General features: G+C 39.3%; 1 protein-coding gene across 1 annotated transcript; it reads left to right on the forward strand.

The window, feature by feature from the left end:
- The first annotated feature begins 25,571 nt into the window (after positions 1-25,571).
- MGST3 (microsomal glutathione S-transferase 3) lies at positions 25,572-52,526 on the forward strand. Its single transcript, XM_001363645.4, has 6 exons — positions 25,572-26,075; positions 44,431-44,554; positions 49,295-49,368; positions 50,612-50,669; positions 51,711-51,783; positions 52,274-52,526. Exons 2-6 carry the CDS (start codon positions 44,438-44,440, stop codon positions 52,408-52,410), a joined length of 459 nt encoding a protein of 152 aa, XP_001363682.1. The 5' UTR covers positions 25,572-26,075; positions 44,431-44,437; the 3' UTR covers positions 52,411-52,526.
- The last annotated feature ends 19,563 nt before the right edge of the window (positions 52,527-72,089 follow it).

Consider the following 72,089-nt stretch of genomic DNA (forward strand, 5'->3'; position numbering starts at 1 on the left):
AGAGAAGTCCCAGTTCAAATCCAGCCTCAGACACTTCCTAGCTGTGTCACCCAAGGCAAGTTACTTAATTACATTTGTCTTTGCCCTTTCTGCTTTTCTGTCTTAGAAGCAATACCCAGTATTTATTCTAAGACAAAAGATACAGGTTAAAAAGAAGAAGAAAGCATAAAGAGATAAGAGAGATTGGCACAGGATAGATCGTAAGGTAAGATAGAAGTTAAGAACTGCCTTGCTTGATTGCATATCCAGGGGTTAGAATACCATACATACATATAGTGGAAGTGGGGTGGAAAGAAAGAGGAAGATACCCATACAAAAACAATGTTGCAGATAAAGAGGCAAAGGTAGAACATGAGAAGAAACTGAAAGATAACATAGAGAAATAAATGACATAGGCGACTTACAGGGAATTGAACCTGTAGGTATGAGGTTGAATTTAAAAAAAAAATTGGCAAAATTTGGAAGAAATTGAGAAAAATTTAAGGGAAATAATCTCCAGGCCTAGATTCTAATTGAGATTATACTTCAGACAAGCATTAGGTCACCTACTCTCCAATAAATGGAGAAACCAAGAGCCAGACATATTCTTGCCTCAATTTACATTAATGGAAAAGAAGATTAAAACCATTAGCCTCTAAAGGCCAATTCTGTTGTTATTCCATTGACCTCATGCCACCTTATATATTACCAAATCAGCTAAAGTGGTTTTCTGTTGAATTCTGAAGGCTTTCCCTGTTGTCTGAGATAGATTAGTGGATATGTGTATATGAATAAACTCTGAGAAATCATGGGTACAGAATGGGATATTCTAGCTAGATATTCTGCTTAGTATTGAATTGCCATGCACACATGGACTGACAGCTTCCAAAGAATAAGAACATGACAAAATAGCCTTGCCACTAAAACTATATTCAATACAATTCAGTAACACTGTGATAATTCAAAGGGCACTTGAGGGTCTTGGAATGCTACGACATTATTACAAATATTACTTGTCATTATACACAAATGCACAGAAATTCCAATTAAGGAGATATGCCAGATGGCTGACTACTGGGGGGGAAAGCATCTTTATTCTCTATCTGTGAGTGTGTGTCATATACACTCATGTGTGTGAGCATGCACTTACAGATATTTCTTGCTCAAAGATGATACAATTTTTTGATGGTGATACTATCTATCAAAGTTTGATATAAGACTGAAAAGACCAAATCTTAACTTTTAAAAAAGTTCTTATAGCACTGAACCCTGGAGTTTTAAGTTCTATTTTAGGTTCTGTTCTATTTTCAACTTTATCAACAATTAATGGCAAATTCTGTATTCTCATACCATCTTGCCATGTCTGTCAATGACCTCCATCGCAGTACCCCTTGACTTATTGTCATCTCCTAATCCCTGAGGCTATGTGGCAGGAAACTTCTTCTATCATACTTTCTTGAAGATTGGTATTTGAGTAAAGTTCACTGACACTTGTAATGTCAATATACTGCTCCAATCCAGGAAGCCAAACTCTGGGCAACTAAATACAAATGGGGGTTGGGGGTTGGGGGGGGGGGGGAAAGAGGGGGGGGAAGAAGTAGAAGAAGAAGAAGAAGAGAGAGAGAGAAAAGAGAGAGAGAGAGAGAGAGAGAGAGAGAGAGAGAGAGAGAGGGAGGGAGGGAGGGAGGGAGGGAGGGAGGGAGAGGGAGAGAGAGAGAGGAGAGGAGAGGAGAGGAGAGGAGAGGAGAGGAGAGGAGAGGAGAGGAGAGGAGAGGAGAGGAGAGGAGAGGAGAGGAGAGGAGAGGAGAGGAGAGGAGAGGAGAGGAGAGGAGAGGAGAGGAGAGGAGAGGAACATAGCTTCTGGCTCTAGCTACTCTTTAATCATGGACAACTCCAAGGGTTTTTTTTATTTATTTAGATTTATTATTATTATTATTTAGATTTATTTAGATGATTTTTCCATGGTTACATGATTCATGATTTTTCCCAACCTTCTTCCCTCCCCCTCCCAGAGTTGATAACCAATTCCACTGGGTTATACATGTATCATTGTTCAAAACCTAATTCCATATTATTAATATTTGCAATAGAGTGATCTTTTAATGCCAAAACCGCAGTCATATCCCCATCAAACCATGAAATCAGTCATGTGTTTTTCTTCTGCATTTCTGCTTCCACAGTTCTTTCTCATAAGTTCCTGTGCATTGTCCTAGGTCATTGCATTGCTGCTAGTAAAGAAGCTATTATATTCGATTGTACCACAGTGTATCAGCCTCTGTGTATAATGTTCTCCTGGTTCTGCTCCTTTCACTCTGCATCAATTCCTGAAGGTCTTTCCAGTTCACATGGAATTCCTTCAGTTCATTGTTTCTTTGAGCACAATAGTATTCCATCACCAACAGATACCACAGTTGGTTCAATCATTCCCCAATCAAAGGGCATCCCCTCATTTCCAATTTTTTGCCACCACAAAGAGCGTGGTTATAAAGATATTTGCACAGGTCTTTTTTCCTTATTATCTCTTTGGGATACAAACCCAGCAGTGCTATGGCTAGATGAAAGGGTAAGCAGTCTTTTAAAACCAATTAAAAGAAGGGGCAACTGGGTAACTCAGTGGATTGAGAACCAGGCCTAGAGACGGGAGGTCCTAGGTTCAAATCTGGCCTCAGACACTTCCCAGCTCTCTGACCAAGTACAAGTCACTTAACCCCAATTGCCTAGCCCTTACCTTATCTTTGGTACGGAGGGCTTGTCGTGCCCTTCTAGGGCAGCTCTCCAGACTCTGACCCTCACGTGACACCCAGCTCTCACTTGTGGCTCCCAGTAGCTACTAGCATGCTGCAGTGGCCACACCCCGGGCAATGGCTTTGACAGGCCAGCTAAACCTTGTGAGGGTAGCCATCGGGTCATTGTTGTCGACTCCTGGTGAACCAGGGCTTTGCTCACCCAGCATGTGAAGACTGTTTCGGCAGAACAGGCAGAAGAAACCAACAAGAAGGTTCAATGGCTGAGATGGCGACACAGCAAAGCACTGTGGAGTGCTTAGGGTGTGTTGGAGCACAAAGAACACGGCCATCCAATGCAGCTGAGGAAGTCTCCAGGTGTAACGACTTTTCGTGTCACTGGACCCAGGCTTCCAACGCCGAGAGAGTGGGACTGTCTCTGTGCATCGGCTTTTCCACTTAAATCTTCATGCATAAGTGTCTTTGTGCACAAAGACAATCGTCATCCTCGGTTACCGAGAGACTACTACTACTACTACCACTCTTCTGCCTTGGAACCAATACACAGTATTGATTCCTAGATGGAAAGTAAGGGTTTTAAATAAACAAACAAACGAATGAATGAATGAATAAAACCAATTAAAAGGAACTTATGAAGCAAAAGGATATCCACTGCCATAGAAGGAATAGATGGAATCTGAATGCAAATTGAAACGTACCATTCTTCACTTAATTTCCTCCATGAATTTTTCTCTAGTGTAACCAATACATGTTTTATTTTCCATGACAAATGGGGAAATAAGTGTTATATGATAATATATGCACAATCTATATCACATTACCTGCCTTCTTGGGGAGTAGAGAGGGGTAGGAGAAAGGGGGGGAAAGAATCAGGCATCAATTTTTGGATATAGCTAATGTGATCATTTATTTCTCTCAAATCTGCATATTTATTATAATTTATTACATATTTATAACAAATCACGTTTATTATATTATTGTTGTATTACTTATTATATTACATTATGTACAAAATAAATGGTAATCAAAAAAGAAATCTCTGAAGGAGCTGATCAGCAATAGTAATAACAGGAATACTAAAGAAAAAGGGGTGATCAATGACTTGGGCAATGCTGCCCTCTAGAGCTCAAGAGTAAAATGCTGTTGAGTTTTTGGAGTTTGTAACAATGAATCACAAAATCACAAAATGGTACTTTATAGGGAAGAGGGATCCTGGATAATTTGTAACATAGTTAATATGGGTAATAGATGAATTGTTACTGCCACAGCAGTAATTTGTTAGCGTTCATGTACCACTGAAGACTTGTGCCATTTGTAACTATAACAGAGCTAAGGGGAGAAAAGATAAAGGAAAGAATAAGAAAGTTTGGCAGATAAGGTGGTCACAACCCCTTTCATTGGATGGGGAGGTGGGAGGGGAAAGATCGGCCGGAAAAATGAAGTAATGGCAATGAATTCAGCGCCCCAGGTGGTACCAACGTGATGGTAAAGGATCCCAAATGATAAGTAAAGGGCAGCTTAGGCCTAGCAATCCCATTACCAGGTTGGTTTCCCAAGGAGATCAGGGAAAGACAAAAAGAACTCATATGTTGAAAATATTTATAGCATCTCTCTTTGTGGTGTGTAATAATGAGATTTTGTTAGGGGAAAGAACAAGAAGGAAACATATAAACTCTGTCACATGTTCCTGTCAATCACTTGAAAGTTTGCATTGCCAAGTTGTTTGTTTGTTTGTTTTTGCAAACATCCTCTTCCTATTACAGGTGGCAAAATGTTGGAAACTAAAGGGTGCCTATCAATTGGGGAATGGCTAGACAAATTGTGATACATGATTGTGGTGGACTACTACTGCTCCATACAAAGTGATGAACTGATTTTTTAAAAACCCTGGAAAGAATTATGAGATAACAAACAGTGAAATGAGCAGAACAAGGAACACATTATATACAGCCACAGAATTGATACTAGAAGAATAAACTGAGAATGTTACCTTCAGAAAATGAACAGAAAGATAAAATAGGAAAGACTTAATTTATAGGAATATGTTGGCCTCCATGACAATAACTATGTAAGGTGTGGCCACTGCCACATGCTAGCAGCTACTGGGAGCCACAAGTGAGAGCTGGGTGTCAGGTGAGTGTCAGAGTCTGGAGAGCTGCCCTAGAAGGGCACGACAAGCCCTCCATACCTTAAGTAAGGAGGGGAGGTAAGGGTTGGGACATTAGTGGATGGGATTTACTATGTAGAAATGAAGAAAAGTAAGTTAAACACACAGGAAGGAGATCTATAGATTCATTTGCACAATATCCTTTTTCTTTATGTATGGAAATGCTTGTTTCATTTGGGATTGTAAACATTTGGAATAGAATTTTTTTAAGAAAAATTTTACTAAGTTTTTTTTTTTACTAAGTAAAGAAATAGGAAACAAATGGGAGAAATGGAAATACTCAAAACTTACCTTTTCTTCACATTTGGAGGGAGGAGAAGGCAGGAGGAAGGAAGGAAGGAAGACATGTTAGTGGAAGAAGAATGAACATATCTCTCTCTCTTTCTCTCTGTCTCTCTGTCTATCTCTTTAGATCACCTGCCAAAGTAGAAATGAAGCAGCTGGAGTGTAGGAGGGGAAGCTCTTGTAAACAGACACAATTTCTTTATGAGGGCTTTCATGTGTGCATGAGAACACAGGGATGAAACTGAATCTATTAGCCCCTCAGCAGTTGATAGGCAGAGAAATCCCTACTCGTGGTTCAATTAAGAAAGCCATAATTAACCAGAGTTTCACAACATGAGGAAACTAATGAAGCCTGATTTTCTCTGGATTGGAGCCTTTTGAGTGACTGGCTTGCTCATTAAATTATTCCAAAGTTCCTATGCATTATAATACACAAATAATGCCTTGACTTTATTCCAGAAGAATGTGGTTTGTCTGTCTCTACAAAAACCTTTGCATTGTTTATTCCAAAGAAGCTGGAGCTAGAATTGATGTCCGGGGAGGGGAGAGACTGAGAGCCCCAGTAGGAGAAAGAAATAATATAATAATAATAGTAACAAATTATAATGGGTAGCACTTCATGGTTATAAGGCACTTTCACATTATCTCATCTGATCCTGACAACAGCCCTGTGAGGAAAGTAGGGCAAGTATTATTATCCCTATTTGAGAGATGAGGAAATGGAACAAGTGAGCCTGAGAAGAGAATGACTGTTATACATAAAGGATGGGGGCCAGCTGTTCTCCATCTCTTCCAAACACAAAACAACTGCAGCATAAGAAACTTAAGTTAATGATGCATTTGGGCCTCTATATAGTGCTTTAAAGTTTGTTTTTGTTTTAATTCTTACCTTCTGTCTTAGAATCGATAAGTACCACTTCCATGGCAGAAAAGTGGTAAGGGCTAGGCAATTGAAGTTAAGTGGCTTGCCCAGGATCATATAGGTAGGACATTTCAGAGATAAAATTTGAACTCAGGCTCTCCCATCTCCAGACCTAGATCTCCATACACAGATCTCCATACCTCTTGCTTTAAGATTTGCAAAATTCTTCATAGACTCTTTTTTAAATTTGCTCCTAACAAACCTGTGAAGTTGATAGTATTTTACATGTGAGGACACAGAGGTTCAGGGTAGTTAAATAACTTGTGAGAAGCAGCAAATCCTAGTCAAGACTTTTTCCTGGGTTTCATGCCCTTTCTCCCTCTACTCTCTAAGATTACATACCAGATGTGCTGTATTTCTATTGTATGTCCATGACTATTTGTGTGTTACCTCCCTTTCAGAATGGGAACTCCTTGAGGACAGAGACCATCTTCTTTACTTTCTTGGCATCCCCAGCACTATAAAACAATACTTGGCACACAGAAAGTACTTAGTAAATGCTTGTTGATGACTGGAAAGAGGAGTGGGTCTGGAATCCAATAAATCATCAGCATTTCTCTATATCACCAATCATGTCCTGCAAGAAGAGATAGTAAGAGATTATCATTTTACAATGTAAAAGGAAAATTAATATCCAATAACTCCAAGTATTATATTTTATAAGATTTATTAATAGTCACTTGAAGTAGAGGAAATTATAAGAACAAAACTAAAAGCCTGAGTGAAGAGTTTTCCTGACCGCTTTAGCGGGGAAAGAGATAAGAGAAGGCAGGGTTACAGAAACTTTATCTCCAAAACATAAGGACGTAAAGTGAGGATGAAAGTGAGATTCTGGGAAATGGAGTCCTGGGGTACAAAATTCTAATTACACAAAAATAACCACTATAGATAGAATAAAACATCTAAGACTATTTACCAAAACAAACTCAGAAACTAATCGAATATAATTATAAACACTTTTTTATAAGAATAAAGAGTGGTAAAACTTAGTTAGGAAGTGACTGAGGCTAAATTTGAACCCAGAACCTCCTGACTCCAGGCCTGGCTCTCGATCTACTAAGCCACCTGCTGCCCCCTAAATAAATAATTTTTTTAAAGAAGTAATCCAAATAAGAAGCTATTCCTTGGGTTGGTACAATTTCTCTAGTACTCAGCCAGCACCTTTAGACTGATAGAGTTGCTTTGATTACTTATGTAAAAGTTGTCTCTCATCACCATACAAACACTACTACCTCACCAAACAAGTCTCACCAGAATGGCTCACTTAGTTTGGATGGAGATGCCAAGGTATGCTTCATGCATATTCAATTCATAAAAAAGAAACCAATCACCCTTCTGCCTGCCTTATCATCTCTGCATTTGACTGAAAAATAGCCTGACTGCACAAATGTAGTTATGACTCTGGCTCAGAAAAGACCCAGGAGGAACAAGCAACAGAATGATGCTCCAGGTTACTGCCAGGAACTCTTCTAGGAGATAAAAGTCACGCTAATATATCTTGGTGTCCAAATAAAATACAAGATAGCAGACTTGTGGGGAGTCACCCATACGAGGTAATAGAAATACCAGGCAATCTGCTAGCTTGTCAAATCTCCTCATAAATCAATCAGGTCCCTACAAAGATAAAAGATCATAGCCAGCTATTGACCAGAGGAGAATTTGTCAGAGACAAGAACAATACAGTAGGGGCAGCTGGGTAGCTCAGTGGATTGAGAACCAGATCCAGAGATGGAAGGTCCTGGGTTCAAATCTGACATCAGATACTTCCTAGCTGTGTGACCCTGGGAAAGTCACTTAACCCCCATTGCCCAGTTCTTACCATTCTTCTGTTTTAGAACCAATACACAGTATTGATTCTAAGATGGAACATAAGGCTTTAAAAAATAAAAAAGAACAATACAGTCATCCAAGTGACTTCCAAGAAGGGCTAAGGCACTAGTTTCAGGGAGATTAGATGGAGATTTTTACTGTAATTTAAATGATCTGGAGATTACATGTTGGTATTCTCAAGAAAATCAGAGAGATTTTCCTGTGCCTTGGAGAATCTCTGCCCAGATAGAGGGAGAAGATTTGAATCCAGAACCCACCATTTCCTTCCTTCCTTCTGCTGTTAAGTCTGCCAGAGAACACAGGCCACTTATAGAGGTTGATTAGTTTGGAGCTAGCCTAGACCATTCATGAGCTCAGAATTAAATCTGTAAGGAAGTGGCTATCATGATTCCCGGATTGTGAAACTGATTGAACAGGCCACAGTAAGATCGGGGCTGTCTGGCCTAGTGGCCAAGCTTCTTTTATGCTTCAGGAATAATGGTAGAAGAGGTTATGTGTACCAAATTGACTACTGATGGGGCATATATTGGGTTTACTTTGCATGGAACTGTAATAGAGGATGTTACGTTTTATCTGCTCCTATGCAGGCGTTCTGTTGTATGAAACCCTGATCCTATGTGTTATGAATTGTATGCAAGTTTTGTATCAGTCTACAGTGTACGACTTCCATATTGCTCTTCCTTTTGTGCTTTCTGCAATATTTTAGTGCACACTCCAAGGCTCCTATTGGAAGTTTTGATTTATAAGATATACATAAGGTCAGGAGCTCTCAAACTTTTTGGATTCCCAACCCCCTTAACACTCAAAATTTGTTGAGGAATTCAAAGGGTTTTTTTAACATGACACAAAGATATATTTTCTATATGTGAAATTAAAATATCTTAGCATTATTTTAAAAAACCACTTGGGACCTTTATACTCTTAGGAGGCCCTGAACTAATTTTTAAACCCTTACCTTCTGTCTTAGAAGTGATATTAAGTGTTGATTCCAAGGCAGAAAAATTAAGGGCTAGATAATTGTGCTTAAGTGACTTGCCCAGGGTCACATAGCTAGAAAGTTTCTGAGGTCATATTTGAACCCACAACCACTACTCTCCATCTCCAGGCCTGGCTCTCTTATCTACTGAGCTACCTGGACCTCTTTTTCAGAACTGTTGTACTAAGTAGTAATAATAATAATAATAATAACCACCAATTAGATAGTGTTTTAATATTTGAAAAGTACATTACAAATATTATTTCATTTTATCTTCACAACAACCCTGACCAGTAGGCATTATTATTATCCCTATTTTACAGGTAACCAAAGTACGACAATCAAAGCTTAAGTGACTCGTCACATGGAAATAAATATCTGAGTCTGGATTTGAACTTGGGTCTTTCTAACTCCATGTTCCAAGTCTGCATATGTCCTATGTATCTGGGATAATTGCCAGCAGATAAATATATATGCTTTCAGTTTGATCCAGTATAATTTGTCAGCAGCTGCAAAGTTTTTATTAAGGGATAGAATAGGGTGCTGACCCATTGCACTCACTGGAACACAGCTCTAGTGAAAGCAGTAAAATGTAAGAAGTTTAGGAATAAGAATAATAACTAGTATTTATTAAGCTTTTATACAACATTTTATAGTTTCCAAAGCACTTCATAAATACTTTATCCTCACAACAAACCTCAGAGGTAGGTACTAATATTCTCCCCATTTTATAGATGAAGAAACTGAAGCCTTAAGGTAAACCTCTCTTAGAGTTCAAATGACTTGCCCGAGATCACACAGCTATTAAATATCAAGTATCTGAGGCTAGATAGGAGCTTAGGTCTTCCTTACTCTAGGTCCAACATTTGTATCCACTGTACCAACTGACTGCCTAACTATCTTAGGAATACCCAGTCCAGAATAAGAAGAGGAAAGAGACATGCCAAAGAACCCTTTTAGATGAAGAAGAAAAAGGACAGAGAATGAGATGTCAGGAAAGACCAAAAAGGGGAAGTGAAAGAAAAATGGATGCTGGGAGAGAGACAAGGATCTGATCTAAGAGTCCAAGCTTCCAAAATGGAGAAATAGCAGCCCTCTCCAGAGATGGAATTTCTGCCATAGTGACAGGCATTGATGATGATGAGAATAATAATGATGATGATGTCAGGGTTTCCATGTTGCCATCTAAGGTTCAGTGACAAAATGGAAGCACAGCATTGGATTTTTACAGTCCTCTACTCCCCATGTCCCGAGACCCAGTGCACCCAATGATGCTATTTTAGCTGCTAACAACACTCTTGTCTACCATGCTGTCGAATAGGGACAAGGATCAGGACTTCTATTCTCCCCTCTCCCCTGCCCATCCTGGTCTAAAAATGCCTTACTAAAAGGTATCTGAGAAAATGAATGGTGAGAATTTCACTGCTTTGTTTCTAACTCTTTCCTATTTACCTTGTGTTTTATTTTAAGTAAATGCCTATATCTTTTCCTATGATGTACCAGAATTAGTACTGGGGAATTATGGGGAATAGTGGAGGAATGGGTATCCTTGAGGAGTGGTTGAATATATTCTGGATTCTAGAAATCTGAGACATTGAGGTGTCACAAATGCCTAGTGCCTGACCAGGGCAGCTAGGCAGCATAGTGGGTAGAGTGCCAGGCCTGGAGTCAGAAGATTCCTCTTTCTGCATTCAAATCTGGTCTCAGATACATATTCATTGTATGACCTTGGGTAAGACACTTAACCTTCTTTGCCTCAGTCTTCTCATCTGTAAAATGAACCGGAGAAACAAATGGCTCCAGTATATTTGCCAAAAACAAAAAAGTCTATATGGGGTCACAAAGAATCAGGCACAACTGAAAACAACCAAGCAATCACAATTCCTGATCAATGCTGACCCCAAATGGGTATTACAAGTAGGATTGTTTCATGGGGGATTACTCCCATGAATTGTGGGAGCCAAATCATTGAGCAATCATCAGCCATACCGATACTACAGCAAAACCATGAATCCCCTAACAAATTGAAAGATATTCAATGGTATCTTAGATAGTAGCGATAAAAGCAATAAAATGTTCCATTCCATTGCCCAATACCTCTGTACCTCATGGGATCTTTCATAGGTATAAATTATTTTTAAATTGACAGCAGAGATTCTCTTAGGGGAGGGTGAGATAAAGAGAGTCATTTTCAGAAGAGAAGGGAAAAGAAAATCCACAAAAAGTGGAGGTGCAAATTTCTAGGACCAGCTATTCTTGTCAAAGAGGAAAGGAGCTGACTCATTACATAGAATGGGACCAGCAAAGTACTACTGAAGACAGAGAAATAGATCTAATGGTTTTGATAGTGGTCAGACTATCCATTTGGCAAAGGAAGAAGGAAGAATCTCTCCTTGTTGTGCTTTGCTGTATTGATATGGAGAAATTATATGGATAAACAAACCCTCTGAAGGTTGGGGCAGGAGGAGGGATAACTGTAGGAATTCATATGAGCAAAGCAAAAATTATAATCCTAAGAAATCAGATTCCAATATCAATGTTTGGGGTGTTGTTCATTGGGCTTCAGTTTCAGATTTGATCCCTCTGAGCCCACAATGACACAAAAGGAAATCAGTCTATTCTTGTCTACCTCCAACTTGCCAAAGATGATTGTGGACAATGCTGAGAAAGACATGTGCTTAAAGAATTCCAGTTGTCCTTAAATCCTCAAATTTCTAGTGAAGACATCCTAACCATGTGTAAAAGACCGCAGTGATTTAGGATTAGGCCAAAGGAGTACTGCCAAAAGAGATATTATCTTCTAAAAGATAAAAAAAAAATACTATTTAAACAAAAGAGAAAGATGCTATCTTCTGCCTTCCCACAGAAACACAAGGGGTACCATATGTAGAGACTGACTAGCCTTGCTTTAATATTTGACTATTGTGTATTCCATATTATGAAGTTTCATATGAGTTCTGTTGTCTTAATGTTGTCCTTCCTGGATTTTTCCAGGTCCTCTTATGGGTTTTGTTGCCTAGATCTTTGCATAAAGCAGTCTAAAAAACATACTTTATGCTAATGTAAAATCCTTCCTGTTGCCAGCTATTTGAATAATGAGCAAAGAATAGTAACAAATGTTTTATTCCAGCTATTATCAATTTGAGTATCATGTGACATTTTCCACAGATGCAAGTAGAAGCATTTGGATATAAGTGATAATCACATGTTTAAGCAATTTTGCTGCTGAAAATGCTATTCTCCAGAAACTGCTTTCTAATAGGAAGAGGCTCCAGTTGAGACCCACCACAAAGAGCATGACTCATCCAAGCGAAATGAGCAGAAAATCGTCCAATAGACTAAAGAACCCAAGCATAGTCTCGCTAAACCAAAAAACATTCACGGAAAACAGGCCCATTCTTTTTAGGATCATACAAGGAAGATATATTGCTTCCCAGGAATTGGCCGTGTTTCAAATTCCATTCCCCACCCCCCTGACTTGTTGGAGACGATTGTGGTTAATATGGAGAAAGACGTGCTGATAGATTTCAAGTTGCCCTTCCATTTCTGAATTCTTAGTGAAAACATGCTAACCTTATATGTGCAAGGCAAAAAAGATCTAGGGAATAAAGTGTAGGCAGGTCCAGCTGTAGGAGGTGATTATTCATATTACAAAAGGATTCACCTTAGGTCACCTTTCACATCTGAGGATAAGTCATAAGTCACACATTCATAGATGATGTTTAAAAATTATTGACTGATCAATATAACTGCACTTGTACTCTTGGCATTCACTGATTGAAAAAAATGCCTGATGACATTGAATGAAGAGTCTCCAATGAATTCAGTAATGCTTTTAAGTAAATTTGCATTCCACAATCCCAGCAGTGGCAATGTAAATTTGAAAAATGCTCCATCCTTTGTGCAATCTGTAACCTAACAGAAGCATTTTCAATATCCAAAGATGCCTTGGACACTTACATCTCTGTTTGCCTCATTTTCTTCATTTGCAAATTAGAAATAATAATAATAGCATCTATTTCCCATGGTTGTTGTGTGGATGGAAGGCAAGGATATTTATAAAGCACTGAACACAGTTCTTGGCACATTGTAAGCACCAGAGAAATGTTAACTATTGTGATTATTATGTAGTCTACAATCCAGCCGTGTCTACCAATCTTTTCTGACTCTGTTCCACACCTTCCCATAAATCCTCCCCATGGGATTCTCCCCAATATATAGGGTATCTTCCTCTATATTTGTTCATATTTGTAGATACTCATGGAACATGGAGGCTTTCTTGTCAACTATTGTTGCTTGCTCTGTAAGCAGCCCATCTGTTTTTCTCAGTCATATATCTTTTTGAGGACATCCTTTCTACAAGGCCATCCTTTTCCTGCCTGGGTAATTCTTCATTCAGGTGTATGGGGTGCTCAGGGAGGGGTAGTATCTCTGGTATGGAAGGCTTGTCGTGCCCTCCTAGGGCAGCTCTCCAGCCTCTGACCCCCACCTGATACCCAGCTCTCACTTGTGGCTCCCAGTAGCTGCTAGCATGAGGCAGCAGCCACACCCCGGGCAATGGCTTCGACAGGCCGGCTAAACCTTGTGAGGGTAGCCATCGGGTCATCGACCCCTGGTGAACCAGGGCTTTGCTCACCCAGCATGTGAAGACTGCTTCGGCGGAACAGGCAGAAGAAACCAATAGAAAGGTTCAACAGCTGAGATGGCAACGCAGCAAAGCACTGTGGAGTGCTTAGGGCATGTTGGAGCACAAAGGACAACACGGCCATCCAATGCAGCTGAGGAAGTCTCCAGACGTAACAATTTTTCGTGCCACTGGACCCAGGCTTCCAACACCGAGAGAGTGGGACTGTCTCTGTGCATCGACTTTTCCACTTAAATCTCCTTCACGCACAAGTATCTTTGTGCACACTCATCTATCTTAACCCCGTCCACCCTCTTCAAGACCTGCGGCGATGGGGGAGTGGCGACGCAACAGGTGGAGGTGACCACACTGGCAGTTCTAGTCACGATCCTGCACATAGGCGGCCCACAGACCAGTGGTCGCTCAGCCCTGTGGGCAGCAGGGACGTTCGGCAGCATCCTGGGCGACTGAGCAGCCCTCTCTAGAACAGCACTGCTCACCCTAATCAAGGGAGGGGACTAGAAAAGGTGTCCCAAACATTGCCTGCCCTACAAACACCCGGTCAGCACACCGCGGCTGGTGGGTCATCCCCTTTAAGTGGTCAAAATCAAAGAAAAAATACAAAGAAACTCCTACTAGGAGCATGGAACATCAGGACATTACTTGACAGAGAGAATACCCCAAGACCTGAGAGAAGAACAGCTCTAATTGGTAAAGAACTGGCGCGATATAACATTGACATTGCAGCCCTAAGCGAAACACGCTTACCAGAAGAGGGATCACTCAGCGAACCCACCACTGGATACACCTTCTTCTGGAAAGGCAGAGCCACAAATGAAGACAGAATCCATGGTGTTGGCCTGGCCATCAAGACCAGTTTGCTCAAACAGCTGCCAGACTTCCCTGTGGGCATCAGGGAGAGGCTCATGAAGATCCGTTTACCTCTCAGCAAAAACTGGTATGCCACAATCATCAGTGCATATGCCCCAACACTGACCAGCACAGAGGAGACCATTGAGCAGTTCTACTCTGACCTGAGTGCCGTCCTGCACTCAGTGCCAACAAATGACAAGCTGATACTACTGGGAGACTTCAATGCCCGCGTTGGCCAGGACCATGAAAGATGGAAAGGAGTGCTCGGCAAACATGGCGTGGGCAAAATGAACAACAATGGCCTACTGCGACTCAGCAAATGCTCAGAGTTTGAACTCACCATCACGAACACTGTGTTCAGAATGGCGAACAAATATAAAACAACGTGGATGCACCCACGATCAAAACAGTGGCATCTCATTGACTACATCATTGTACGCTGGCGAGACATCCAGGATGTAAAAATCACCAGAGCCATGAGAGGAGCTGAATGCTGGACAGAGCACTGATTGGTTAGAGCAACTCTTCAAATGCACATTGCGCCTCACCATCCAAAACGCACCCAGACAGTTCACGCATTTTACAACTTGAGTCGCCTTAGAGATCCATCTTATTTGCAAACATTCCAGTCCTGCCTGGACAACAAGCTGTTTGCCAAGGGACCACTCACTGGAAGCTCAACTGAGAAATGGAACCAGTTCAGAGATACAGTGAAGGAAACATAAAAGGCAGTCCTAGGCCCAAAACAATGCAACCACCAGGACTGGTTCGAGGAGAACAACACTGCTATTGAAGACCTATTGAGCAAGAAGAACAAAGCCCTTATAGAGTGGCAAAATAACCCAAACTCTGCTCCTAAAAAGGACAGATTCAAGTCTCTCCAAGCCATGGTGCAGCATGAGATCAAGAAGATGCAAGACCCATGGTGGGAAAAAAAGGCAGAAGAAATCCAGCGGTTTGCTGATACGAAAAACTACAAACAATTTTTCAGTGCCCTCAAGACTGTCTATGGGCCATTAAAACCCACCACCACTCCCTTGCTATCCTCTGACGGTGACACTCTCATAAAAGATAAACAAGGCATCAGCAACAGGTGGAAAGAATACTTCAGTCAGCTTCTCAACTGACCCTCTTCAGTCGACCAAAGCGCCCTTGACCAGATCCCCCAAAACCGCACCATTGAACAACTTGACATCCCTCCTTCAATAGAGGAAGTCCAAAAAGCCATTAAACAAATGAGTGCAGGCAAGGCACCCGGTAAAGACGGGATCCCAACCGAGGTGTACAAGACCTTAAATGGAATGGCACTCCAGGCATTCCACATAGTGCTGACCAGCATATGGGAAGAGGAAGACATGCCCCCAGAACTCAGAGATGCCTCCATCATAGCCCTGTACAAGAACAAAGGCTCACTAGCAGCCTGTGACAACTACAGAGGCATCTCACTACTCTCCACTGCTGGAAAGATCCTCGCCCATGTTATACTCAACAGACTCCTGTCATCTGTTTCAGAGCAGAACCTTCCTGAATCACAATGTGGCTTCCGACCAGATCGCAGCACCATCGACATGGTCTTCACGGTGAGGCAAATCCAGAAAAAATGCCTTGAGCAGAACCTAAGTCTCTACATTGTCTTCATAGACCTGACAAAGGTGTTCAACACAGTGAACAGGGACACATTGTGGGTGATCCTCAGAAAACTCAGTTGCCCAGCAAAATTCATCAAACTGACCCAGCTCTTTCATGTCGACATGACAGGGGAAGTCCTATCTGGTGGAGAGACTTCCGATCGCTTCAACATCTCCAATGGCATGAAACAAGGTTGTGTCCTCGCTCTGGTACTATTCAACCTATTTTTCACCCAAGTATTACGACATGCTGTGATGGATCTAGACCTGGGCATCTACATCAAATACCGGCTGGATGGCTCACTATTCGACCTTCGCTGCCTGACTGCAAAAACAAAGACAACAGAGAGACTCATCCTGGAAGCTCTCTTTGCAGATGACTGTGCTCTCATGGCCCACCAAGAAAATCATCTCCAAACCATTGTGGACAGGTTCTCCACCACAACAAAACTGTTTGGCCTGACTATCAGCCTCAGCAAAACAGAGGTGCTGTTCCAACCTGCACCAGGGAGGCCAACTAACCAGCCGTGCATTACAATCGACAGAACACAGCTTTCTAACATCAACACTTTCAAGTACCTGGGTAGCACCATCGCCAACTATTGGTCCCTAGACCACGAGTTTAATGCCAGGATCCAAAAGGCCAGCCAGGCACTCGGGCGGCTGCGCTGCAAAGTCCACCAACACAGTGGTGTAAGCACTGCGACGAAGCTCAAAGTGTACAACGCAGTGGCCCTCAGCTCGCTCCTGTACGGTTGTGAGACATGGACACTGTACGGGAAGCACATGAAACAGCTGGAGCAATTCCACCAACGCTCCCTCTGGTCAATCATGAGGATCCGATGGCAGGACGGAATCACCAATCAGGAAGTCCTCGACAGAGCCAACTCCACCAGCATCGAAGTCATGGTCCTCAAAACCCAGCTACGATGGTCTGGACATGTCATCCACATGGACCCACCATGAATACCAAGACAGGTATTCTATGGTGAACTGTCAGCTGGACTCAGGAAACAAGGCCGACCAAAGAAAAGATTCAAGGATCAGCTAAAGTCCAACTTGAAGTGGGCTGGCATCACACCAAAGCAACTAGAACTCGCTGCCTCTGACAGAAGCATCTGGCGACCCCACATTCACCATGCCACCACCACCTTTGAAGATGAACAACGTCGACGTCTTGTCGCTGCGCGTGAACGCGGACACCAGGCCACAACCGCACCTCCCGTAACAACTGGCGTCCCATGCCCCATGTGCCACAGACTGTGTGCCTCAGCCTTTGGACTCCAAAGCCACATGAGGGTACACCGTAGATGAAACTGCACAAAGACAATAGTCATTCTCGATCACTGAGAGACTCCACTACTATACTAATTCTTCGTTGTAAATGTGATTCAGCCTGCTCCTGCCTCCAGGGCACCTTCTCGATTCTTTTTTTTTTTTGGCTGACCCTCAACTTTAGTTTGAAAATAGGATTAGGTCTACGAATGTGACATTATTTAATAAGTTTATAAAAAATAAACTTTGGGGATTTGAGAGAAGTTTCAACAAACATTGACTTCTCTACATATCCACCAGGAGGTACAGAGGAAGCAGGACTGGAGGACTTTCAGTTTTAGTTCTTAGATTTTTTCATATACCAAGTCATGGCTACATAGTTTAGAGCTAAATAAAGACCAAAATGACAGTGCTTGGTGCACATATGGATTCATAGACCCTTTGCAATAACTTTGCAGCCACCAGGGGTCCCCTACTTATAGGTTGGAGATTACCAATGAATTAACCTTTTGAAAGAGAGGCAGATATACAGACCTACTTAAAGATAGAATGTTGCCAACAACCCTACTTGCTCAAGATGAGTCAGAGAGCAGAGTCAAACAGGACGATTTTACAAAGGAAAATGAAAGTAGACAAGGAAACATTGTGGATTTTTTTTAATGAGCTACCTAACTTTTCAGGAACTGCTATCTCAACAGCAGATGTCCTGTGTGGACAAGAATATCATCACACAGCCTAGGGGATTTTAAATCAACTTGGAAGTTCTAATGAGTTTGCAAGAAGGCAGCTCTTCCTCCTATTGGTGGGTTCGTTACTCTCCAGGCATATGTGTATGGTTGCTGGGACACCTTCTACATTCTGCCAAGGAAATATGACTAGGGCTCAGTCAAATATGGTAGATGGAGGGAAGAGTTGGAGATTCTGGCAGATAGGACCTCAAGAGGGAGACAGATGTAGCCTCCTAAATGAAGTGGAAAAAAAGAAGACAGAAGGACATCTACTCTTTGGGAAACAAAGAAGGAGAAAAACCCTAAATTTCTCCTAATGGAATGGAGCACATAGTATCCTGGTGTCATTGTGGGATATCCCAGAGTCCAAACCATTTGATGATTAGGGCCAGGTTAGTAGCAGTGCTATTTAGTAGTTAACTAAACATTTCAATAGGTTTACAATAACATTATTAATACACAGCATGATTTCATGGTAAGAATTCTAGATGGAAAGACAGAGGACCTGGGTTTGAATCCTGTCTCTAGCATTTTCTATTTGTGTCACCTTAACTAAATCATTAACCTCTCTAGGTCTTAGTTTCATCATCTACAAAATAAGAAAGGTGGGCTGGGGTGGGAGAGAACAGGTTATATGACCTCTAAATTCTCTTCTAGTTCTCAATCTATGGTCCTATAACCATAGGACCCTCACTTCATCTTGGCAAAACTCCAGCATTAGCCAACTCCTTTTCCCTAAACATGGAGGCATATGTCTCTTCCCACTCCATGCTTGCCTCCTCAACTCTGTCCCAGCATATCTGATTTTTACAATGACTTCTTTTGTTGTTTAAATTCGCTGTGTAGATTTGGTGCCTTTCTCTACCCTGTCTCTTTTCTGACAGGATAAAGAAAAAGCTCCTCCTTCCCTAGATACTCTGCAACTCTTTATTATTACATAGATATTATTTTATATTACACATTTTATATTTTTATACAATTTTAATTTTATATATTGCCATTTTTAGGCTTGCTATATTGTTCTATTCATATAAAATACATCAGAGAGCTTACAACATTGATTACTTGCATGATCTTGAAAGTCAGTGGGAAATCAATCATAACCTTTTTATTCTAGCATTCTGCATCCTGATTTGACTCTAATTCACTTAGCTCTTCACCCTTCTGGGGATTTGCTTGTGCTAAGAGAGAATTCTGCCACTGTGGAGAACTTAGCTCTACCCTGATCACAGGACTCTGATTCCACAAGGGTTCTTAGCCTGGCGTCTATGAATTTGTTGGAGGTGTTTTGTTTTGTTTTTCTGGTACTTTGATAACTTTATTGCAGAATAATAAGTATTCTTTGTAATCTCATACATTTCAAATTGTGCATTTAAAGACACTCTGAGGTTAATGCTTAATAGAGTGCCTGGCACACAGTAGGTACTTAAAAAAATGCTTTGATTGATTGATTCATTGGGAATGAGTTCATTGGCTTAACCAGACTTTCAAGAGATTCATGATATTAAAACTCTGGTAACAAACTGCATCCCCAGGTCCTCCTGAGGTTCACTCACTCAGCACTCTCAATTGGCACATTTATAACCTAATTTATCATTAAACCGTTGCTTCTTTTTTTAAAAACTCTTATCTTCTACTCAATACTTTGTATCTATTCCAAAGGCAGAAAAGTGATAAGGGCTAGGCAATTGGGGCTAAGTGACTTGCCCAGGATCCCTTAGCTAGGAAGTCTCTGAGGTCAAATTTGAACTAGGGCCTCCCATCTCCAGGCCCGGCTCTCTATCCAATGAGCCATGTAACTGCCCCTAATAATATCATTTCTTTTGAACCAAACTTTCTCTACACTCTACAGTTTTGTTTTGTCTAAAGTTGTTGGGGGTTTTTTAAACAATTAAGTACATTAACTAGAATATCCCTGTGGATGGCGCTGGACCTGGAGTCAAGAAGAACTCAGTTCAAATACCTCTTCAGACACTGTGACCCTGGAAAAGTCAGTCAACTTCTTTCTACTTCTGTTCTCTCATTTGTAATGGGGTGGGAGGTGAATATTATAGCACCTAGCTCCCCAAAATAGTTATGAGAAACAAATGAGATAATATTCATAAAGAACTTTGAAAACTTTGTATAAATGCTCTCTAGATTTGAAGTTACTATCATCATTGTTTCTTCTCAATCAGCATTTTTCCTTCACTGAGAAGATTAGGCTGCTTATTTTTTGTCTTGTGAACCAGGTAGTAATCAGAAAATGGAGGGATGAACATTAGTATCCCTGACCTCTCCATTTGAAGCTCCTGCTTCTGGTCAGTTACTTTACGCTTGGGTTTCTGTTATCACATCTGAAAATAGAGAGGTAATGATGGATTCCTACTTAGCTTTCTGAGATACATTTTCTCTGAAGGAAATTTTATGAGAAAAATACATATCAGAGGCTAGGCTAGATGATTTGGTGGATAGAGTGCCATGCCTGAAATTGGGTTCAAATCTGGCCTCAGATACTCCCTAGCTGTGTGATCCTGGAAAAGTCACTTAACTCCAGTAGTCTAGTCCTTAACATTCTTCTACCTTGGAACAGATACATGTATCAATTCTAGGAAAGTAGCTTCTGAGAGTTTAAAAAAACACATATTGGACCAAAAACTACAAAATAAAATGTCATACAAATATATAACAAGAACAAGGTTTTTTTATGACAGAGTAGTTAGAGAGCAGACAATAACATATAGCAAAAGAATTTATTTAAATTGTATATATTGCCAAAAATGAAGTATACTTCAGAGCCAGAACTGACTTTGGAGATTTAAGAATGAGAGAAGTATAAATTTAAACTCTGTTAAGAAATGTCTTTGGTGAATTTGATAGTGACCTGGATGTTGTGTGTGTATGTGTGTATGTGTGTGTGTGAGAGACAGAGAGACAGAGAGACAGAGACAGAGACAGAGATAGAGAGACAGAGACAGAGAAACAGAGACAGAGAAACAGAGACAGAGACCAAACTGGAAACCTTGTCCTCATCTGTTTTTCTCTGTTCTTTGATGGGACAATAAGTTTTCTTTTTTATTTTTTTGACAATAAGTTTTCTAAGTGAATATGTGGAATATGGATGGATGAGCAGCAAAACTGCATTCAATTCAAAATCTTCCTAATTAAGAGTAAGCTTAGGATCAGAAGAATGAACCAATTAACTCATCTGGATAGCTGGAGTTTAAAATTGGAAAGATTAGAATAAAGATGACATTTTCAACTCATCCCAGAAAGATTGTAAGTAATTCTGGTATGTAAGTGGGGAGCACACTTCCAAAAAAGTGTCTGGGCAAGTGAAACAAGAAGACCAGAAGATTCCCTCAAATCAAGATTTTAGGACAAATTCATGGGACTTGGGATCCTTAGTCAGTTCTCCGTCTGTTATTTTGTTTATACTTGGTTTCTCTTTGGAAGTTTCTCCCAGAGCCAACCAAAATTAGAAAGCTCTCCAGCTTGTCTGAGACATCCTATGTACATTTAGCCTTATTGATTGGTTGTTCCAAAGCCCATTGTTATAGGATTCTCCCCTTATTCAAGGAGATGAAGGTCCTGCATGAAGGGTGGAGCAAAGTTGGTGAAGAGGTAAGAGAGCTACAGTTCTTGACCAGGCCCCTTTGAAACTTTCCAATGGCAGTCTCTTCTCTGGGCTTCTTCAGGGCCCAATGCCCCTTAGAAATTCTTCAAATGGGAACCCTTTTTTCAAAAGGGGACTGCTTTGAGACTCTTCAAGCTTCAAGTTTTCAAGTATTGAGTCATGTCAAGTGTTTGTTTTCTAGTTTCAAGAAGGAAGATGGGAAAAGCCATCTGCACTTCAAGTTGCTAAAGAAAAAGACTTTGGAAAGACATGATTGAATCTCACAGTCTTCATCACATCCTTATTTCCAGTTTGCTTCCCTAGAGACTTTAAGTAATTCCTCCTTGTGGGAGATCAAGGCCAATTCCTCTTAAATTGGTAGTGGTATCACTTTATCAGTGGCAGAGTCCCTTTTCACTGTATTATCTGGTATATATCACCTATGTATATCTTCTCCAATTTGTGCATTGCTAGGAGTTAAATAGGTCTCTGTTGATCCCATTTGTGTTTATCATGGAACTGGTATTGGGTGGAAAGGGGAACCAAGCCTTGATATAGATTCTGAGGTCCCCTTCCCTCCATCAGTAATAACAAAATGATCAGAAGTTAGCTCAAACCCAACCACAGTCATAGACTAATAATATTTAAGAGAATAGATAAATATTCTAGCCCAGGACCTCCTCTCTCAGAGAAAAAGAAAGTGGCCTCCAGGCCAAAGTACCTCTTTCTCCTCCTGGCAGGTATAAAAGTCTTCCTCCCTTATAAAAGGGTGAGTTGAGAAGGGTGTAGAAGTGTCTATTCTGCCTCATCACTGGTGGACCTCTCTACACTTAAGGGTCACTCTTTTCCTGTAGTTGTTGATTGATTTGAGAGAAAGCATGGAAGGAAAATCTTTGAGAAAACTATGCACAGAATTCTGAACATAAGTACACTAGGATATGTAGTACAGGGCTTGTAGTTGTTCTGAACAGCTGGCAATATAGAAAGTAGAAAAACAGCAGCCTGTTTTAGCCATTGCAAATTTGCTATAGTCTAAGACCATGTTAGTGAATTTATGGTACACATACCAAAGCATGCCAGGGGAGACTGCATCCTTCCCCCTCTCCACATGCACCTGAGGACATTTCTGACATCAACTGCTCCTCTGCATAGCAGCCCAATGTGAGTATTTCTTCCATCCCTTGTCTAGGGTAAGTCAGGGGGTTCACATATGGTATATGGGTTGCTGTTTGGGCACTTGGTCTCTAAAAGGTTCACCATCACTGCACTCTAAGAGATAAAAGGGACTGTATCTATATCCTTATACAGATAAGCTTATTCACTCCAGGTACTTGCAGGGAAATCAAGTCACATTCACCACTAAATCTATTCCAAGAGGGATTAAAGAGAGGGGGGGCTTAGAAAGTGTCATACTTTTAGCACAATCAGGAAAGCTGGAGAATTGAATTAAAGGATCAGTGATCAAGAGTGCTAATGTAGTTATCAACTTCTATCCCAGAATAGGATTACAAATATATAAAGGTAGGAAAACCCAGAACCTCTAGAATGATTTTTCTAAATTGACCCCTGTAATATGACAGCAGAGTGGATGATATTGACAGCAAACAGAGCTGGTACAATAGTTATACAGCTCAAAGTGTCTAGTGCTCCTAGATTATCTTCCTTTTATGTCTGCATTTTATTGAGAATATCTCTTGCAGAAAACTGTGCTGTAAACTACTTGAAATCTTGGGTATAGAGAACTTCAAAAGTACTACAGGTCAAAAGTAGTCTACTGGTCAATGGTAGCTACATTCTTAACCATACCTTCTGAAGCCTTCCCCTTTTTCTCATCTATTGTTGTTGTAGAACCCCATTATCCCCATAATCTTTGATAATACGTTAAAGGATCAGATTTTTTAAAATATTGAGTGAGATAATAGACAAAGTCCCACCATGAAGACTTTGAAATTGCTTCTGTTTTTATGGTTATGGAAATTGGGGTATATTTGGATGCATACTGAAATAATAAATTCTGTTTGTAAATTGCTCAGTGCAGAGGAATAAAATATTTTATTCTAGATCTTGGAATTGACAATTTTGTCTGTTGGGTTCAGAGGGTATTAAATGCTAATTAAATTTTAAAAAAAAACCCTTACTTCCCATCTTAGAATCAATTGGTTCCAAAGCAGAAGAGTAATAAGAAAAAGGCAATTGGGGTTAAATGACTTATCTACACAATCACATAGCTAAGAAGTGATGAAGGTCATATTTGAACCCAGGATCTCCCATCTCCTGACTCTGTCCATTGAGCAACCCAGCTGCCACAGCCTTGATTAACTTTTACCATTCTCACAATTTCACTGATTGTTCCATTGCCATAAATAATTTAAAAAGAAAAATAGGTCATTATGGAAATGATGGCAAATTTGTCTCATTTTTCATCTATTTGTTCTCTTTCCAATTGCATTTATAGTCTTAGAATGATTTAGCTTATGCAGGTCTCACATCAAGATTTCTACACTTTTATTTTCCTCTCTACCTCATCCATTTACTGTTTTATCAAACAATGCTACTCATAATCTTCTACCATTCTTTCCATTAACATTTTGAAGATGATTTATTTTCTAAAATTGGTGTTGGTCTTTGTTGTCATGCCTCTCTTCTTTATTAAATATTGGACAGCTGAGGCAGTCTAGGGGCTCTTTTGAACTTCCAACATATAAAGTTGCCCTATAACAGTGATGGCGAACCTATGGCATAGGTGTCAAAGATGACACACAGAGTGCTCTTTGTGGGCACTTTGCTGCCCTCTCTTCCCACCCCTCACAGCAGCAAGGCAGAGACTCCAGGAGAGATGCTCCCTTCCCCCTCTTCTCCATTCCTGATTAGATTTTTTCACATCACCCACTCCTCTGCCCAACAGCCCAAGGGGAGCACACAGGGGGTAAGGTGGGCAGCTCACAGGTGGCAGAGAGGGAAGGGAGCAGTATGCTGAACCACTCATTGAGAACAACCCTCACTTCACTCACCTCTCAGTCTAGCAGCCCAATGGGACCGTTTTTCTCCCTCCCCTATGTGGGGTAAGGGGAGCATACCCAGCATGTGGGGGGTAGGCTTGGCACTGGGGGGGGGGTGTCAGGGTCAGGTACTCTAAAAGGTTCACCATCACTGTCCTATAGCAATTAAACATTTGAAGGAAATAATAGACTTGCATCCCAGAATGAAATAGACTTTTGTCCCTTCCTTCTAGGGACTGAAAGTTTGGTGATGGGCAGTAGAAAGAGCATCCCACCTCCCCATCTTTCTCAGTCAAGAAGACCTCTATCTGAATCCAGCCTTAAACAATACCAACTTTGTGACCCTGAGCAAGTCACTTAATTTCTGTTTCCCTCAGTTGCTTCATCTGTAATATGTTACCTACTTCCCAGGGCTCTTGGGAGAAACAAATGAAATAATAATTGTAAAATGTCTGGCACGTGTTAGGAGAGGATGACAGAGAAGAGAAACAGAGATACTAAGAACCACTAGACAAGAATCAAATGATCAAACCACCAAACAGGAATTAAGTAAAACATGAATGCATCTTTTCCTTCCCCCACTTAGCTAAATCTTGCTTCAAATTCTTAGTGAAATACAGAATTTTCCTACTAACCGGTAGGGCAAAATTAAGGGTTAGCTTCTTAGGAGGAAATACACCTCCCTCTTGCCAATATAGGTGGAGATCTAGGCTAGTTGGATTTTTGCCCAAATTCGTCTTTACTACTAAGGAGGATATTAGTGTTTAAAAGAGGGGGCATAAATAAAAATATTAACTGGTGATACAAATAGAGTCAGCCTATCCCCCAAAATACACTGTTTTGGTTTGGGTTTTTTTTTTTTTTTAACAATGCACAGCAACGCATCACAAATTTCCAAGCTTCTGCCGAAGGAATCTGCCCGCGTTTCCGCAATACACACTAGTCAGAAAGAGCGAGGAAAGGCCAGAGAAGAGTTCCCCTGCTCTCCAGACCAGAAAATTAATTAATTAATTAATTTTAAAAAGATAGAGCGGAGCTACGGTGGCTCTGCTGAGACCAAACTACTTAGGCGCTACTGCCCGGCTCCTGGGGAAGCCAGCTGTGAGACTGGAACGACTATTAGTGGAGTCAAGGCTAGGAACAAAGGACCACCCAGTTTGGGTTAGTCTCTGGAAATGGAGGTGTCGCATTGCAGAGAAGTATCAGGCCACGTTTGCCGCGATTCCAGTCCCAATACTGCCCAAGCGTCCATCCTTGGACCTCTAAGCCCCGCCTAAGAGCCTACGGGCGTGGCCTACGGCGAGGGAGAGGAGGGGTTCCTCCGAGGGCGTGGTCCACTCTGGGCACAGCCTCCTCCTCCTCCTTTTTTTCTTTGCTGCCTGTTTGTCCTGGGTGCTCCACTACCTACTCCGATAGCCTTGCGAGCAAGCACTGTTGGGAAGCTATTTAGGTAAGTAGGTGAGGGCGGGGGGCTGCAAAACTGAGTACGATTTCACCCTCTCGCTTTGACTCTCCCCTTTCCCCTTCTCTGGACCCTAACTAGAACCCCGGCCTCCTGGAGCTACTGATTAGGGTTTAAGGACTCTCTCTCTTTTCTCCGAATTCAGACAGCTGATTCTTTGCGCTCCTTCTCATTCTCCTCCCCAACCTGTCAGAATAGCGGATAGGGGGTTAGAAAGCGGGGTCACAGACTGAGTAACCCAGGGAGAACGCCAAGGTCAAGACTTTCTTACTTGCTTCGGTGATTCTCACGCTGCCCCTCGTAGGGCGCACATCTGGGACGCACCACCCCTCTCTGGGAGAGCTTTCCCAACGCCTCCCTAAACTGAAAGTGCGCACTACTCGGCGGAGGGGCCAAAGGCTGCCGCGGGTCTCTTTAAATGACATTGGGGTTTCCAAACTGGCCTGATAGGCCAGCCGCCCCGGATGCCGCCAGCAAGAGTCCCTTCTGGGAACACAGGGGCGGGGGCGGCTGGGTTGTTGCTAGGAGCCGGGCACCGCCTGGGGAATTGGGGCTCTCTTTTTCCTCTGCCTAGAGGAAACATTTGTCCATTTCTGTTGGCACGTGGATGTTGGTTTGCTCCCGACTGCAGTAGCTGCAAAAAAAACCCCAGGATGCCAGGAAGCGAGTAGTGGGGCAGGGGGCACGGGGGACGGCGTGCACCTTTAAAATAGCGCTTGGCATCTGGATTTTCAGGAGTTGTACCAGTACGAACGACGCAGAGGGACCTAGAGGCCCCAGGGTGGGGCTGCGGGACATAGGAATGGCTGAAGGCTGCTCTCCCTGAGTCATTCTCTGAAGTTGTGGCTTCTGTGTCAAACATCCCTCTTTAATTAAACTTCCTTTTAGATCTCCGAAGTTTACTAGCTACGTCGTATTAGCCCCAGGGGTGGGGGAAAGCGAAAGGAAAATGCAAAACTCTGGGGAACAAGACTGCAGGAGGAAATCGTGACCCTCTTCCCTTCAGGGAGAAGCATCGATAGTGAGAAGAGTACATGGGATTTGGTGATTTTCACGGGTTGCCTCCGTGGAGTTAACTTGTATCTAGAGCATTTATTACTGTGGTTTCTTTGAAGGAAAGGTGTAAGGTTGAACCGTAGGATTTAAAGATAAAAGAACCAGGCATCCTTTAGTCCAATTCTCCCTTTTTCACAGAAGGGGAAACTGAGACACGGAGTGATTAAATGACGCCTGTATTCATACCAGTCTTGGACAGAGATTCTCTGACTAAAAATTAATAGCTTTTCAAAGCTGGATTAGCAGATGCTCTCTAAAGTATTCTGGAAGTTCTCTCCTGTAGGCAGGAGACTGCTCTTGGGAAAATTGCTAATCACATGCAACCTGCAGCTAATGGAGGATACTCAAGGTTATTGGGCCCAGTACACTGCAGCATCTGAAAGGGATATGGTTTTGCTGTACTTTTAAGATCTTGATTGAGTTGGATAAGGTCAGCACTGGATAGATTTAAATGGATTTTAAAGATGAAACTGAAAGTCAATTGAAGTGTTTTGGAAAAAACCCTGACTTGAAGTCATAAAATCTGGATCCATGTCCTAGTTCTTACCTGTGTGACCTTGGGTAAAGCATTCCACTCCTACGAAGGCAATTAATTAGGATACTTTCACCCTTTGGAGAAAAATAAAGTTACTTTCATTCTGACACAATAATGTTCCTTTATAATAATAACAATATCAATCATGGCAGAGTTTTTAAAGATCCTTTAAAGGTCCTCTTTAGTTGTCAAGGCCAGAGTGTTTGATATACTGAGTAGGTCTTAAAATCAAATGATCTTTTGATTGCCTTTCTACCCACAGGATCACCACCTTAGCTCAGGCTTTTGTCATCTCTCACCTAGACTATTGTAATGGCTTACTAATTAATGTCTTTGCTTTGGGTCTATTCTCCACACAACCACCAATATAAAAGGGTAAAACATCACCTATACATGATGCCTCAACTTCCTCTTTTCTAAATAAACTGCAGCCTCATCATTCAGCTGAGATTGCTCACATGAAAGTTGTCAATTATCTTTTAACTATTTCTTTTCTCTCTGCAGCATTTGACAATATTGGTCATAACCCCCAATGGAATTCTCAGGGCTTTTATGATGTTACATCAGCCTTCTGGGTTTTCATCTTTTTTGTATACCATAAAAATGTCAACAAAGGCTTTACCCTGGCCCCTCTTGCCTTTTTTTCTGCTTTACTTGTCTATTTGTGCTCTCAATAGCTCCCTTAGGTTTAATTATTTCTATGCAGAAGCTTTCCAAATATACATATCTAATATTGGACATTTTGCCTGGGATATTATTTTAGTGATCTTAAAATCACTATGTCCAAAAAAAAAAATTCATCATGTCTCCCAGAACCTTCTTTTCTTCCCCAACTTCCTATAACTATTGAGGGTAACACCTTCCTCCTAGTCTTCCAGGCAACCAGTTACCAGATCTTGTCTTTACTATATTTATTTTGTTTTAAGATTAGTGATCCTAAGTATCAGTTCCAATGCAGAAGAGTGGAAAGGGCTAGGCAACTGGGGTCAAGTGACTTGCCTAGGGTTATACAGCTAGGCAGTGTCTGAAGCCAGATGTGAACCGAGGCCCTACCATCTCCAGGCCTGGTTCTCAATTCACTGAGCCACTTAGCTGCCCTGACATAAAGGAACATTTTCTTCCTTCTTAATTCTAAGACAGAAGAGCAGCAAGGGTTAGGCAATAGGAATTAAATGATTTGCCCTGGGTCACACAGCTAGGCAGTATCTGAGACCAGATGTGGACCCAAGTCCTCTTATCTCCTGTCCACTGAACCACCTAGTTCTACCTACTACATTTACTTTTACATATATTCCTATCTCTCTAGTTACACAGCTACCAATCCAGTTCAAACACTCATCACTTCTTGCCTGGATCATTGGAATAGCCTTTGGATTAGGTTCCTTGCCTGAATTCTACCCTCTCCAATCCTTTCTCCAAAATGATTTTGCAAAATCAGAAGTCTGTCCTTGTCACTCCTCATTCGATTCCATGATCAAAGATAAACTCTGTCATTTACAGTTTTTCCTAACTTGGTCCCTTCCTTTCTTTTCAGTCTTTTCAAATTTTACTGCCTTCCACAATCTCTACAATCCTACCATTCAAGTTTGTAACATCCTTTACTACTTAAGCATTTTAACCATCAACTTATCATCTTCAGGTGAAGTATTTCTGGGTAGATTATTTGATTCTAGCCTGCTTTGGGCTCATTTTCTATTATTCTTGCCTATTTGATTTCTCCCACTGCCTAGCTTATATGTTTTTGGAATCAAACTAATATAAATATTTCATTATCCAAAATATAATTAGGAAAGTAAGCATTGGGGGTTGAGGGGGGAGGGGAGATGCATTTCAAAAGCAATTATACAGAAGCTCCTGTGGATAGAGAGCCAGGCTTGGAGATTGAAGGTCCTTGTTTCAAATTTGGCCTCAGACATCTCCTCCTAGCTGTGTGACTTTACTCGAGGTACTGGACCCAAATTGCCTAGCCCTTGCCACTCTTCTGCCTTGTGGCCAATATTTAGTATTGCTTCTAAGACAGAAGATAAGGGTTGGTTGGTTTTTTTATAAAGCAATTGTAAATTATTTTCTCAAAATCCTGTTTGGGGTTATATCTGCCATTGTTCCTTCTCCATTAATAGTTTATTTTTTTTTAAACCCTTACCTTCTGTCTTGGAGTCAATACTGTATATTGGCTCCAAGGCAGAAGAGTGGTAAGGGCGAGGCAATGGGGGTCAAATGACTTGCCCAGGGTCACACAGCTGGGAAGAATCTGAGGCCAGATTGGAACCTAGGACCCCCCATCTCTAGGCTTAGCTCTCAATCCACTGAGCCACCCAGCTGCACCCCTCCATTAATAGTTTATGTGAGTTTGAAGAAGTGTGGTTAAATGGGGAAAGGGCTGGGCTTAAATTCGAGAAGATATAGGATTATCTGCCCTGATACCTCCTAATTTTGTATCCCTGGGCAAGGTCCTTGACTTCCCATTCCACTAGGGCAGTGGTGTCAAACTCAGATTAAAACAGGGATTACGATCCTCATAGGCATCATATTGATTTCAAAAACCACAGATTAACATTATGTTTTATTATATGTTGACTTATTTTGTTAAACATTTCCCAATTATATTTTTTAAAACCCTTACCTTTCACCTTAGAAGCAATACTATTTCTAGGCTTGGTTCTCAAACTACTATCCCCCAAATAAAAAACTCCATTTGGAGAATTATAAAAAAGCAATATTTTCTCTGTAGGTTAGGGTGTGCCTATGATTAAATTTTAAATAAAGATGTGCAGAGATTTATTCACATTGGAACTAAACATGGCCCATGTGATGCTGGAGTCTAGCCAGTGGTGCTGCAGGCTCTTGAGAATCAGCTATAGGCTGCCAGCATTTCTGGGGGGGGGGGGAGATGGGGAGAGACAGCTGAAAGTATGAATTTTTTTCCAGCATTTTCCTCTTCTGTATCTTAAATATAAATTAAAATCTCCTTTCTCTGATTTGGAATTTAAGTTCATGGACTATCAGGAGGCAAAAAAATTAATAAGGAGACTGCCATGGTTTTACTTTTTTTTTTTTTAACCCTTTACCTTCTGTCTTGGAACCAATACTTTGGAACCAATTTGTACTGGTTCCAAGGCAGAAGAGTGGTAAGGACTAGGCAATGGGGGTCAAGTGATTTGCCCAGGGTCACACAACTAAGAAGTGTCTGAGGCCAGATTGGAACCTAGGACCTCCCATCTCTAGGCCTGGCTCTCAAATCTACTGAGTCACCCCCATATATATGTTGTTGATACTACTGGTCACACACCAAACATGATAAAAAAAAACCTACCCATTCTGAAAACTGGTGAAATTAGGGGTCATTCTCCTTCCTATGACTCCTACTCTCATGTTAGAATATAGAGTCCAAGTATAGTATTAACTTATTAAAGGTGAAAGTTCACTGTTCAGTCTTTCCAAGCTTTTTTTTCCCCAGAGAAATTCCATATGGCCGGAAATCTCAATCTGAAATCAACATCAGTTCTTCAGCTAATTAACTACTTCTTGGACATCTGTGTACAGTCCACTTAAGTTTGGGGAAGTCTCTTAAAATAACCTTAGGAGCTAACCAATCTAGTGGGAAATAGTAAACGTGCAACAACTTAGGACTTATTCAGCTATGTATGTGATGTGGAGAATGAATGACTCATAGAAAGGATGATCAGAGGGAAATCAGATTACTGAAGGAAGGCTTCCCAGAGGAGACAAGTTTAAGTAATTTAAAAATTTTAGCACCCTTACCTTCTGTCTTAGAATCAATTCTGAGTGTTGGTTCCAGGGCCAAAGAGTGGTAAGGGCTAGGCAATGGGGATCAAGTGACTTGCCCAGGGTCACACAGCTAGGAAGTGTCTGAGGCCAGATTTGTCTATGTGTATGCACACACATATATATACACACTGCCTATATCATATATATATATATATATATATATATATATATATGCACCCATATGTAAAATGCTGGGGCATTTTGATATATCAAAGCAAGATGATGTACTTTTATTAGTATCAATAATGATAACTAACCTTTAATATTTATAATGTTGATTTATAATGAAATTAGCCCTCAGGATTATGAGGAAGATGAAATAGACCCCACTTCACAATGAGAAGACAGACTCAGAAATAGTGACATGCTCACAGTCACAGAGTTAATAAGTATCAGATCTAGAAAATAAGCCTATCTCCCACCTCCAAATTTAGCACTTTCCAATTATACTATTGCTCAATTGTTGTAAGATTTGGAAAAATTAACTCTAGCCTCACTCTTTCCCATCCCTGCCCATTTAGTATATTGCCATTTGTAAAACAAACTAGTCCCTAGAAAGCAGTGCTTACTCCCCAAATTATATTACTGAAGAGCCAAAGGAAGACTCTGAACTTCAGACAAACATGGAATAATGGACAGGGTTCAACATGACCTTGGGAGGGCAAGTATTTACCAGGAAGTCTGTCCATCTGGAAGAGCTGGCTTTGGAGTTATGAATATGTGGTTTTTATGTCTTTTTTCTTTTCATAATTCAAAGTAGGAGATTTAGAGTTTATGTTCATTGCTCTTGATCTAGGTTTTTTTTTTTTAAGATTCTTTTCCCAAAGTAGAGGAAATTCAGTTTCATTTGAGATTATGTTTTAATACCTCTTTGCACCAAAGTCTGGATCCAGAGACAAGGGAACAGGTAACATCCTTGTTCTGACCTTAACAGAGCTCATTTTTACTGCTTTGAGAGCTTGTCCTGTATAACTAAGCACTAGACAATTTATGAACAGTCTAGTGATGATTCATCTTTCTCTTCTTTCTGCAAGAGGAAAGCAATACATTGGCTGATTGTCTTCTTTATTGGCAGTATTTCTATAAAATGGTAAATTAGACTTAACATGCCTAGACTTGGAAAAGTTTCATATCAAAGTCATGGGAAGGGATGGACTCTGGACTTGTGGTTTCATTATTATTATATATAGTATAGACTTAAATGAGTTGAAATGAGAAAATTCCTTCTACGAATGTAGTCGTTTGGCATCTTCTTTGTAATCTACAGTCCTTGCAAGTTGCCTAGTGCAGTGAAATATTAAGTGACTTTCCCAGCTCATAGAGCATGTCAGAGATGAGATTGGAACTCGAGATTTCAAAGATCTTAGGCCAGTTCCATTTCTATTATGCCATGTTGCCTCTCGTGGGTGTTAATTTTTTTTAATGTATTAAAGAGCATTCCTGTTGATCTTTCATTCTGAGAGCTGGAATTCCAGCTATGCTTACTTAAAAACAGACAAATTCCATGTTTACTCCAGGCTTTCACAAGCAGCACCTCCTGCACTCTGGTTGTATTCCAGTGAAGTGCTAGAGATCGGAGACTCAAATCTCACTGCCTGGTGGCCTGCTCTCCCAGCTGGGTTGAGATCTAAGAGTGAGAAGAGAATTGGAAATAGCCCACTCTTAGAGAGGCACCTTCCCTGGTACTCTTTGCTGGTGTCGAGAATCAAATTTGGGGCACTAGAAAATTTATGACAATTTTAATTCTTTTGAAACTAGCCTTAATGGCTTGTGGCAGTTTCATTCCCTTGTCATTTACTTATGTGAATGTGTTATATATTCTCTTCCCACTCCTCCTTCAGCCCACTTCCACCTATCCCCCAAGTAACATAATCTCCCTGAAGGCAGGGACTAGCATTTTTGGCACCAGACCTTACTGCAATGCCATGCTTTAGCAGGTGTTTAATGCATGTTTTGACCTGAATTCACTATATGCAACACACTACAGCTTAATAAAAGTGATTGCTTTCTTAATTTAAAAAAACTAAATAAATGATGAGGTTTTTAAGTAGTTATTGTATTAGACCTTAGATATATGCCTTATGATCTTTGATATTCCTTCTGAAGAATGAAGCCTGGCCTGGGTACTGGAGATAGAGGGGAGAAGAGTTCTGTTTTTATGTCTGTGGTGTTGTTTTTTTAACCAATTTGCAGTATAAGTTTTGTTCAGTGGGATTTGGTGTTAGGAAACTGGCTATGGTGTAAGGCAGCAATTTAAAGAGTGAAGGAGGATGCCACACCCAGTTAAGTTCACTTAAGTATAATTCAGAAATACTGTTAGTTTAGCCCTGATACAATAGAATGAACTTCTGTCTCAATAGATAAGAGTGGGTCCAGAAGCATGCAACTGGAGAAAAGGTTAGATGATGTCAGTAAAGTTTTAAAGAACTTTCACCAGTGAATGAAATGATTAAAGAAAGTTCTTTAGCTAAAACATATTCTAAAACTGAGCTAAAAATGAAGGGGGCAGCAAGGTGGTATGGTGGATAGAGTCCTAAGCCTGGAATCCAGGGCACCTGGATTCCAAATCTGGCCTCAAATACTTCCTAGTTGTGTGACCCTGGGCAAGTCAACTAACCCTAATTGCCTAACCCCTTACCAGTCTTTCACTTTAGAATGATAGCATTCATTCAAAAACAGAAAGTAAAGGTTGTTTTTTTTTTAATGAAGAGAGGAATCCTGCATTTCATCTAAAGCTCAGATATTGTCTTTCTACAATAGGTACTCCAGTACTCCTTACTCTTATGCTTTTAAGATTTTATAATAATCACAATTTAAAATGAAAGCATATGAAGAGCCAGGCCTAGGGACGGGAGATCCTAGGTTCAAATCTGACCTCAGATACTTTCCAGCTGTGTGACCCTGAGCAAGTCACTTAACCCCCATTGCCTAGACCTTACCACTCTTCTACCTTGGAACCAATACACAGTATTGATTACAAGATAGAAGGTAAGGGTTTTAAAAATAAAATAAAATAAAATGATAGCATATGGTCCCTTTGGGGGATCATCTAAAATGATCCTCCTCCCCTGGCTTTAGAGGATAGTTTTTCATTTTAAATATGCGGTTCTGAAGGCCAGATCAAGTTATCATACCTCTGATGTTTATTGGTATAACTAACTGAGGCCACCCCACAAAACTACTATAGTCAAAACCCAACTCTTAGAGGAGAATAAGCACTTAGATAGCACATACTATGTGCCAAGTGCCATTTGCAAATATCTCATTTAAGCCTCACAATCCTATGAGGTGGGTGCTATTATTATCCCCATTTTATAACTAAGGAAACTGAGGCAGACAAGTGACATGCTGAGGGTCACAGCTAGCAAATGTATGAGACTAGAAATGAATTCCAGTCTTCCTGACTCCAAGCCCAGTGCTCTATCCAGCACACCACCTAATTGTAGTATTCTTCTAACAATGTCAGGAGTACTTCAACTTTTCAAAATATTGGCTACCAGCCAAACAAGCAAAAACTGAATAGATCTAATGAAAAAGGTTCTGAAGTAACAAAGTTTCCAGAAGTAACAAGTGAACTGAGCCCAAAATATCAGGTTCTTTTCCTACTTCTGCCATCAAGTAGTGTGATGTTGAGACAATCAGCTTCTTGTGACTTAGTTTCCTCACCTATCAGAGGAAGATAGCCTAAGTGATGCCCTTTCTGGTTTCTTCCAACTAGAAGAATCTGTGACCAATGAAGGAATACCTAAAATATCCCTGGTTCTCAAAGACTTTTCAACCCACTGGCTTTCTTGGCTATTTCCTTTTTGCTTGTCTAATCTAATTTTTTCTATCTTGATGACCCCACTGATGTTAAAACACCAGTCTAGCTCATTATTTTCCAAGATCTAGCTCTCCAAATATTTTAAATAAGGTTCCCAAAACCCCAGCAGAAAATTGTCCCTAGGATACTGTCCTGTCACAAACTACTAACTACTTACTTTACAAACTTGATGCCCAATTTGTCCCTCAATCTCAGCCACTGAAAGTTGCTGTGGCTGGTTTACATTTTATAGAGAGCAGTATATTTTAATTTGAGGAACACTACTCTATTCAGACTTGACTTAATTCTGCTAATATTTTATCCTTTTGGTCCAATCTGACTACCCTTTTGCTCTGTTTACCTGAATAGCTGTACCATTTTGTAATCTAATCCATTTTTCTAGCTCAGGAAAAGGGAGACATTTCCTGAGCTGGACCCAAAAGATTTCCTCCTCAGGGGCTTCAGGTAGCATATAACTATGAATTTATAGTTACACCTTTCCTATTTTTTAGAAGATTCGTGATCTTAAGAAACTATTCTTCCACTGTCTAGGTTCTGTTTGGCCCAGTCCATAGACCATTGCTCTCTAATTAATGTTTCCAGGCTCACTTGTTCCATCTTGTTTATAAGCAGGTTAGCCAAGTTCTAACTTTAGATTAAAGCTGTACCCACATATTCTAAGCCCATTCTCCTGAGAAAACATTTTTCCAAGCCATATTGTATTGTTGATCTAGGGGATCCCAGGGTAGGCATGGACAGTTGAATGGGAGAGTGAGACCAATTTTAATCCCAACTCCAACACATAAAAATGTTTTCCTCTATAACCCTTAGCCACCATGCTATTCTGCATCATCTCTCATTCTGATTTTGATCTCAGGTGTGATTCAGTCTAGAAAAGGGCAAACTTTCATATTCATATTCATGTGTTCACATATAGATTCTTACTCAAAGCACAAATCATTTTGGATATTTTAGCCCACTGATCACACAGCAGCAGCTAGGTGGTGAAGTAGAAAGAGTGCCAGGCCTAGAGTTAGGAAGACCTGATTTCAAATCTAGCCTCAAATACTTCCCAGTCTAGTCATCCCTGGGCAAGTCACTTAACCCTGTTTGCCTTCTTTTCTTCATCTATAAAATGAACTGGGGAAGGAAATGCCAAACCACTCCAGTATCTTTGCCAAGAAAACCCCAATAGAGTAGGGAAGAGTCAGACAATACTGAAAGCAAATGAACAACAAAATCACACACAGACTGGTTTCCTTTGTTTTGGGTTTTGTTTCATTTTTATTCAAGAGCCACTAAATGAATTGAAGCACCAGAGCAAACAGAATCAGGAGCTTGCTTTAAAAGGTAAAAAGTCTTGAGTTGATACCAGAAGTGATAGTCTATTTTTGTTGGACTGGAGCTAGTTAGTATGAATGTACAGAATATAATTGAAAAGCATCCTGTGGGACAGAAGGAAACAGAACTTGAATTCAGACTTCAATCCCAGTTCCCCTCACTTTGGCAGTGCACTGCCAACTAAAACAGGTTAGCCTCATCCACTTTGCTATTTCTGATAGGGTTCAGTCTCACTGAATAAAGCTTTAGCCAGCAAGATTGGAGAATAAAAATATTTCATTTTTGGATCTCCAAATTGGACATTTTAAATTTTGTAATAATAACCAGTTATTACCACTGAACTACTTCCTAATTGTATTGTTTTGAAAGTAGGGATAGGGAATGGAGGTGTGATTACATTAATCTAGGAAACTCCCTTTACCAATGAAAGTCACCTAGACCCCTGAAAGGTGGAATGATTTGGCCAAAATCACAAAACCAATGTGGGTCAGAAGCAAGATCTAAACTTGAGTCTTCTTGGACTCTGAGGCATGGGGAATGGGGAATGGGTGTTTTGTTGAAAAATTGAACTTGATTCATCACTATGATCATGAAGGAGGACAGTTCGGAAACTACGTATTTTGCTTTCAAGAGACTGTATAAACTACTTTATCCCTTTTCTTATGGGGGGAATTATTGTTTCTTATGATAAGAAATAGAGGGCATGTGATTTGTATTAATGGAATATGAATACCTTTGAAACTACAAATTCTTCAAAGCAAAGAGTCAGGGACTTTGAGTCAGGGTCCCCAGGTTCAAATCTCAACTCTACTAACTAAGAATGACCTTGGACTAGTACTTAACTTTTCTAGATTCCTGTCTTCTCATTTATAAAATGAGAGGATTGAATAATCTCTAAGATCCCTTTAAATTCTAAATCTGTGACCCTGTGACTCACTAATAGTATAAAGTTATTTTCTTGAGCATCCCTCACCCCAGTTAAGCAAGAAGTAACTGACAAGTGTACTTTGGGAAGGGCTGGCCAATCCAAGCGTTTGCAAAAAAAAAAAATAAATAACTTTTAGCAGAATTATTGTGATTAGCTTCACCCATCCTAGCTCAGAAGGTTTCTCCTCTTTGCCAACTACTGGGGAATATTCAAAGTAGAAAAGGCAAAGTCCAGGCTTTACCCATCTTATTTTAGACCTGATTAAAAATCTTTCCCTTTGGCTGAAACTTGACCTTTGTATCAATAGCTGTCTTCTCTTCAAATAGAGTATCTTCTGAATACAAAGCATGGAGTGGGATACAAAGAAGTATAAGGAACAGAGATCCTGCCCTCAAGGAATTTGTATAGTTATAGAGAAAACAGGCATTTATTATTATTTGCATTTATTGTTTATTTACTTTCCTTGAATCTTTGCTGTGCCAAATGGGTAATAGGCAGATAATGAAGGAATTCAGAGGAGGTAGAGATCAATTTGGACTGAGGGAATCAGGATTATGAGAAATGAGACTGAAAGTGGGCCTTAATGGATGGGTAAGAGAATAGGTAGGAAGAAGAAAAACAGCTAATGTAGAAATTTAGGAAAATTATTTAAGGAGATTTATTAATATCTCTACTTCTTTAGGATTCTCATTACTTAACCCTCTTCTGCTTAATTGGCTCTTAATTACTAAAGTCTGTCCAAAGATTTTCTTTTCCTAAGTGCATCATGGTATTTAACAGTTGTGATTCAAAGATCATCACAATCAGCAAAGATTTTTATGTATGGGAAAGGTACTACTCTTGATCAAGGACAAATGTTTATTAATTTTTCCATAAAAAGAATAAAAATAGAATCTGAAAAGTATGTCAATGAACTTATTTGATACCTGACAAAATTCTGAGTATAATTTTTAAGAAAAAATCCTTACCTTCCATCTTAGAATCAATACTGTGTTTTGATTCTAAGGCAGAAGAGCAGTAAGGGCTAGGCAATGGGATTTAATTGACTTGCCCAAGATCACATAGCTAGGAAGTGTCTGAGGTCACATTTGAACCTAGGACCTCCCATTTCTAGTCCTGATTCTCAATCCACTGAGCTACCCAGCTGCCCCATAGACTATTATTAAAGGAATGGTTAATGAATATCTAGGAGGGAAAGTAATGTTCCCAAAGAATCAGAATGCCTTCAACCTAACTAGATCCCTCCAGACTAATAAACTTTGTTGGCAGAGCTCCTAAGCTGGAAAAGTATAGGAATGTTATAGTCATACTAGAATTTACTAACAAAATCTTATGCTGCTGTGCACTAGATGAAATAAGATGGGCTACAGAATACTAGATAAATTCAGAACTAGTTAGAGAGTCAGCTCCAAAGAAGTCTTTAATTGGATGTCAACTTGGAAGATTTCTAGGGGAATATTATTGGGAACTGTACTAGACTTTATGCTGTTCGTTCTTATCAATGATCTCATTAAGGATATAGGTAATCTGCTTATCAAATGTGTGGATGATATACATTTGTAAGAATATCTAGATACACTGGATGTCAATATCCAAAAGTATTTTGATATTGGGCTGAAGCAAGACAAGTTTAATAGAGATGAATATAAAAGCATTCACTTACTATGTTTAAAAAATCTTAAGTATAAGATAGGAAAGTATGGTTAGACAGTTTAGGGATAGGGAGGAAGATCAGGGGTGGTAGAATTTGTGGGCTGAAAATTCAAAATGAATCAGTAGTGTTCAAGGAGATCCAGTCAAGCTAATGCAATGTGGGGTTCCATGAAAAGAAACATAAGGAATAAGGAGGTAATAATCTTGTTGCACTTTTCCCTAGCCAGATTACGTCTATAGATAGTATTAGGTTCAGTCTGGGGTCCAGACTATATCTATAGATAGTATTAGATTCAATTTGGCGTGTCACATTTTAAGAACATTGATAAGCTAGAGGGCAACCAGAATGATAAATGATATAAGGCTCAGTTAAAGGAACCTAGAGATATTTAGCCTGAAGAAAAGACTGGAGATAGGGAGAGGAGTAATATTAAACCTATATTCAAATAGTTGAAGGGCCTTCATGTCAAAAAGGCATTTGATTTCTTCTACTTTTCAAAGGACAGCTTTAGAAACATTAGGTAGAAATTGCAAAGAAATGAAGTAAAACACCCTCCTTTTAAACATTCAATTTAAATTAAAAAAAAAAAAGAAAAACCAAAGGACAAAGTCCCTGTCCTAAAACAAGTCCTAATCCTATGACTAATAAAAAGCCACCCAAAAATGGCAAAATTCATGATACACCCAGGAAAAGGAAAGACTATTATTTTACACCCAAAGGAAGTAACTTTGTCACTTTGTTTTATCAACTACTCAAACCCAAGTTGTTTGGCTCTAAGATATATCTATTTACTCTCTGATGAGTACTCTCTAAGGAGTGGTTGTGAATGCCAAGGGGTAAGAAGTTAGCAAATAGTGATCAGGTTAATTTAAACCCTGAGTAAACTGTGCAATGCATGAGGTTTTTGTTTGTTTCCCATCATCCCTCACCATTTCTCTACTAACCATGTATCTTTTAAAAGTGTTGGTAGACTCCACAAAAACTTAACTCTGTTTACTCCTGCTAGCACATAGATGACTGTGAGTTTATAAGGACAATGCCGATGGAGCAAGTGAACTTCTTGAAGCGAGGGACTGTTTCATATCTGGAACTCTTTGAACAGTGCCTTGTACATAATAAATGCTGGTTGCCTCTCAGTTGGGGAGTCTTCTCATATAGGCCCAGTGATTGGTTCTGTGGCTAAACCTAGCTAAGCTCAGAAAGGCTCATAATTAGAGAGCTGACCTTTCTTCCAACTGCAATAAATCATGTTGACTACCCACTGAGACTCAGAGGACCTGCTGTGTCTGTGGAGGGAATAGCTATTCCAGCTAATTCAGAGATGCTAGAAATACTTTTAAACAAGGTAGATTTGATGTCAATTACTACAGTGTGTCCTTTATTCTCAGCTATTTTTTCTCAGTAACCATGGATACTTTTAATCTTCCAGATATTTAAAAACATTCTCAATGGGAATAATTCCTGCAGTTCACCTTGAATGGTCTAGGTAAACCAGCAGTTCCCTATATCCTGCTATCTATAATGCCCTGGATCTTACAGTCATAGCAGGGGGATTTTTCTTTTTGATGGGGTGCTTAGCACAACTACCATCACCAGTTGACTAGGCAAGGTTTGTCTTTTTGCCATCTAGCTTTTTATATTTTGTGCCTGACTTCCAACTGTTTAATAGAATAGAAGCTCATTGAGCACAGGGATGATTTGGGGTTTTGTCTTTGTTTCTGCAGTGCTTGCCTTATATGTCTGATAAGTTCTTTCAGATTGCCCTCTGCTCACCAAACCCACCTCTTTTACCAGTTGGTGTGTGTGTATGTGTGTGCGTGTGTGTTCGTTCTGCTTTAAAGTTATTCCTGCCTCCTTTACTTTTTCCAATCAAAATTCCCAACCCAGCTCCCATTAAGAAAGGTTGAATAATTCATGCAGTGTTGTGACTTTTGTTCCTTCCAAAAAAACCATTAGCATTTTAAAAAGGGACTTATTAACCCAAGTAAATATCGAACTAGTGGAAATCAACTAGTGACATTTGTACAGAGATTTCCTGAGTATCCAATGCCTATTCTAAGAGTACTTGCCTTCCCAACTCCTATCATGTGTTTAAAAAATAAAGTCAGCAAATTTGCACCCTTTTGTTCTTCAGACTACTTTTCTATGGGTTATATGGGGATTTCAAGTTGGTTAAAGTTGATTATGGATTAAAGTCTTCTGTTGTTTTCTTCCCAGTAGTGTTCCATCCTCAAATTGTTCTCCACACTGTCACCAAAATAATATTCCTTAGAACCATGTCACCCCCATGCTTAGAAACCTTTAAGGATCCTATATTGTCTTTAGGCTAAAATGCAAATGTTTTAGCATAGTATTTAAGGGTCCAACAATTTAGTTTTCACTTAGACACAATGCAGTATGGAAAGAGCCCTGAATTCAGACCCAGTAACTAAGGTCACATCTAGCCTCCAACACCCCCTGCCTGTGTGTGATCTTGAGTGAATCTTTTAACCTCCTCAGTTTCCCTTCTGTAAAAGGTTGGGCTAAATGAACTCTCAGGTCCCTTCCAACTCTAATCCTATGATTTTACCATCCCAGAATTTATTTCATACTTTTCTCCTTAATAAATTGTATTCCAGACAAACTGGACTATGAGCCATTCTTTTCCTGCACTCTACTCTTGCCTCCCAACATTATGCATTTGGTTTTTTGTTTTGTTTTTGTTATTATTGTCTAAAAACCCTTACCTTCTGTCTTAGTATGAAGACAGGCAAAAGCAGAAAGGGCTAAGGCAATCCTGGTTAAATGATTTGCCCAGGAGCAGACATTTAGAAGGTATCTGAGGCAAGATTTGAACCTAAACCCTCCCAACTCCAGGCCATGGCACTCTTTCTACCTACCACCTAGCAGCCCCAATTCTATGCATTTGTTAAAGCCATTGAAAATGTCTGTAACTGTAATCCTCCCATACTTCTACCTCTCCTTGTCTGCCTTTAAGGCTAACCTAACCTTGCTACTTATTCTATCTGACTTCCCCTACTCTAATTAGTATTCTTGCCTGCCTTGGTTTTTGTGTATTATAATTGTACATATTCTAAACCCCCAGAGGAATCTAAGGTTCTTGAGAGAAGGTTCTTTTTCATTTTTCTATTTTATAAATGAGGAAATTGAGGCTCAAGAGGTTAAGTGGCGTGCCAAGGGTCCCATGGCTAGTAAATAAGACAGATTTGAGCCCAGGTTAATTTAAGTCCAAGTCTAGCTTTGTATCCACTACACGATGTGGCCTGCTTAACATGGTGTGTTGCACATGGTGGCCACTTAAGAATTGTTAGAATTAGATAATGTGACTTAGAATGTGATTATATTGTTCATTTGCAAACTTACATCTAGGCAAAGGAATAACTCAAAGGATGTGTGTAGAAAAACTGGAACAATTTTGCCTATAGGGCATCGTTTTGGGGGGAGACGGGCATGTAGGGACTCTTCAGTAACGTCATTTGTAATGTGATATTTGTTGCTAGTCAAACTTGGAATCAGAACTGAATTTGAGTCTTGACTCCATTGCTTACCATCTGTGTGAAGTTGAGAAATGACTCTGAACCTGTCTTCATTTTTAAGATGGGAAGATAACATGTGGGCTGTTCTGATCATTAAAAGGAGATAATTATGCATAGAGGGAAATGTCTGTATCTCTCCGTCCTTGTACTCCTGTCCTTCTCTCTCCCTTCTTGTTGCCCTCTTCCTCCTTCTCTAAATAAAATTGATTAATATATTTGTATGTGTGCACGTGTATGTGTGCATAAGCAAATTCTGCCTTTGGAACTTCAAAGTGCCATAAAAATTTGACCTGATGCTATTATGTTAATAACTGCCACACTAATTATCTTGTTATTCTCTAACTTATTTTCTAAACTTTGGAATCTATCAAAAAGCTTGCTGGGAAGGGGCCAGATACCTTATCTCTTCCGTCTCTGGGCCTTGCTGAGGAGGCCTCTGATAGCTTTAGCTGCTAGTTGCAGAGTCATGGTAGGGCAGCACTGCCAGGCTTGGGCCCTGCTGGCATCTGGCCACCAGTTGGGGGCAGGGCAGGCAGAGCCTTCTGCGTTTTGTTTAATGATTTAGAAGCTGAGCTTTTCTGGCTGAGTTTCTGTGTAAGATACAATCCAGGTGAACCTCTGTCCAAACAACCCCCCACAAAGCCCTTCTGCCTTCATGAAAAGCCAGGTTTTTCTGACTTTTTCTGGATCTTATCATTTCCAATCCTGGGAAAATTTCATGAGTATCTGAACGTTTCCTTCTGCCTCTTTCATGTATGGTCAGCAAGAAACTTAGGAGAACCTGCATTTTGGTTTGCCTAGTCCCTTCAAGTTAGAGTCCCATCACATAGGAGCAATTTGATGGCTCAGTGGAGAGAGAGCCAAGCCTGGAGATGGGAAGTCCTGGATTCAGATCTAGCAGACACTTCCTAGCTGTGTGACCCTAGGCAAGTCACTTAACCCCCATTGCCTAGCCCTTACCATTCATCTACCTTGGAACCAATACTTAATATTGATTCTAAGACAGAAGGTGAGAGTTAAAAAAATAAGACATAACCAATAGTCATTTATAAAGTGCTTACTAGGTGCAGATTGTTACACTAAGCACTGGGAGAGGAGAAACACAATCTGTGACCTTTTGGAAGTCGATAAGTCATAAGTAGAATTTATATCTCCATTCGCAAATTACTTTATACCTGTTCTCTTTTTTGGTCCCAACAACAACCCTATAGGTGCTACTTTTATTTGTATCTTATAGATAAGGAAACTGAGGCAGATAAAGGTAAAATAACTTGTCCAGGGTCACAGAATTAGTACCTGAAGCAGAATTTGAATTGGGTCTTCTGACACCAAATCCAGCGTTCTCTTTGAAGTGCCCACCATCCATTTTGGTAGGGGTATAACATACCACCTCAAGGAATCATTACACACATTATATGATGTCATTTAAGTTGTCTCGGCCTCATTAGTAAAATAAGGGAAAGGCAATAGTACACGGTGCATAGCGAATCAAAATCGGAGGAAGACCTGGGTTGTAGTCTCAGGCATCTTGGCTATGTGGCCCTGGGCAAGTCTCTTGATATTTCAGCACTCCCAGGCAATTCCAATAAAAGTCACAGAACAAGTACAGGCTCTTTTATCCCTCCCCAATGCCTCTTCCACCTACACAGAGAACAGAACTGTTACCCTTTGCATCCTAATGCTGTGCTTCTTTCTCCAACAGTGCCAACATGGCAGTCCTCTCAAAGGAATATGGTTTTGTTGTTCTCACTGGGGCTGCCAGTTTCATATTGGTCACTCACCTTGCCATCAATGTTGGCAAAGCCCGTAAGAAGTACAAGGTAGAGGTAAGTGAAGGGTATCAATTGATCCTTTTTACAGGTGAAAGAGAGCCTCTGGCTCTCAAAGAGGGAGGGTGGGAGGTAGGTGATAACTTCTGCAAGGACATGTTACTGTTGGATATGGTGATGGGGGAAAAAAAGGAAGGCTGAAACATTTAGCTACCCCAAGATAGGATTGAATGTTTATCTGCCATTTGGAAGGAATCAGATATTATGATGTGTGATGGAGGCCCTGAGTTCAAATCTCAGTTCTGCCTCTTAAACTATATGACCCTGAGAAAGTAATTTAATTTCTTGTATTCTCATTTCTAAAAATGAGCTCTCTTCTAGATAATAATCTAGATAATTTTCTAGATAATATTCTAGATAATTTTAAATAAACCTACACAAGATTTATTTAAAATATTATGACTCTATTGCTTTATTTTTATGGCCCTGCAGTTAGCAAGACTCAAAGTCAAATATATTTTTAAAATATGATTCACAGTTCTGCAGTCAATAAATCAACAGGCATTTATTAAGTGCCTTCATATGGTAGGGATAGTGCTGGGTGCCCGACTTTGACACCCTAACCAGAAAATGGCTTCATTAAGTTGTTCTGGAATAATGGCATATGAATCAGTGAAACTAAATGTCAGCCCAAGTTTGGAAATGATGCCAAGTCTGGAATGGATCCTTTACCAGGATAACTAGATATCCAAGCTGATATTTTAGAGCACTGGACCTGGAGTTAGAAAAACCAGTTCCAGTCCTAGCTCTGACACTTGCCAGCTGGATGTCATTAGGTTAATCTCTGGACTTGTTTTTCTGTCCCTAAGGTGGGGGTGGGGTGGGAAAATGGGAAATGGAGAAAACAAGGTGGGGGAAGGAATAATATTAGCACTAGCTACAAGGTTGTTGTCGGGCAAATGTTTTGTTTTTAACCTTTTTTATTGATATCTTTTTGTTTCTTTAGGGCCCAGGCTTCCCCTATATCATGCCCCCTTTACTTTCAGAGAGCCATCCCTTGCCAAAAATAAAAACTGAAAAAAACCTAATTTTTAAAGAAAAGGGGGGAAATTTTTTCAGCAAAGCCAAGCAAATGTTTTGGCAGTGAGGGGAACAGAGAGAAGTAACTTTTTATATCTCTTCTTTGGAGGAAAGCATTTTATAAGCTATAAAGCATGTCATAAATATGAACTATTCTCAGCATTAGTTTTCAGTCTCCCTAGAAGAACTGCTGTTTTCTCCCTTACCATTTATCGCACCACGGGACTTAGCAATGTCTAGAGCCCAGCATTCCTCAAACAGTTCCTAACAAAAGAATAGAAACTGGACAGAATTCTGCCCACCCCCACTCCCAAGCTGAGTATGTTGACTTTGCTTCAAGAATTTAAAATAGGGAATTTCTGACTAACAGGGAAAGCTAGCTAGCCTCAGTGAGTCAGCTTTGAATTGGAAGGAATTGTGGACCAGTTAACTCTAATCACTATATGGAAGCCAGTTCCAAAAGTGCCTGCCCAGGGAGAAGGGTGTGGTGGAGAAGACAGCATGAACTTCCCCTGCCAACCCTACCCTGAGAAAGAATTTGTAGCCATAAGTAGCATAGTAACAAGTAGCATCTTAAAATTGTTCTAGGAGTAGTATCACATCCATGCGTTTTCTCCCTCTGTCTCTCCCTGTCTCTGTCTCTCCCTGTCTCTGTCTCTCCCTGTCTCTGTCTCTCCCTGTCTCTGTCTCTCCCTGTCTCTCTCTGTATGTCTGTCTAGCAAATTTTTTCTCTGTCTCTCTCTCTGGCAAATGTATTCATATTATGCATGGAAGATGCACACTAAGTATCCATTCTAAGGTTTAGTTAGAGCAGACTCTGGTCTAGATTACACCAGAGGGCAGCAACAAAATTGCTCTAACACAGTTTTCTAGGCTTTGCTAGTGATGTATATTCTGAAATCTTGGAAGTACATGATGATAGGGTGTTCTAAAAGCCTTAAGTCTTAAATTAGACTAAGACTTTTGGGAGAGGATGGAGATACTTTACCCTCAAATGAATTATTTAGCATTTTCTTTATGTATTTAGGTTACTTTGTTAATGAAACATATTAACCTTATAAGTAATCTATAAACATTGTAACCAGTTTATTCAGGCAGCTACAAAGTTAGTCACTAAATTCACTTTTTAATGGTGCTTCATTTGTTTGACAAATGGTAGTAGTGCCTCTTGAGTATTAGGGAATGTAGCATCATTGAGTTTGGTCAGTTTATAGAAGGAAAAAACTTCCAAACAGAGATAACCCTCTCTTTCCTTCCCCTTATCATCTTGATTAGAGTGATAATGTCCATTTATAGAGTTAGTGGGGTTGTAGGCCTCTTGACACCTCTGAGAGGCTGAAAGATTTTACTGATGAAGTCCTGAGCAGAAACTAGAAAATGGAAATCAAAGTTGTGTTTCCTAAATTCTGTCTCCACAATGGGATTATGGGTACAGAAAGTTTATTAAAAAAAAAAAAAAAACAGGAGCTAAAGGAGGAAGTGGGACAAGAAGCTATGGCAAGATCATGGAACACAAGTCTTGCCTCGGGGTACTGGCTCCAGTCCAACTCACATTCTAATCTATCACTGGCCCTTACTACCTGTTGGTGATAATTTCTGAGGTGAGGTGACCACCAAGATCCCATTCCTGATCTAAATCTACAGCTGTTTTTGAATGACTCATTTTTCATCATTTCCCTCACCATAATCCTGTGAGATGAGCACCACAAGTATTTTGTCCCATTTTGCAGAGAAAAGGATTTTGATATTGTTACTCAGCTAATACACAGCAGAGCTAGAATTTGAACTGAGGCCTTCTGACTTAAGGTTCAAGGTCCACCCCCATATAATGCTATCTATCATGGACTTAAAAAAACCTGAAGCATGTGCTGGCAGATACCCCCCCCCCCAGTTGAAGGGATCAGTTTTAGTGTCCTCAGGAATTTAAGGACATGGATTAAGTCATTTAGCCAAGAACAGAAGTATAGCAAAGCTGGATATTTTCCATCTTTCTGAAGAAAGTCATATCTTTTCTGTGTATTTTTTTAAATTTAAGGGTAAAAATGAAAGTACTCAAAATGATTTCTCTTTGGTCTTGTGCTTTATTTTTCCCTTTCATACATTTATACCTCAAGGCTATACCTTTAACCTCTTGATTGTCTGTGTCATTTAGCTTTTTAAACCTTCCCTTATAGAATACTTTACATTTAAAAATGCAATATAGATGGAGATTTTATTACATTTAGACAAAAGCAAAGCCATATATAATAGAGACTCATATCTTCGTGTACAGCCATCTTTCTCCATTCTACTTTGGCATATGGGAAATATTCCTTTTATTTGATATGGAATATGGAATAAAAATTTCTTGCCTTCCCCCCAAAAAAATTCAGTATAGGGTTGTTGTGAAGCAATGGAAGCTCTTGTATGTTAGGGAAGAGTCCCTCTGGTATAACACATAACTATGAGAGAGAGAGAGAGAGAGAGAGAGAGAGAGAGAGAGAGAGAGATTTCTATTCTCAAGTCCTTAACTCCATGCTCTTCTCTATGAATGGTAACACCTCCTACTTTAGGAAAGTGATCAGCACCATTAGACTTCAGCTCTTCCAGTTCCTGTCCTCTCTCATTCCCACCCCCCCCCCATTCTCTTTTCTTTTCCTTCTGTCTCAGAAGATCTCCTTCCTTTCCAGAGCTAATGCCATCACTTATGTCCTTGATTTCTTTGCCTATAACTTCCCCAAGATTTTGCTCCACCCAATTTCAGGCCCTTATTACCTTTCGCCAGGACAATAGCTATTGCCTCCTACCTTGGTTCCCTGGCTGGTAGTCTCTTAGACTGTAAACTCTCTTAGACTATAAACTCCAGAGAATCTATGACTGTCATTTTCTTTATGTCCTTGTCAAAGCCTAGAACAATACTTTGTACAAAAAATATCTGATGAATGGTTAGTCCTTAATGCTATCTGGAATCTAAGGCTATATTATGTCATTTAAAAACCATGCTATTTGCCAGCATTGAATTGCTTTTACCAACCACTCCCCCTTTCTCTAATGATAGCACTGACCTAAAGCTGTGTTTCTATATGGCTAACATTAAGCAGATTTGCTCTCCCTCAAAAATTAATGAGTTTTCCTTGCTTACAATGGTTGCAATGGTAAGCAAAGGTTGAATCAATCAATTTGCTGAAGATACAAAGACAAAAATAAATGTCTCTGCCCTCAACGTAGTTACATTCTATCAGAAAACAACATATCTCTATACAGTAATTGGAGGTGGGGAAGGGGGCTGCCTCAGGAAAAGCTTCAAATATAAGAACTTGAACCGAGCCTTGAAGTAGTCAAAGTATCCAAATTGCTGGAGATGAAGAGGAGATGAATTCCAGGAATTACTTTTGATAACAGGAATACCTTAGAAAGTGTGTACTAAATTATGTGACCCTGTTAACAATTGTGTACGTGTGTGTGTGTGCATGTGTGTGTATGTGTGTGTGGTCAATGAGGGGGATTTTTTAGTAAAAGTCCTGTGTCAAAATTATCAAAAAATAAGTGAAAAGCATTTGCTTGTAGATATGTTTGCATTTGCCCCAAAAACTATGGAATGAATTTGTTTTAATTTGGCAATATACAGAGCACAATACATATAAGATTACAAGTAAACCCAAACAGGACAAAAAGAAAAATAAAACTTTATGTGAGTCTGTGATATTGATACTAACATGTGCTCTGTGTTTATTTTAGTATCCCACCATGTACAGTACTGATCCTGAAAACGGGCATGTTTTTAACTGCATTCAGCGAGCCCACCAGAATACGTAAGTATGAGTCTAACATTTGGGCATGGCCCCCGGTTTCTGTTCCTGCATCCCCTGCAATCAGAGAAATTTCTGAAGTCCTGTGTGTTCTGCCTCCTATTCTAAAGTTTCCTTCTGAGATCGTGGGATCTCTAGGGTTATGCTAATGGACCGCAAGTGCTAGCAGGTTCGATAAGGAGGATATGTGTCAAAAATGTGGAAATCAGTGTGTATAATAAGATTTGCTTGTGCCCTCTGATTTCTTTGCAAACCATGATCTCTCTGTGCTAAGTAAGAGGAACACTATTGCAGTGATCATTTCTAGTTAGACATAGGGACTCTGGTGAGAATTATTCCTGGGGATCAAAAACAGTGACCATTGTTGGTTTCAAAGGACTCAGATTGGAGCATAGTTTAGGCATGACAGCAGGGAGGTGGTAGACTATATAAAGGCACTTTATCAGTCACAGTTGCTGTATGAGGAAGTTCTACTTAACTTTTTGATATGTGTAAGGAGGGGTATTATGGGCATGTATTTATTGGAGAGTGCTGTGATGTGGGATGGGGGAGAGGAAGGATGCAGCAATAAACATTTTCTTTTAGAAAAAAAAAGGCAGGGGACAGCTAGATGACTCAGTGGATTGAGAGTCAGGCCCAGATATGGAAGATCCTGGGTTCAAATCTGGCCTCAGACACTTCCTAGCTTGTGACCCTGGGCAAGTCACTTAACCCCCACTGCCTAGCCCTTACCACTCTTCTGCCTTGGAACCAATACACAGTATTGACTCCAAGATGGAGGGTAAGGGTTTAAAAAAAAAAAAGAAAAAGATTCCTGAAGTTTTTCTCAATATAAATTTGTATTGCACCTTCTTAACATACTGTGAGTAGACTTTGATTCCCTACAAAGCAAGAGGGAAAGCATGATCTCTGACCCTCCTGGGTGGCTGCCAGTGGCTTAATCCTTCCCTTGCAACCTATATGCATTTTGTTTCCTTAATGGATAACCCAGTCAGTCTTCTTTCAGTTGAGCATGGCTTTAATGGGGATGAGAGTGGCGACAGGAAGTGGGAGGATATACTAGACCGGGATTTAGATCAGTGATCTAAAATATTTTAAGGTTACAACTTGCTTATGATGAGTCTCTCAAAAGCCAAGAGTTAAAAGGGAAAGAGAGAGAGCTAGGTCAAGATGTTCTACCACTGAAAACTTGTTAAACAAGACTCATTTCTGAAGTAGAATTCATCTTGATTTGTCTCGATTTCAGATTGGAAGTGTACCCTTCCTACTTGTTCTTTCTAGCAGTTGGAGGCATTTACCATCCTGTAAGTAGTATTTTCTTTTTATTCCTACAAATGTATTGTCTCTGTACCCTTCTGCCCTCTCCTAATTGAACAATTTAAAAAATAACAAATAGAGTTTTGCACAGACCAGCACAACAAGTTCCCACATTGGTCACATCCAGACATCCACGCCTCATTCTCCCCTCTGAGTTAGGAGCTTCATTCATCTTTAGCCCTCTGGAAAGCAATATAGAAAAAGCTATGCACAGTTAGATCAATCTGTCATATTGTAGGTGAAGATAAGCACCAAGTGGATACATGACTAAGGCAGAAAGAATGACACCATACACAAGTGAAATGACAAGGAAGCATGAAGTCTGAATCCTTCGTTCTCCCGATAGAAAAAATTGATATTGCCTAAGAAGTTGTCTAAACTGATTAATTTTGCCTTTGGTATAACCAGCCCACCTGACCCATTCTACAAGTTAACTCTGCCCCATTTAAATCACCTCTTTCCCTGCCATCACCCCAACCTTCACTCATGTTTTCCAGGATCCATAGCATAATAGCAAATCTGAATTCTGTTTTCAATACAGTATTGGGTGGGGGGGGCTAGAAAAACTGAGATGATAATAATAATAATAAACAATGGCAGCTAACATAAGTGCCTACTGTGTGCCAGGTAGTATATGCTAAGTACAGTGTAAAGGACTAAGAACTTTACAAATAGTCTCTCATTTGGTCCTCACAATAATTTTGGAAGCTAGATACTATTATCCCTATTATACAAATGGAGAAACTGAGGCACACAAGAGATTAAGTGATTTGCCCGAGGTCTAACTCTAAAGTCTAATTATATGAGGCTAAATTTGAAGTCGTCTTTATGATTCTAGGACCAGTGCTCCTTGCACTATGGCACCACCTAGCTGCCCAACTTTTCAGGGAAGATATTTAATCATATACCCAAAGTATATAAATATACCAAATGCTAAAAGGTAAAACTTTGTAAAAACTGCCAAATGTAGACATTAAGCCTAATGTTCGTTCTTTACGATGCTAAAAAATAGTCTGCTTTCATTTTAGCGCTTAGTTTCTGGTTTGGGACTTGCCTGGATAATTGGACGTGTACTTTATGCTTATGGCTACTATTCAGGAGGTGAGTATATTTATATGAGCACGTATCCTTATGCAGTTTGTTCTCTTAATGGGAAAACCACTCAATCTTCTTGCATTTGAGCATGGCTTTAATAGGGATGAGGATGGGAATGGGGGGGAGGGCTGAATTTTAAATCAATGATTTAAAGCATTTTAAAGTTAAAAGTTGCTTAGAATGAGTTTATCCAAAGCCAAGAATTGGGGGAAAAAATAAAAGTAAGCTTGGTTGTAAAAGCAAGAGTGCATGGGAGAAAGAAGTCTATTCCAAAGAAGCAGGGCCATGGACTCTGACCATGTCTTATCAGGTGCTGTTTCATGATATTGTTTCCCTAGAGTATGTTAAATACTGATAGCAGCTTTAGGCTGCAATTCAGGTTTTCTGTGATAGCCTCCTGAAAACCAAATGCCTGATAACCCTAAGATACTTTTTAGGGTGTGTGCCAAGGTAGGGCTTGAAACCTCTTGGGTAACTTATTCTTCTTCTTTCATAGACCCAAGCAAGCGGAATCGAGGCCTGGTGGGTTCCTTTGCTCTCCTAGGACTGATGGGCACAACTGTGTACTCTGCTTTCCAACATCTTGGTTGGGTTAACCAAGGTCTGGGCCACGGACCTAGGAGTTGTCATTGAAGCAACAAAGGCTTAACTATGTCCTTCTTTTGGATGATAAACCTTTAACATTTCAAGTGTGCTTTTTTTCTTTTTCTATATACAATAAATCTATTTGGCATTAGCCTCATCTACAACTCTAGAAATATCCGTTTGTTTTTTTTGAAGTGTCTGCCTTGAATAAATCAGCTGCTTATAGTGACAAAAAAGTAGGTATAGAGAAAACTAAGCACCCAGGTGAACCCCAAAACTATTAGCTGCCTCTTAGAATTTAAAACTGTAAAAGATTATTCTTTCTACCTTTTTAGAATAAATTTTGTTTAGTCATTTCAGTCATACCCAACTCTTCATGACTCCATTTAGGGTTTTCTTGGCACAGATACTGGAATGGTTTGCCATTTCCTCCTCTCATTTTATAGATGAGTAACTGAGGCAAAGAGAACTAAATCATTTCTCCAATAAGTATGAGGCCACATTTGAACTCGGGCAGATGAGTGTTCTAAGTCCAGTGCTCTATCCACTGTGCCACCTTACTGCCCTATAAAAGGTGAATTCGTATTGCTTTTGAGTCTGAAGAAGCTATTCGAGTGGGAAATTAATCAGACTCTCATTATACATTTGGCTTCAATTGCCTTCTAAATGAGTGGGTTTTGTGCAAAACTAGCTGCTACAAAAAGGTAAAAAGAAATAGCCCAGGTATAAAATTCATTGTTATTCAGGCATTTCAGTTGTGTTGGATGCTTTGTGATCCCATTTGGGGATTTTCTTGGGCAAAGATACTGGAGTCATTTGCTTATTTAATAGATGAGGAACTGAGGCAGAGTTAAGTGATTTGCCCAAGGCCACACAACTGGAAAGGGTCTGACACAACATTTGACCCCAAAAAGATAAGTCTTCCTGACTTCAGACACAGCATCATATCCACTGAACCACCTAGCTGCCCATATAGAATTGTAAAATTTAAAGAATATTCTTTAGAATCAAAAGAAGTTTTGAGGTCAAAGAAGGAAGGAAACAAGCTAAGCACTTTATTAATATAATTTTATCCTCACAACAACTCTGGAAAGTAGGTACTATTATTACCACCATTTTACAGTTGCTAAAACTGAGACAAATTGAGGGTAAGTGACTTGCCCGGAGTCACAGAACTTCTAAATACCTGAGGCTACATTTAAACTCTAGTCTCCCTAACTCTAGACCCAGAACTCTTAGCCACTCCTTATTTCTAAGTATAAAGTTGTCTTTCAGCTGCTCAGATGACTCATGGAGGTTGCAATATCAAGTGTGTTGCAAGTTTTCATTATTTCTTTAAGAAAGGTCTATCCCTATTGATTGTCAGATATATTTATTTTCTACATCAGAGATTCTAAGGCAGGGATTACCTAAGTGGTAGAGCAGTCATAGGCTTAAAACTATCATTCCTACTCAGGAAGAAGAAATATTTTATAGTCCAAAGGCCTCGAGTCCTACCAAAACAAATTCAATTGGATCAGGGTGGAATTATCTTCAAAATCATAATTTTTGGAAACAGAAATTGCAGAAGTTTGGGAACATCTTGCAAAAAATAGTAGAAATCAAAAAATTGCATTTGCAAATGGAAAAACAAAAATATATGGAGTTTTTTGCCTTTAGTCCTCACCAAACACTCTAAAATCCAATGTAGTTAGGAGTACCTCATGCCTCATACAAAGGACTTTTAACTCCATGCTCTTTGCCTAAAGGTATGCTTATAAGAACCACTGAGTCAGGTCAGATAGGTGATTCAGTGAATAGAGAGCCAGACCTAGAGATGGGAAATCCTGGTTTCAAATCTGGCCTCAGACACTTCTTAGCTGTGGGACCCTGGTCAACTCAACCCCAAAATCCTAGCCCTTACCTTGACTTGTAACTAATACTTAGTTTTGATTCTCAGATGGAAGGTAAGGGTTGCGGGGGGAGGCAGAGTGGGGTGTAAGACCACTGAGTCAAAGAAAGTTTAAAACTACACACTAGATGAAAAATTACCAAGAGCCCTCACCAGGTCATCCTTCAAGGCAATTTAATCAAGTCTTCTCCATAAGCAGTGAAAATTTCATCAGTAAGGCCTTCAAGATATAAGGTTAAAGAAATGGAAAATGAAGAGACTGAGAAAATAATGAATGAGGAAAACTCCTAAAAAATGAAATATGGAACAAGAGGAATTCTAGAATAAAATTTCAAAAGAATAATTATGCAGTAACATTAGAAAAGAATATAGAATGCCTACAGGGATGCTGTGAGAGGTTGGAAGACCTAATAAAAAGATAGAAGAGATGAAGAGTTGAATAAACTACCTAGGAACTTGCTTATGAAACAAGCAAAAAGGATACCCAGAAAAAATTATTGAAAACTCCAAAATGAATGCTATAATAGCAAATATTAGACTCCCCCCCCCAAAAAAAATCCCAAGCTAAAAAAATGTGAGATATCTATTAGCAAGAACAGCTGACTTAGAAAACAAGGCAAAAAAAGAATCTAAACAGAAAGGCAAAAACCATGAATATCATACTTCAAGAAATCATAAAAGGACTAGAAATTCCCCATGTGATCCAGATATCAAAATATAGCTTCATAAGAATCCACAGATAACCATCACAAAGAAACCCCAAATATAACACTCAACATGTTGTTGCTAAGATCCAGTCCCTTGAGATAGATATACAAGGTGTCCCCAAAAGTCTTAATAGGATTTTAGGTTATTAAAGCAGATAAATGTACACATGTATGATCTATTAGACCATATATACTTTATACATATATGTAGCAGAGATAGATCACATGTTAAGTGAATGAGCATTTGTTAAGGATCTGATATGTGCCAGGCACTGTGTGCTAAGGACAGGGGATAAAAAGAAATAGGGAGGGTGGAAAGAGTGGGGGAAACTACTTCCTGTTCTCAAGGAGCTCATGGTCTAAAGGGAGAGACTATGTGCAAACAACTACATACAAACAAAATACATACAGGATAAATTAGAGATAATTACAGAGGAAAGACACTAAGGAAGTCAGGAAAGGCTTCCTGTAGATAGTGGAATTTGGGCTGGAATTTTAAGAGAGCCAGGAAAGTCAGGAGTTGGATTTGAGAAAGAGAATTCAAGCATGAGAGACATTCAATGAAAGTGGAAAGAGTCAGGAGAGAGAATGTCCTGTGTGAGACCAACGTCACTGCAGCACAAAATACATGGAAGGGTATAAGGGTAGAAAAAGATTAGAAGGGTAGAAAAAGTCCAGGTTTTGAAGGGTTTTAAAGGCTAAATGGGATTTTATATTTGATCCTGGAGGTAATAGAGAGCCATAAGAGTGGAATGGAAATGCATATAGTAACAACATATACCAAGTACAGGGGAAAGAAAGGAAGGAAGGAAGGAAGGAAGGAAGGAAGGAAGGAAGGAAGGAAGGAAGGAAGGAAGGAAGGAAGGAAGGAAGGAAGGAAGGAAGGAAGGAAGGAAGGAAGGAAGGAAGGAAGGAAGGAAAATACTTCCCCCATAAAAACTTGGAAAACATTCCAGATCAAATTTTGAACAGGAAATCCAAGAAAATGTCAGGGAAGCTTAGGAAGATAGAGGGGTCTGCTTCCACTGGGACAAGAACTGGCAAAAAGGACAGAGCAAGAGTGGCAGAGGGGATGAGTTGAGACTTGAAGCATCAGCACTAGGACAGAAAGAAAAGCCACAGGACCTATGACCAGTTCTGAGAGCCAGAGCATATGCCATCTGGCAGCTCTGTAACCGGTTACCCAATTCTGGGCTATATACCCAGGGTAAAGAGTAAAGCTAATAAGCAAGACCCTAGATGAGTAAGGAGCACGGGAGAAATTCCAGATACTCAGATATGTGGCTCTGAGCCCAGAAACAGAGTAATAACTCAATTCTAATCTTTAGCCCAACATATAAGCCCGCAGTGGAATAACCAGGGCAAGAGACCAAGACCCAAGGGAAGCTAGCAGTTCAGTCACTCTGAACACCAAGAACCTCTCAGTAGGCTATGACTGAGTCCAGCAGGAGTCTATTGAAACAATTAAACAAAAGCAAATAGACCCAACCTGCAGAGCTCAGATCAGAAGAGCAGTGAAAAGAATTTTCTCCAAAATATATAACTTTGGAAGCAGGGAAAACTTGCAGCCTCCAGACTAAGCTGTGAAAGAAACAGAAATACATAAAAGGATAGAAGCCAGGCCAGATATACTCACACACACACACACACACACATGAAGAAAAATGAGCCCAACATTAACATAACATTCAAAGTCAAGAACTAAGCTGGAAGAATGAACAAAAAGAAAACTTAAATTAAAAAAGAATTCAACTATAAAGAGTTACTATGGTAACAGGGAAACACAAGAATTAAACACAAATGAAGACAATGACTTGAAAAGAACTACAAGTAAAGTCTCCAAATACATATGCAGAGAAGCCAGAAGCCCAACAAGAATTCCTAGAAGAATTAAAGAAAGAGTTAAAGGCACTAAAAAATTATTTTAAAAACCAAATGAAAACTATGAAGGAAGAATATGAAAAATGAAAGGCACAAAATTTTCCTAAAGAAAATTAGAGTAGGCCAAATAGAAGCTAATGACTCCATAAACTATCAGAAAATAATAAAACAAAGTCAGAAGATTGGAAAATAGGAGAAAACATGAAATATCCCATAGGAGAAGCAACTGACCTGGAAAAGAGATCAAGGAAAGAGAATTTATGAATAAAAGAATCTGGAAATCATGAATTTCAAGAAATCATGAAGGAAAACTTGCCCACATGTCTTGTAACCAGAAGGCAATGTAGAAACTGAGTCTCCAACTATCACCCCCTAAAAGAAACCCCTATATGGAAACTCCCAGGAATATTATAGCCAGGATATAGAACTCCTAGATCAAAGAGAAAATATTTAATATAACCAGAAAGAAACCAATCCATCACAGAATCTAAAAAGTAAGACCTCAGAGATTATCTACTCCAACTTATGTATAAACAAGAATCTCCTCTAAAACATTCCTGAAAAGTTGTTAGGCAACTGGATGGTGAAGTGAAGAGAGGACCAGGTCTTAATTAAGAAAACCTACTTCAGCTCCAGCCTCAGATATGTCCCAGCTGTGTGACCCTGGGCAAGTCACTCAACATCTGCCTCCATTTCCTTATCTGTAAAATGATAATAATAATGGTTCCTACTTCCCAAGACTTTTGTAAAAATACAATTAGATATTTATAGAGTGCTTTATAAACCTTAAAGCATTATATAAAAGCTGACTTTTATTGTATTTCATTCTTTTCTTGAAGATCTCTAATAAAGGAGCACCCATTACCTGTAATATTTGCCCATTCTACTCTTAACTAGCTCTTATTGTTATTAGAAAAAGAGTTATTTTCCCTTAAAGCATGTCTGAATTGTCTCTTTATAAATTCTGCTTTCAGTTCTCTGAGGCCAAGTCTCATCTCTCTTTCATGTATTTGAAGATAACTATCAGGCAGTTAGGTAGCACAGTGGATAGAACACCAGTTTTGAAATCAGGAGGACTTGAGTTCAAATTTGATTTCAAATACTTCTTAGCTGTGTGACCTGGACAAGTCACTTAACTCCAAATGCCCAGCCCTTACTGTTCTTTTCTCTTAGAATTTATTCTAAGATAGAAGGTAAGGGTTTAAAAATGGAGGGGGGAAAATAACTATCATGTTTCCCCACACAAGTTTCTTTATTTGCAGGTCAAATAGTCCCAGTTAAAATTCAATGTCAAAAGAGGAAATTGTGTAAGTCTGGACTAAATAATTTAAATGCCATTTATTACTTTTCCCAGGCAGAGCTGGAGAGGAAAAAAAGAAGCAGTTGATCTCTTAGAGCTTTGGAGTCAGCCATAAGTCAGTATCTATAGTGGTCATCTCTGAAGGGACCTTTTTGGGGCAGTCCCAGGTACCTAGTGGTTCTTTGTGATTTTTCTATAGTTTTCTAGAATTTCTCTTTCATCATATGTTTAATCATTTACACAGGATTCAAATCTTACCTCATTTTTCTATAAAGCACATTTCCAGTTTAGAAAATTGAGACATTTGGTTTCTCAAGTTGAGAAGCCTGCTATCCTGCTATTTATAATCTTCCATGGATCACTTCATCCCAATGTCATCTAGCTTGAGGAAGGATTAACAATATGACTCATTTCAGTCGTTTTAATATGCCAGGTTGTTTTTTAATAAACAAAGTATTTTGGGGGCAGTTGGGTAGCTCAGTAGATTGAGAGCCAAGCCTAAAGACAGGAGGTCCTAGGTTCAAATCTGGCTTCAGACACTTCCTAGCTGGGTGACTCTGAGCAAGTTACTTAACCCCATTGCCTAGGCCTTACCACTCTTATGCCTTGGAACCAATACACAGAATTGATTCCAAGATGGAAAGTGAGGGTTTAAAAAAAGAAAGAAAGAGAGAGAGAGAGAGAGAGAGAGAGAGAGAGAGAGAGAGAGAGAGAGAGAGAGAGAGAGAGAGAAAGAAAGAAAAAGTATTTCAGGGTAGCTAAGTAGCTAGAGTCTGTAGTAGAGAGCTCTGGTGTCAGGAGGACCTAGGTTCAAATTTGACCTCATATACTTCCTTAGCTATGTGACCCTGGACAAATCACTTAACCCCATTTGCCCGGCCCTTGCCCTTCTGTCTTGGAGTTAAGGCAGAAAGTAAATGTTTTCAAAAATGTATTTTATTTGTTTTTTTTTTAAACTTACTCTTGGTTTATCAGATGAAAACAACTTAAGAATGGTAGTCAACAGACTTCCATGAAGACATTAAAAGGAAGAAAAGTCTTTAATACAATTATTATTGATAGTTCAGTTAAATTCTACTGCATAATTATATGAAGTAGAACTGTTGGATTCTATCCACTTACTAAGCTGGCTACCCTCGACATCATAATGAGAAGACATTTCACAAAAATTATCACTAAGCAGAAACATCACCATACTGATTTCACTCTTCATTTCCCATCCAGCTGCACTCCCATGAACTTCTCCATCATGCCCCCCACGAACCTCATCATCACTTAGCACAATACCTGACACTTAAGAGACATTTAGGGAATGTTTATTGACTGACTAAGACCCACTAGGGAAATAAGCAATTTGTGTTATGCCAAATAGAGGCGATTAAAAGCACTAATGTTCCCTGGAAGTGGCAGACTGCCCTATTTCCTTATAACTCATGAAGAGTTGGCATTGGAGGGACTTACAGAAACTCATGGGGATTTAGACCTCTATTGCTCAATCTCTAGAAAGGGTTAGTGTAGATTTTTAACAGAAAATAGGACTGAGGAAAGAATGTCCCTCAATTCTTTCTTCCTAAATAATAAAATTTCCAAAGGATGAATGGGATTGTAGCCAATGTACAATATACAATGTGGCCCAATGGTGTTGAGGACCAAAAGTATCCATCTTGCTATCCTTGTTTCTAGTTCGGAAGCTCTCTAACAGAATTTTGTCTCAGCTCAATCTGCAGTGGATAGAGTGCTGGGCATGGGGTCAGAAAGATTCATCTATCTGACTTAAAATCTAGCCTCAACTAAATCACTCAACTCTCTTTACCTCAGTTTCTTCATCTGTAAAATGAGCTAGAAAAGGAAATGGCAAACCACTCCAATATCTTTGCTGTGAAAGCCCCAAATAGGGATTCAACTGAACAAATACATTTCTTTTTTTTTTAATTGATTAATTTGTTATATTAAAATTCTTTGGTATCTCAATGCACACACACACACACACTAAAGAAGGCACCATTTGACAAAAAGATTTGGGTATTTATAAAATTATCAATCCTTTCTCTGGAGGGGACATATACAAGTTATTCTTCAAACAATACTTCTGTTGCTATATATAATGTTCTCTTGGTTCTGCTCATTTCATTCTTCATATTTCATGTAGGCCTTTCCATTTTTTTAATTAACTTGCTTGAACCAGGAGAACAGTTTATACAGTAATACCAAGATTGTATGATGATCATCTGTGAAAGACTAAACTATTTATTATCAACTAAACTTTAAAAAAAAGCTCTCTGCAGCCAAAGAAGGAATTGTTGGAATCTGATTGCAGATTAAAGTGAGCCATTCTCTACTTTATTTCTTTTGTGAATGTTTTATTGTATACATAATATGTGTCTTAAGTCATGACATAAGAAATTTGGAAATAAATATTGCATGACAGCACTGGTATAACCTGTATCAGACTATTTGCTGCCTTTGTGGAGGTGGGATGGGAATCTGAATTGTAAAATGTCAGAAAACAATTGTCAAATATTGTTTCTACATGTAATTGAAAAGTATAAAATGTAATTTAAAAATATTTTAAAATAATAAATTAACCTGTTTGCCATTTCTTTTATTTAATTTGTTTGTTGTTTACATTAAAATTCCTGGGTATTTCGCCCATTCTCTTTCTTCCCCACACCATAGAGAGCATCACCCAACCAAAAAATCTGTATATTATGTCTTCCGTGTTTCTATTTATCATTTCTTTCTCTGGAGGTGGACATTCACAAATGAGTCTTCAAATATCAATTCTGTAGCTATATATAATGTTCTCTTGATTCTGTTCATTTTAACCTTCAAGTTTTTTTTAATTAGCCTACTCATCATTTTTTATAGCACAGTAGTATTCCATCACAATCATATACCACAACTTGTTCAACCATTCCCCAATTAGTGAACATCTCTTCAATATCTACTCATCCTTTTTTTTTCAATTTAAAATATTTTATTTTCCCAATTACGTGAAACAATAATTTGCAGCATGTACTTTCTGAAATGATAAGATCTACATTGTCTCCCTCGATTCCCTCCTTCCTTTCAGAGGTGGCAAGCAATTTGACCTGGGTTATGTATGTATTATACAAAATATACTTCCATATTGGTCATTGTTATAAGAGAATGTTCAAGTAAAACCTAACCCCCAAAACAGAAAACAAACTAACATGAAAAATAATCTGCTCTGATCTGTATCTGACTCTACAGTTCTTTCTCCGGAGGTGGATAGCATTATTTATTTCATAAGTCCTTCAGAATTGTCCTAGATCATTGTCTTGTTGAACCTACTCATCATTTCTTGCTATGAAGTCTTCTGGGTACCATGCAAGGAGTACTATAAGTTTTGTCTGAGTTTTATGCTATTCTAATAAGTCATACAACTACATACATACATACATACATACATACATACATACATGGGTTTTCTGAAGCTTTTCATTCCTGTCTGAGCAGCACTCCTAACTCTCCCAGGCTGTCCTTACAATGTCTAGCCCCATCTGCGTTTTAGCTTCTGTTTATGTGTTGGCTTCCCCATTAGAATGTAAGCTCCTTGAGGTCAGGGACAATCTTCCTGCTTGTATTTATGTTCCCAGGGCTTAGCATGGGACCTGGCATATAGTAAGAGCTTAATACATACTTATTGATTTGAATTTTGAGATCCACAAGAAAAGTCATGCTGAAATCCTTAAAGTTTTCACTGCCCTCAAGACCTAAGCTCAATTTCACTAATCCATTTCCCCCCATGTTCCACAGCTGAAAAATGGCAAAGTCCACTAGGCTAACATTTTAGTAAGTTCAGCCCACATTCTGTGACCCTGCTGACTCCTCTCCTGGGGGGAGGGAAGGCAGAGATGAAGTATGATTATTAATAGAAGACATCAAAGTCTATATACAACCAAAAAAGTTCAAGGGTTATTAGGTCAGATGCAAAAAACTGGATAAGAAAAACCTCTTGGAATTTCTAGGTGTTATATAAAGTCTTTTCTATTCCTATAAGGCAGTAGTCATTTTTATTCTGTTTTTTCAGTAGTGTCTGACTCTTCCTGGTTTTCTTGGCAAAGATAATGGCTAGAATGGTTTGCCATTTCCTTCTTTAGTTCCTTTTACAGATGAGAAAACTGAGGCAAATAGGGTTATGTGATTTGCTCAGGGTCACAAAGCTATGACCATCTGAATCTGGATTTGAACTCAGGTCCTTCTGACTCCAGGGCCAGCACTCTATCTACTGTACTACTTAGAATTTTAAAAGGTACTGTCTACCAAAATCATTAGCATCTTATAAAGACTCCTTTGTGAATACATGCAACTGTAAGATTTAAATTAATAGCAATAAATCCAAGTATTATATGTTATAAGATTTATTAGTAATCATTTGAAGGAGAAGAAATAAAAGTATAAAACCTAAGTAAAATCATGTGAGTAAAATTCTCCTGCCTGGCTCTCACCCAACATCCACAACTGCCTTCCCAGGAGCAGAGAGCGAGGGCTGGAGTTACATCAAAATATATTCTCCCTTCCTTAGCACATAATGTGAAAAGGAAAATGGGAAGCTGGGAAAGAGAGTTCTGGGGACAAAATTCTAATTATACACAACCCTAGCATTCCAAAGTAAGATTATAGACCATTTCTTATTCTGCCTGGCTTACATTTTCAAAAAAAGGGGTCTTTATTACTTACAGAGCACAAATACAGAGAGATACACACAGAGCTCTAAACCAAATCAAATGCCTGAGTTCTTTGTCCCAGATTCAAAATGATTCTCTGGTCTAAAGCTCAGAATCTTCAGGAATTTAACCTTCTCCATCATCAAACCAATGGCATAATCATATACCACCAAGGTAAGGGTCATTGTGGACACCTAACTACTACAGAAATTGCAATTGCAATAGATTTGCGTAGAGCACAAACATGGGTATGCTGCAGCCAACTCCATCCAGTTTGCAAGAGCCATTTGTAAAATTCTCAGCATGAGCATCCACACTGAAATTGGAGGCAAATAGTTCAAGTTGGGGCTTAATTTACTATTTTAGTGATTGTCTTGACTTAAGAAAGTAATGGGGATAATTATAATAAAGCAAATTAAACTTAAAAGTGTCACATGCACAGTTTATTTTGGCGATTCTATTGTTACTGCTAACTAAGACCAATAAAAGGAAGGTAGAGCATAAAAGAAAAGTATAAACCAGGAGGGGGGGAAAAAGACCAACTGTACAGATGAGTCACTGTTAAAACGAAGGTGAAATTAACCAAGGACTAAAAAATTATGGAAAATATAAGATACTTACTTTATAGCCCAATTTGATCTGTTGATCTGGCCGTGTAGCATCTATACCCTACCCACCCCACCCCCAGCTTTATTATAGCAATTCAAAATTATGACAAAAACCCAAATGTAAGTCATTCATAAAAGATCAACAGAACAGTTCAAGGACAGCTTTCTAAAGAAGACTAACTCTTCCAACTTGGAAAACAAATCAATAACCCCTCATCGCCTTGGCAGCCTCTGGAAGAATTCAGCAATTTTCCATGCTCAGTTTTTTACTTCACATATTAAATGGATGTTTTTGCATCCCAGATAGCCGAGTCTACTTCCTTTCTCTAGAACTGAGAAAACTAGCCATCACTTGATCTAAAATAAGAATTAAAGGAGCAACTATTTTAGAAATTTCAGCACTGTTTTTTTTTTCCTTTTAGCCCTTACTGTCTGTCTTAGAATCAATATTGTGTATTGGTTGTAAGGCAGAAGAACAGTAAGGGCTAGGCAATGGGGGTTAAGTGACTTGATCAGGGTCACATAGCAAGGAAGTTTCCACACTATTTAGACAGATGAACATGTGCTTGGGTCTTTTACAGTAATGATAAACATCCTTTATAAAACCTTTTGATTTCATGAGAGGACCCCTGCACCATTTTTCAAATAAAGGTGCTTTAAAATTTATATTATTTTAAAAATTCTGAAACACTCCCTGAGATCACTGGAATAACCCTTGGCTTTTGTAAAATCAAGATATGAATTTGAATCTATAGAGTTATGAACCATGAGGCAAACAACAGACCTAGAGTCAGGAAGATTTGCGTTCAAATCCAGCCCTAGACACTTACTAGCTATGTGATTCTGAGAAAGTCACTTGACTTCTACCTGCTTCAGGTTCTTCAACTGCACAATGGGGATGATAATAACACTTAACTCCCATGGAGGATGAGAATCAAATGAGATATTTGTCAAGTGCTTATTATGGTACCTAGCACATGATAAGGACTATACATATATAGGTATTAACTATTATTTGCTATTATACTACCAGCTAAAAAAGATCATTTCCTGTAGGAAATGGCGCATGAAATGAGCCATGAAGGAATCTAGGGATTTTAAGAAGTGAGATTGGAGAGAATGGCTTCTAAGCAAGAGATATGATCTATGCTGAGGCTTACTGGGGAGAGATGGAATGCTGAGTCTGGGGGAACAGCAAAAAGATAGATTTGGAGGACAAGAAGAGACTAGCATGCAATAAGCCTGGAAGGGTAGGCTGGAGCCTAACCAATGAAGGGCAGCATTCAGTGCTAAGCTGAGAAGTTTGTTATTTATGCGAGAGGGAAATAGGAAGCTCGGAGCAGCTAGGTGGTACAGTGGATAGGACACCAGGTCTGGAGCCAGGAAGACCTGGATTTAAATCTGGCCATGGACACGAGCTGGTGACTCTGGACCAGTCTCTTAAGCCTGAATGCCTCATATGTAGCTCATTTGTAACACGAGACAGATATAGAAGTGTGTTTTGCATGACAATAAAATAAATGAAACAGAGAAGGAAATAGCAAACCACTCCACTATCTTTGCCAAGAAACCCCTAAATGGGATCACAAAAGATAGGACATGACTGAAACAACTGAAAAATGACAATTAGGAAGCTACTGAAGTTTCTCAAGCAAAGGAATGGCATGGTCAGACTAGTGATTTAGAAAGATTACTTCACTGATCATATTGAGAATAAACTGAAGAGAGAGATTGGAAGCTGGAAGTCCAATGAGGAGACTCTTGAGATTATATAGACAGATAAGGGCTTGAACTAGGGCAATGGCCAGGTGAATGAAGAAACTGTACATCTCTGAAGCTTCTGGAGAAGAAAAGCACAGAAATTCTCGAAGTGATTTTCATAGATGTCCTAGTAAAGGCAGAAATCTCATTATATACAAACTTCAAAGGCGACGATCAAAGAGATTGGGAGAGACGAAGCAGGAGCAAGGTTGTGTTTGGAAAGAATCTTTTCCACTGAAGCAGAGCAAATGTCAAATAGTCCATCCTGGTTCAGAACCAGCTGTGTAAGGGCAAGTGTGCCAGTTCCTGTCTACTAGAGAGAATGGGTTTGTAATAAAATGAACCAGTAAGGCTTCTTCAGTCATTTGAACCAAGAAGGAGAATTCTATCCCCCAACAAGGCAAGACCAAAAACAGTAAATGCTCACTCCATGTCAGGCACTATGCTAGAAAAATCCTTTGGTAGTTTGGTAAGGCACTATACAAATAAACTGATTTGGATAGTACTATCATTTTCTTAGATTTTCTTGGCCTATCCGTGAGGAGTTAACATTTCACTAGTTATTCGCTGCCTTATTTTTTTCTAGGAGTAGTTTCTAGTTGTATTTATGCTATTCCCACTTGCATCTCAACTGGTAAATTCTCGAATATTTTATATATTATCCAAGTTATTCAAAAATAAACTTTATTTTATCAAAAAATAAAATTTTAGGGGGCAGCTGGGTAGATCAGTGGATTGAGAGTCAGGCCTAGAGATGGGAGGTCCTAGGTTCAAATCTAGCCTCAGACACTTCCCAGCTGTGTGACCCTGAGCAAGTCATTTAACCCCCATTGCTTAGCCCTTACCACTCTTCTGCCTTGGAACCAATACACAGTATTGATTCTAATATGGAAGGTAAGGGTTTAATTAATTAATTGATTAAATTTTAAAGATTACTTAAATTTCTCTCCTCCTGATAAGTTTTGTTGGTAATATGCAGAAATGTTAATGATTAATGTGGATTTCTTTTATATCCTGCAAACTTGCTTAATTTATTATATCACCTATATCTTAATTGAACCCTTGCGTTTATTTAGAACAAAATATGATAAAATGTACTCTACTACGGCCTCCCCACCAAAAAAAGATTTTGTTTTATTTTATAGACTTCAGAGAGAAGGCAATTCCTATGGTCAGAGTCTGTCTGCCCTGGCTGTAAGCCAGATATTATAGAAGCAGTGGTCACTGGGAACCAGTCTGAAGTGTTTCCTCTGAGGAGCATCTGGGTAGCTCAGTGGATTGAGAATCAGGCTTAGGGATGGGAGGTCTTGGATTCAAATTTGGCCTCAAACACTTCCTAGATGTATGATCTTAGGCAAGTCACTTAACCCCCATTGCCTAGACCTAGCAGTAAGAACTGCTCTTCTGCCTTGGAACCAATATACAGTATTGATTCTAAAATGGAAGGTAAGGGTTTAAAAAAATGTTTCCTCTGTCCTCTTAGCAAAGAAATAGGGAGCATGTGCATGTACATTAGAGATGCCCTTCTGACAAAGATCCATCCTGTGTAATCTCATCATTGTGTGTGGGGTTCTTATCAAAATAATTAGGGTCCCTGAGAAAGACACGATACAGTTATCCTTAGTCATTACTCTGGTTCTTCACCTGGACTGTCCCCTACAAAAGGGTCATGCAGAAGAGGGTCATATATTTTGTAGGGATATATGAGGTCTTTTCCTTACTTTATACTCTAATTGTAGAAATTCTAAGGCAACAAAGGCTACTACCAGAGCGGGACTCATTAGAGACTGAAAAAAGTGACCTCATAGTAGCCAATGAGCCTAGGACTAGAACTGTGGACCAGTGATCTGTTCCTAAGGATAGAAAACTGACAGCAGGTCACCACAAAAGTACCCAAACTATTCAATCAATGATAAAACAGAGATGCTCCATGATAACAGATAAAGAAATTACTCCAGGTGTCAGATAGTTCTCACTAGTGGAGTGGATGCAATGTACACTTTGTACGGAAGACAACATACAATATTACATATCACATATGATCTCTGGATTTTCTACAGTTTTGTACAATGTTGCATGTACAAGGATGCTGGGTATTTTTGTGTAACCACTATACTTTATCCCTTTTCTACCCTTAACTTTGTAACGATACATACGATTTCATTATATATTCTATGTTTCATTGTGTATTCCATGAAACTTTAGAACTCAATGTGATGTTCTACGAGCCTGCAGATAGCTTGTATAACTGAGAAATTTCCTGGACTAAATTATAGGCAAAATAATGGATATTGGGATGTGCTCTATTGAATTGTACCCATGTTCCTGATGGAATTTGCTGAGATTGCTAATTCTTTTTGCTGAGGGGAGAGAGTGACAACAGGTCAAAGGTTTTCTGCTTTGATTATAGGTATAGAGGGCAAAAGTCGCCAACTCTTTCAACCTTTATGTATTATTATTACTACATGCCTTCTGAAGGCTTATCGAAGCTTCAAAGCAATTTATATAATGTCAGGAGCATGATAGGAAATATAAAGACAAATAAAATATATCTTTGTGTTTATCTGTTTAACCTTGCTTTTAGAAAAATTAATTAAAAGATAGGCAGACATACACTTTAATCTCTTTGAGGGTGGTGGTGGTAAGCATTAAAAATAATTTAACATGGGGCAGCTAAGGTGGCACAGTGGATAAAGCACCAGTCCTGGAGTCAGGAAAATCTGGGTTCAAATCTGCCCTCAGAAGAACTGTAGTAGAAACACAGAAGAAAAACAGCTGCTTGATCACATGGATCAATGGAGATATGATTGAGGCTATAGACTCTAAATGATCATCCTAGTGCAAACATAGGTTCTGATCAAGGACACATGTAAAACCCATTGGAATTGCACATTGGCTGCGGGGAGAGGGAAAGAACATGAATCATGTAACCATGGAAAAATATTCTAAATCAATTAATTAAATTAAAATTTTCAATTAAAAAAAGAAAAAGAAAATACTGGGAGAAAAAATCTGCCCTCAGATATTTCCTTGTTGTATATGACTCTGAGCAAGGCACTTAATCCCATTTGTCTATCCTTTGTTGTTCTGTCCTAGAGTTAAGATTTGGACAGAAGGCAAGAGTTTGAAAAAGAAAGAAAAAGGAAAATCATTTCCTTGAGCCCAGGCAAGAACAATAACATGAAAACTTTCTGGGGGGACCAGAGGCTTCAATTAAACAAGATCTTGATAGCTACTTCAATGCACCTCTTGCATATCAACAAACTGGCAAAAGTGCTTAAAATTTTTTTTAAGTTTTTTTCCCCAAAAAGGTAATTTACCCAAAGGTATAATGGCCTCATAAAAAATTAAAATTAAAAACTATAATATAGCCACAAGGAGAAGTGATTTGAGTCAAAAATATAAACTGCAGTGGCAATGGCTCGGTGGGTAAGAGGCTAATAGTCTAGAGACAGAACAAATGATGGTGGAGTAGAATGACTTTTGGGTAAGGGAGTCTCTGGAACCCTCCAAAAGAGCTAGAGGAGGTCAAGCCAAGAAATAGTGAGGCAGGGGGAAGCTGGGTAGCTCAGTGGATTGAGAGCCAGACCTAGAGATGGGAGGTCCTAGGTTCAAATCTGGCCTCAGACACTTCCCAGCTGTGTGACCCTGGGCAAGTCACTTGACCCCCATTGCCTAGCCCTTACCACTCTTCTGCCTTGGAGCCAATACACAGTATTGACTCCAAGATGGAAGGTAAGGGTTTAAAAAAAAAAAGAAAGAAAGAAACAGTGAGGCATAGCTGGTTGCCTGTAGATAGAGCCATGAGAGATATTCCAGCCATGACAGAATTTTAATTAGCAAAAAAACTAATCTCTTGTCAAGTGGCCTCTCAGTCTATGGAAGATTGTATCTTTATATGAGGGAGAGGGTTGGGGATTCTATTGCTTGATTTTCTCTTTTATTTAGTTAATACTTATGTCTGAATTGAATGCTTTGTAACTTGATTTATGGTACCAATTTAGTCTGTTCATAGAGAATCCACTAATAGAAGTTCAAGTCATATTTACATGATTGTGGTTAATAAAAACACCCCATACTCAATCTTGTAAAGATTAAAATTAATATCCAGTACTCCGAGTATTATATTTAATAATATTTATTAAATATTTATCTTGAAGTATAAGAAAGGAAAGTTAGCAAAAACTAAAAAGCTGCTCCTCCCTCTCCCTCCATGGCACCAGAGAGCCACATGCACAGAAAAAGAAACTCAAAACTCTCCCCATATTCTGAGATGCAAAAACAGGAAAAGGAAAAGGGGATTGTGGGAAATGTAGTCTCTAGGATTCAACATTATAAATCAACACATTCCACCCTGTGATTCTTTGGGAGACCAGTCTCCCCAATGGATCATGAAAACATAACTAACATAACTTTAACTAAAGGTATATACAAATGTTACAGTATTAAAGGGAAATTACAATAATTTGGAGATAAGAGGAAAATAAAAGGGAAAAGGAACAAAACCAATGATAGGTGCATTGACTAAAAGCCAATTAGGGGGCAGTCCCCTTCAGCATAAGAGTGTACATTCAAAACAGAAGCATTCAATACTCCCCCAAAGTTCAAAATTGCCATATCCCAAAGTTCACTCTGGATCTTCTGATACAACATGTGGTCTCTTCAGGCATCTTCATGGCGCCTTCTAAATTCTGGGAGGTAGTCTCTTGTTCTAAATTTGGCTCAAATTCAAGTCAAGGTTCACAACAATAACATATTTCCCCCTGAGGAAAATAATAATACATTTCCCCCTGAGGAGGATACAGGGATGCATGTAGGAATTACACAGGTTTTATACATGGTCGAGCCATAAGGCATATGAATCAAGTATCAAAAGACATCAAGGAATCAAAGAAATTAAAATTTAAAAAAGCAACTTCTGAGTCAGATAAAAAATATAAAAAGAAAACTTGAAAAAATTTTGTGAAGATGGAAAAAAAAAGAAAAAATCACAACTCATAATAGGTTCTTGTAGTGATCCATGTCCCATAAGTGTACAACAATTAGTCACTAACCCAATTTAGCAGTCTGGACTACAATAAGTTCTCACATCATGACAGAAAATAGAAAAAAAGACTAGATCTTGAGACAAATGGGAAATATAATTTCCTGGTTCAACCCTTGTCTTCATTTTTTCAGGATAATGGAGCCAGAGCAAACGATGTCATATGCTTGATATAGAGTGTGGTACAAGGAAGTTCTGCATTTAACACATTAAACAGCCGCAACCTCGAGTCTCACACATGATCAAGTCACTGTGCTTTTTGGGCAGAATGTCATCAATCCCCATAGGATTGGTTTTGTTTCCTTCATCTTTTTGTGCTAGTTTGGCACTTTGTAAGTCAAGTTCTGTACTCCTTTGTGGTCCATTTGTCCTTGGATTAGACATAGTCATCAAGCTAAAGTCTCATAATAGTTAAATAACTAGTGGCAGGTTGCCATAGTCCAAAGATTTTGGGGTATGTTTTTATATGCTAGGTAAACAGATAGCTTATGATATTGCAAAAAGTAAAAAATAGTTTTAAAAAATTTTCAATCCTAGTGACATGTGTGTCAAAAGCAAAAAAAAAAATGAAAAAAGAAAAAAAATCAAATACTTTTTGACACATGTAGGAAGATAATAAAATGTTAAAATTGTATATATTTCACAATTACAGAGGTAAAGTATAGGGGCTAGTTTTCAAAACATAAGATTCATTTCCTCTTTGACTTACCATGATCCACAGTGTGAGTACAAATGAGGTAGACAAAGCAATAATACATTCAAGAAAATACAAAAACAATTAGTAAAGGCACAAAATGCTACAAAAGGCACATCAGGTCAATATAGGTCACAAATATAGATTTTCTTCTATGAGGTAGTACATGTGTTGCCCTACAAGGCAATATGTGCAAATACAAGGATCAATCAAATAAAGTGCAACAAAAAAGTACAATTCCAGCATAAAGAAATCCTATCACAATCAATAGTCAAATGCAATCAGTGCAAGCAATCATTCACCATCAACAGAAAGTACTCGTTTTATATGGTATATGGCTACAATGAATCCATGAGTCCCACTCTCCAATTTTAATGGCAGTTGGTGTAGTTAATAGGATCTGGAATGGTCCATCATAAGCAGGTTCAGTCTACCCAGTACATTTGAAATTCTTCATGTACATTCTATCAGCTGGGTTTAAATCATGAAGCAAGAAATCAATGGGGCCTGCTTGAATAGCAGCTCCAGAGTCTGTTTTGTTTGTAATTGTCTGATATATGTAGCAATGGTTGTATCCCCTCCTACCAGTGAGTTATAGGCAGGGCAAATGGTTGTACCTGAATAGGGTGGCTGTCCAAATAGCATCTCAAATGGTGAGATGTGTAAAACACCTCTGGGTATGCTTCTGAGATAAAATAGGACCAGAGGTAGAATTTCAGGCCACTTTAAATGAGTCTCTTTGTTTCATGAGTATATCTGAAAGAAGTATAGGGAGTAAAGTTAAGGATTCCTCAGGCAGTTCCAGTGTCATAGAGCCATCTGGAGAGCAAGTTATTGTGGCCCTAAGTTTGCACAAAAGATCTCTCCCCAGCAAATTTAAAGGAGAGCCAGGCATTAAGAAGAAAGAGTGTTCCACACTAAGGGGGTCCTACAGACACTATTCTAGGGGAAAGCTTGGGAACTTTTAGTGGTGTCCTAATACCCCCCTGACGTTAACTGAGCCAGTGGAACTGCAATATGAATCAGGCATACTCTTCAATACAGACAGGGAAGCTCCAGTGCCCAAAAGGCAATCATAATAGGTGTTACCAACCTTTAATGTTACATGGGGCTCATTAGTTTGGAGGGGGGGGGGTCAGTAGATAGGGAC

This window comes from Monodelphis domestica, chromosome 2, assembly GCF_027887165.1.
Source record: "Monodelphis domestica isolate mMonDom1 chromosome 2, mMonDom1.pri, whole genome shotgun sequence".
NCBI classification, from domain to species: Eukaryota; Metazoa; Chordata; class Mammalia; order Didelphimorphia; family Didelphidae; genus Monodelphis; species Monodelphis domestica.

What these genes read in the sequence shown, in the direction of transcription:
- MGST3 (XM_001363645.4), top strand. Translation starts at nt 44,438, where the DNA reads ATGGCAGTCCTCTCAAAGGAATATGGTTTTGTTGTTCTCACTGGGGCT. An exon ending in GTAAGAAGTACAAGGTAGAG is followed by an intron (nt 44,555 to 49,294) that starts GTAAGTGAAGGG and finishes TGTTTATTTTAG; the next exon opens with TATCCCACCATGTACAGTAC. An exon ending in TTATGGCTACTATTCAGGAG is followed by an intron (nt 51,784 to 52,273) that starts GTGAGTATATTT and finishes CTTCTTTCATAG; the next exon opens with ACCCAAGCAAGCGGAATCGA.